Below are 69,836 nucleotides of genomic sequence, written 5' to 3' on the forward strand. Positions count from 1 at the left end.
GTCCACACTGAGGCCATGCACTGCAGTGCTGAAGTGGCAGCTACAGTCCTACCTTTGCCTGACAGAGCAGCCAAAGCTGCAGAAGAGATTGTAATTATGGAGGGCAGAGGGAAACAAAAAAGCAGCCTAAGTAAAGACCAAGCACAGAGCAGACACAAGATTTAAAATATGGGAGTGTTCAAAAATAGGAGGGGAAAATTAGACCAGGAGTGTCAGGGAAAGACAAGCTCCTGACCCAGCAGTGAGGAAAGCAGCAATTCAGCTCTGTGGCTTCTCCTGCTGACCATTACACAGACAGGACACAAAACATGTTTGGCAGCAGGTCCCGTGATGAGCGAGGAGGTACTTTTGGTCTGCAGCTGCTCCAGTGCCACACGTGGGACACTGTGGCTGCCTCTGTGCAGAGGCCACTCAGCCTCACCTGGCCAAGGACATTGACAGGTGACCCCACCTTTGCTGTCCAGCTGCAGCTGTTGGGGGCTGCAGAGATTTCTCCCGCAGTTTCCCAGACTAAGGCAAGAGGAACAGATTCAGGCAGCCCTTATCTGTCAAACAAATGGTGAAATCCACACCTGAAGATATTCCGTTCTGTACCCCCTGCCCCAAAATGCCTTCCAGTGCTCTAATGCTGCCCCTTCAGTTTTGAAGATTGGTGTCCTTGGCTTGAGCTGTTCAGGCTGAATTGGCAATACAGTCCCTTACATGTCTTTGATTCAATTTTTCTCTAAGTTCTGTGTCTTTAGAAATTGTTCTGCCTGTCAGGCCCTCCCAAATGAGGTCTAAAAAAGTAGCCAATCTCAATGAAACCTGAATGGGGCAGGACCATCATCAAAATGACTGCAGGCAATGCTGCTGTTTTATATCCTCAACCAGCCAAAGTTTAGGGTCTGCCTTAATCGGAGGAGATCGCACACACACAAAGTGAAAATCCATTAATTGCTGAATATCAGTTGTACTGATGATGCTTTAGTAATTACAACCCTCATTCTTGGCACTCCAAGCTGAAACTCATAATCCACATGTCAGAATTATAAGCCTAAACTGTACTGAACCAGAAAAAAAGCCGTAATTGTACTTTTCAAGAAAAAAACTTTATTAATTAATATACACCTGAGAAAAATTTTCATTAGAACAACATTCTTAATGATATTTCTGCAGTGCTAAGTGAATCTGATACACATTTATATCACCTGTGCAAAGAAGGTATTGGGGTATCTGAAAAATTGAAAAGCTTCACCTTTGAAGGAGCTTTTTCAGAATCAAATATAAAACATAAGCAATGCCAGAAATTAAAAAAAAAGATCATACTGGTCCAAAAAAATTGTTTTACTTTTATAAATATATCTGTAAACAGAAATAGCTGGTATTTTAAATAATCTGATTACAAAACTCAAAAGTTAAATATTTCTATTGTGAAGTGCAGCCACTTGTTCTTCTGTCACTGCCTAAAAAAAGTCAGAAAACCAGACATACTCCTGCACGCACAGGAAAAAAGTTCTCTGTGCACTAAAAATTACTCACTTGTTAAAAAATACCCATCCATTTAATAACTGTTTCCATGACAATATATAGTTCATTCACCTTTTTTGTTAAGATGTATTGAGCCAAAATATTTAAATCTGTTTTGTACAGACCAGGAATAGTGAACAAACAGATGTCCCACGGGAGTTTTCTGAAAAATGTTAATACTTTTTGTAAACTCATTTTAGCAAAGTTACTGCTATCTGACCCATCTGTCTTGAAGTCACTTCTTTATCACAAGAACACAGAACTCACAAAATGATGTAAAAAGTGATGACTAAACGTGTACCTACTGTACCATGAAGGTATTTCATACTGCATGTATAATGTAAAATATATTTTTCTGAGTCTAAATAAAATCAGTATGCCAAATGAAATTAACTCTGTTACTGAACACAGATGGGCATAAAATTATATAGATGTATACAACTACAAGAAGAAAAGAACAGCAAATTTTAAATGTGCATATGCTGTCAAAACAAGATACAATTCCAGCAGGTAAAGACCCACTTGAACCCAGGCAAGTCTGCAGAGTTCAATCATTCATCTTCTAACATGAACTATATGCATGCAGACAATAAACTTTAACTTCTCAAAGTTCATAAACCTTTTTAAGGCTCTCAAGATGTTCCAATGAGTACTGATCACTCTGGCTTTCTGAAAGTACGTCAAATAATTGCTGCACCTCTTCTTTTTCCTTTTTGCTAAGAAGGGCCAGCACCACCTGAAAAAAAACCCAACAAATTATTTTATAATCAGCACAAGTTGACTGATAATCATAATATTTGACAGAGATACAAAAGTCAGGATGTTTTTTCCTTTTAAGATATGAAAATTTCCTTTAGATTTCTGTGCAATTTAAATACACATTCAATCAGTCTAGGTTCTTACCTTAAATCTTTCTGCTTTGCTCAAGTAGAAAAGGTGCTGATATGCAAGGCCAGGATCTTTTCCAGCTATGTAATGTTCCAATGACTGGATAAAAATCAGAAGGATTTCTCCTTCAAGTTTGTTACTTAGCAGCACCGGCAATGTTTTTGGATCAGTAATAGTTAAAAGATCTGCACAAGCAGCTTTATCCTTATTGGCATTCACTGCATTTATGATCTGACCAAAGTCATAAGCATTGGATGGTTCCCAAACACGGAGTTTCTCCGAGGACCTCTGTGGCACTCGCTTTGGAACAGCCTCCTCAGCAGGAACATGGTGAGTCTCAGCATCTTCTGATGTAGCCAACTGTCTCTCTTCCTGTTCATCAGCTTCAGTCACCTTCACAAACAAAGTGGCAACAAATCACTTAATGTGAATTACATTGTGGATACAGACATAACGTGAAACTTCACAAACTGCATTTATCCATCATATCACTGGATTAAAGCTGGCAGTCTGCTCTTCATAGAAGAAAGGCATCCATGCTCCTCCATGTCCTGCTGCCCCCAAAACAGGAGCTCTCTAATTCACCTTTAAAGGCTCACAGTCAAAAGTGTGTTTGCTACACCTCCTTTTCACTGTTTGGCACTGCACTGTGGAATCAACCCTGGGGAGCACCAGAGGAAGGAGGACTCTACACATGCATTAAATGTGAAGTTCCAGAAGACAGGGACAACTGGAGTCAAGGCAGACACCCATGTTCCATTTCTCTGCTGTGCCTCCAGGCCAGCTCACCAGAGTCTGGAGTCTTGCTTTGGAAAGAGAAGTTCAGCATGGATAAACTGCCTCACTATCCACTTAAACTTCTCCTGAGACTGCAGCCTCTATAAAGTTTCATGAACCAGTCACTAAAAATTAACTATGGAACTATGGGGGCAACTACATTTGCTAAAATCAAGCCATCAAGAGTTGTGAAATTAGTATAATCTGACTAAAACTTACTGAACAGGGTCTCAATGCCACATATTTTGAAAAGTCTGAAGATATTGTACTGCATAGAACAGGGGATTAGTAATTTTTGGAAAATACTGCATTTGGCTTATAGACATTTTGTTCTATTTTTCAACAATCATTAGAATTGAGGGAGAAACCTTGACTGTCTTTTATATAATTACAACTTGATTAACATGGAATAATGATGGTAAATTATTTTTCTAATTTTATTTCTCTTTGCAGTCTGTTTTCATGGAACTACCTTGTACTACAGCAGGTAAAAGAGGAAAGCCTCTCTACAGGGGCAGTTGTAATTATGACAGCAAACATAAATGCTTCCTGCATCACCCCTAGAAAAATTACCAGTGCCAACAACGTAGTTAGCTGGTCTCTGAGCAATGTGGTCACTCCCCAGACCTCCTCTGAACATGTTCCAGGTCCCTCTGTTTGTCACAACTCAGAGCTTAACTAACACTATACCAGCTTATGCCAGTTACATAAAATCCCGTGAGCTTGTGGCAACCTGAAGTACTTCAAGAACATTTTTTTCCCCTGTATTACTAGCTGCAGCTTCCATTATACCACATTCTGAAATTACATTATCAAACTACAGTATCACTATACAGACTGGTAAGTATGTATTTTAAAAATACATTTTTAAATGAAAAGGGGAAAAAGAATTCTTAAACGATCAGCAAAGCAACAATCCAAAAATATCAGATGACTGAGAAAATCCTTTCATCACCTAATTCTACCCAGAACTGTGCAAGCCTAATGTTTTGATCCTGTACATAACATTACATTCTGTGTTTCTTTTGTAAGATCCTACAGATGTTTTACTCTTGCTCTTTAGGGTAGGATTTCATTTTTCAGACCTGTAACTTTAGGACCAGCACAGGAGCAGCCAGCACATCTGCCAAGACCTCTGCCAGCACAGCCCCAGAGGCTGCCCAAGGAGCACAGACTTCAAAACTTCTATTTCACAGCTGCACTCTGTAAAGCATGTATTTCAAAGTTTAGGCAGCTTCTGTTTAAAAGGAGTATATCCCAAGTTTAGTGCCATCTGAATGGACTATTTCCCTTCCTGCTGTAGTTCTGAATATGCTGTGAGCATAGATTTAAGATGGGAAAACAAAAGCTTTAATATTATCTCTTCACATGTGTGGCTTCTGTTGTGTTTGTTTTTAAGAAAATAATAGGTATACCACCTCTTGTATGGTTATTTTCTTCCCTCGTGTTTGCTGACTGACAGCTCCAGCACTGCTGTCAAGGTGAAGCAGTTGGGTTACCTCCTCTAATTCCTTTTGTGCTTCAAGAACATTTGGATCTATTAGAAGTACTTTGTTGAAATCATCAACACTGGCTTGATAATTCTGTAAGTAGAAGAAAATATTTTTCTCATAAGCACATCACTAGAAAAATACATCTGAAGTACCATACTGTCCTTTACAAATAAGAAAGGTAAAAATATTGGGATCTGGACACTAGGTAGACAAAAATAATCTAAATACTGATAATATTTAGATTTTTTTATCATTAGAGGGGAAAAAGGAAATGAGACAGAGTTAACACTGTGACTAAATACTTCCAATTAAATATATAATAAAAATAATTTATTCTCAGAAACCTGTTCCCTATATCAGAGAGCAAATTATTGAAGTTTGCTGCTTTTAAGCATAATTGCTTACAGTGTAACACTGCTTCACAATTAATATCATCTTGAGTCCAGCAAGTTTGCCTACTTGCTTTGTCACTAAGAGAGTTAAATTGAGCTTTGATTAAATATGTATCTAATATTCCTGGGCTTCAATCCAATAGAGCATCTCTTACAGTGAAATTTTGCTCATACTTGAGTTGACTGCGATTATGTTATGACCTCTGGGTAAACAAGATTAGGACAAACACAGTGACAGAGTGGCATTAGGATACAGTTCCTCAATAATCAGTCTTGTAATTTGTTTAATGCTTTTATTTCACATTTTTTCTGTATAATTACTATTTTTTAGTCTAAATGGTCTGGAGAGACAAAGTTAATAGCATCAATTGAGGAAGACTGGAATTATCACATAGGAAAATGAAGACATCTCAAGGGCTGGAGTATCAAAAATAAAGATGAAATGCAGCAGTAAACAGTAAAAGACCAGGCAGATAGTAAAAGACCAACATAATTTATTCTGTGAGTGGTCTAGTATTTCTTCTGTTCCCAAGCAGCATCATAAGGTTACTATTAAATCATGTGTATTATCATGGAAAAAAAGATCTTCATGTACCACCTGAGGTACTTCCTCAGCACCTCAACTATAACACAGGAGCCAGTGTCCAAGTCACTCAAACTCTTTCCCACATTTTGTTCCACACTGGTGCCAATAGTCAAGGGGCAGAGAGGCTGCAGGACATCAGTAGTGGACTGAAGCCCACTAGGCCATGAAGGAAGAGTGAGAGAATGAGAATTATGTATTCCTAATAAAGGAATGCACAAAGGGGCAGGTTCCTTTCATCAGAAATCCACTACTGATTAAGCTAAATAATTTGAATTACAGATGTGAGGATTCACAGTGATAGAGAAATGAGATTCTAGAACAGACATCTGGAAACAGTAACAAGGGTCAGCAACCAACTCTACTGAATTTAAAACCGCAGCCTGCCTGACTGCCCAATAAAAATCATACAACGTGACTGTACCCAGAACAAGAGTGCACTACCAGCTGCAGGAGATGCCATACAGGACCTAATGCATCTCACTAACACTTCTTCCTGATCTTCCCTTAACTACATCTCAGTAAATCTGTAAAAAAAACCCCTTAAATTACTACATTAAATTTCACTGCAGCTTCTGTAGTTAAATATGTGTCTAACTACATACAAATAACACTTCCCACCTTAGCTAAGTCTTTGCCAAACTACATGCCATTAGCTCATACAATTTTTCATTACAGTCATTTGTCAACTTCAGCTCATTTTTGTCATGTTCTCTGGTTTTATCTATCACTTTCATCCCTGAAATGAGCAATAACAAAGGCATTAAAACCAACTACAACAAAACATTTTGGGAGTCCCCAGCTCAGACTGTTCTGAAGGAGTTCATGAACACTATGTTTCAGGTTGTCTTCAATAATACAAAAATAAGGCTTTTTTCTAGGATATGCAAAAAAGCAAAAGTTCCTTCTCCAATTCTCGACCTTCTTCACAAGTGTGTAATACCCTTTTTTCTGTCTGGTAGAATGACTATGTACTCATTTTTACACTGACTTTTTATCAAGTTCAATAATATAAAGTTAGAGATGATTAATACCAGGTAGCTCAGCACACTTATAGGGAAAAAACATGACACAGAATTAGGACTTTTCACACTTTGAAAATTTCATAGCTACTGCAACAGAGGAACAAATACATCACATTCCCAGGACTTGTATCTGGAATTATAACACAGGATGAGAATAGGCTGGTATGCTGCTAAGCACAAACAGCTTCTCAGGTGATTTGTAAACTGAGACATCATCAGGTAATTTTTTGTTAAGGCATCAAACATAATGGAGGTCTGAGTAAGTGTCCATTCATTTGAAGGACAATGATGAAACTTAGTGGACCTCCAGTCCACTCCTGCAATGTGGAAGACAGCACTTCAGATGCTTGTTTAAAGATACTTCCAAATTTATTACAAAGCAGGTGATGAGAGCTGCCATCATGAGCCTACAGAGCGAGAAGCTGATAATTCAATAGCAAGTAAGAGCTGACAGGCAGAGCAAGAATTGCTGTGGAAGAATTATGGAGTGTAAAGGCTAATTTAACATCACTGAAGATGAGGAACCACTAGAGGGAGGGACAAACAACGATACGGTTCAAGTGATGGAACATGAGATTTGAAGTTACATTCAGGATGGATATGAACAATGTGTCTGCATTTATGATGATCAGGTAAAAGGATACTCTAAAAACTGTACAAAAGAGGAGCACTGTAGAGACACCACCACCGTGCAGATGAAAAGGAAAAGGCTGAGTACTGACACTGCCACAGAATGACAAAGTACAGTACTGACAAAGGGCTGTAATGCATTTGGGGAAGAAAGAGAGAGAAAACTACCATAATTAAAACCCTGGTTTAAAATGATACTTAAATATGAGCAGATGCCAAGACAGCTTGAGATTTTAGTTTGGACAGATGAAAACAGGCTTGGCAAGAATCCATTTGTCATCAGCAAAGTTATAGTAAACACCTTGACAGATAAAACAGACCGGGATACCCAGAAGGAGAATACTAGAACATTAGAACAGATTTGAAACTCGCTTAACCAATCTCCAGTCAATCATTTTTTATTGCAATATTCTTGTATTTTCTCAAATTATTACATCAACATGCAGGTTTTTATGTAGCAAAAATATTTATGTAATGTTTTATGTATGCCTAATGCTCTACAAAGTATTAAATCATCACACTGAGTACTTTGTATTCATCCATTCAGAGCAACTACCTCATTGCCTTTGAAGAGGATAAGCAAGTTTAGAAGTGCTTAAGAATACCTGCCATGTTCTTTTTCCTCACCTGTAATCCTTTGTACGCTAGTGCTCTTCTATAAAAAGCTTTAATATTAGAATCTTCTATCTGAAGAACATGATCACAATCCCGCTTAGCCTCTTCATATTTATACAGTTTCAAGTAACAGAGAGCTCTAACACAGAAAACAGAATATACTGCAATATAAGTAAATTCTACAGCACTCTAGTGCCAACATCTTCTGACTCGTAAATGTTAATTACAATACTTCAAACAGTTCAGTCTCAATGTGATTTTTTTTAAAGTACATAAAACCATTAACTATCAAGAACATCACTGGATGGATTTAGAGAAGGCCAATTCCTGCAATAAAGGTCAAAATTCAAGTATGACTAATGCTTGAAGTTAAGCAGATATGCAAGTATTTTTAAAATGTTAGTACAATATGATAGTTCAGTGGTTAATGTAAATGGATTTTATACAGCCATTCTGGGTAAAAATGTGCTCTGGATTAAATAAACAACACTGCTCTCTACCTAATTATTACTTGGAACTCTCCTATTCAAGTACTGGTCTAATCAAATCCTTCTTAGTTTGTAGAAGCTGATAAGATTACAGCATAAAGAATTACACTGCTGAATTAGGTCAACCTTTAAAATAATGCCAATGTATGACTGTGTTCTTGCTTTTATTTTCTCAGAATGCACACATTTTATCTGAATTATTACTCTTCATGTCTGAAATATTGCTACTGCATGTTATTTTTCATTCAAATCATACCACTATTCTTAAAAAATATCTCAAAAATGCTTCAAAATGCTATGCTGATTATAACTTATATTGCTTACTCTATTTATATAGAACATTTTAAGATACATATCAGTGACATTAATACTTGCTCCCCTGGAAAAATGTTTTTACAAGAAATCCGTTTTGTTGTTATAAACTCTTACCAAGTAGGAAAAAAATCCCTTTTCCACAACAGTGAGTGAAGGGATGCAAAATCTCTATTTGAAATGAGAAAATACAACTACTGTTATCCCACAAAACAGCATTAGCTTTTGGATCTTTACCTGTTAGTGTAGACAGTACATTCCTCAGTATTTAACTTCATGCACTCACTGTATTTATTTGCGGCTTTTTCATATTCACCCGTTTTTACAAAATCATTCCCTTCATTTTTCAACCTCTTGAACTTTTCCATAGCTTCCTCACCTACAACAGAAAAGGATCACAGTGTTACATAAGGTCAGTTTATTAAGGGTGGCTGAATGATCTATGCAGACTAAGGATTAATGCCTGGCCTCTGTCACTCTGCAGTTGGCCATTCCTATCCCAAGCCTCCCCTACTGCTCCAACAAAGGCATGACCAGACCTACATTTGGCTCAACAAATACTTCCCCATCCACTAGTGTTACTACTCTGCTGAAAATAATGGGAATGCAACAGACAGCTCTAAGCTTTCCCAGTTTCTGTGTGGTAGAGAGGGCCTACCTGTGTCCACTGAGACCCTGCTTTTACTTAAAATTGTGGAGTTTTAATCAGCAGGATTAAAGGCCTTCCAGATCTCCACCATCACACCAAGATGGCCATAATTTGATCCAGTATTCTCTTTGCAATCAACTACCACAATTACTATGCTAAACTGGCAATGACCAACAAATCTCATCAGTTGGCATTAGGGATACATCCTTTGAACTATTTCTAAAACATGCAGTGAGGAACGTGGATACCACACCTAACTACAAACTAGACCTAACTACACTCCTTATTTTCTTTATTAATACTGTGTTATTCCATAATTGCCTTTCCTTCTTAATTCCACATCATTAGCTGAAGATGCTTTTGTGTTAGGCTACAGTTTTTAGCTGAGTTTGCAGTGAAAAGCTGATCCCAATTGCAGCTTCATGATTCTGTTGTGAGCAAACAGTAATTAGCAACATAGCTCTAAGTAAATCATAATGAAATAATCTACTTTTTGCACTGTGCTAAAGAATATGAGCCCTCTGCCAAGCTTCAGGTTTTCAACACTAAATAACCAACAATTTCAACCAACAATTGAACTAACTGAGTTATTTTATAAAAACATGGCGGTTTCCTATGCCAGAAAACTACATGTGGACTTGGGGAAAAAATAAACTACATGAAACACACAACCAAATTACCACTCAAGCTGCAACACAATTGTTGCAAAAAAGTGTCAGCCAACAGTAAGGTTAAACTACTGACTGAACATTATTGCTGGCAGCCTTTCAGTACCAGCCTATAAATGTCAGGTCTCACTGATGAAGGAGAGGCCTGAGAAGGCAACCAGAACCTTAAGAGTCAGCCTTCAGTGAAAACAGTCACACAGTTATTGTTTAATATTTCTAAAAACAAAGCCTAACCAAAGCCTATGCTATTTGAAATAGACTGAGATGTGTTTTGCATCAAAATGCTGCCAAGCACTTGGAGGACACTCAGTATGGCAGTAATGCACTACAGAGAGAGAATCCCATGACTGGTATGTATTTGGCCAACAGCCCAGTTACAAACTGCAGTCAACCCTGTTGTTAATTGAGGAGAGATTATCTTCAGTAATACTTTATATTGAAATAAACTCAAAGAGAAACCAATTAATACTTGAATAAGGAATGATAGGGTTAAAGCTTTTGCAAAGGGAGTATTACTGTCAGTAACAACTGAATCAGAGAGCTTATTTACTGAAGGAGAAAAATGGAAACTGCAATGAAGGGAAAAAAAAAAGTCAGGAAGGAAGTTAGTTTCCTAGATTTCCTAGTGATTTCCTAGTGATTACGTACAGACAAATCCAGAACATCTTTGAAAGGTGTCTCCTACATGTCCTCTGCCAAAGCTGGGTGTTTGTGTGCGTGGTGGCTTTTCTGGGGGAAAACTGTATTGTAACTGTATTATGATGTCAGGGAAACCACTGACACTTTTGTCCTGGGGAGGCATCAGGCCCAGCATGGCCAGGCAGGCAAGGGAGGGGATTGTACTGCTCTTCTCTGCACTGGGGCAGCCTCACAGTGAGTGCTGAGGGCAGCTTGGGCACCACAATATAAGAAAGATACTAAGCCATTAGAGAGTATCTAAAGGAGGGCCATGAGCATGGTGAAGGGTCTGGAGGGGAGGCAGTATGAGGAGTGGCTGAAGTCATTTGGTCTGTTCAGCCCAGAGGAAACTGAGGGGAGACCTCACTGAGGTCTTCAACATCCCCACAAGGAGAAGCAGAGGGGCAGGCACTGATCTCTTCACTCTCATGACCAGTGACAGGACTCAAGGAAGTGGAGCTAGGGGAGGTTTAGGTTGGAGTTTCTTCACCCAGAGGGTGGTTGGGCACTGGAACAGGCTCCCCAGGAAAGTGGTCACAGCAACAAAGCTGACAGAGTTCAAGGAGGGTTTGGACAATGCTCTCAGGCTCATGGTGTGACCCTTGGGGTGTCCTGTGTAGGGCCAGCACTTGGGCTTTGGTGATCCTGATATTTCGCCAATGAGTATTTCTGCTGATTTTATATTACTTCAGAAATTACATACTGCAAACTGCATCACTTGGTTTAAAAAAAGTTACCGTAACTGCTTCACAAAGCACATTGAACTTCATCACATAAATGATAGTCATTTACGCTGGCTTTTCACAAAGGTCTCTTAATAACTATTTTCTAAAGTGGTGTCTTTGACATTGTTAAGATGTATTCAATTTTCTAATTAGGTTTATTTTCTGAATGTGTATTTGCATTAGCTATACATACGATTCATCTGCAATTGTTCTTCTCTGTTGAGGTCTGTAGTACTTGGCTTATTCTCTGAAGGAAGGCTTCCTCCATCCCACCTGTGTAGCTGAGCAGCAACTGGAACAACTGGAATTGGTGGCAACTTCTCCCTCCAACTGGGACCATCCTGATCTATTAAAGTCTTTGTTATTCTGAAAAAGAACAGCCCCACCAACATGACTTTTCATATATTTTACTCACACTTTAATAACTTACAGCCAATTCAGCACTGCAATGTTACAATTTAAAAAAAACCCACAACCTGAACAATTACCCTTAATGCTAATTTGAAAAATATTATCACAGCAGTCAACAGTATTACATGCATTTAAGATTCACACTTTTTCCACTTTAGAGTATTATGCTGGCATTTAGAAAACAAGCTGACTCCAACATGATCTGTAAATATTTAAGCCAATGACTGATTCTACAACTGAGCTCCAAATGCTGCCTACCAATCCAGTAAAGAAATTAAAAAAAAAATCCAAGTATTTACTTTCATTACACTTCTCAGCTCTTCATAGGTGTTATTTGTATGCAGTGTAGATTACAGTATTCTCAGGCAAAATGTGATTCTTAAATTTGCAAATGTCAAATGAAACCTCTTCCACAACAACTGTCTAAAAAAAGCAATGCAGATCACAAAGTAGTCTGCATTAAGTTGCATTTTACAGTTATATAGTGAGAAATGTATTGATCAATCCCCATTTAAAAATATTTTAATTACATATAAAAACTTAGTTTAGTCCTTCTTAAACCAACACATATATGTGTGTCAACTATTTCCACATATATGTGGCTCAATCCAAAAACTATTTGAGTGGGATTTTCCCATTGCCTTTTTCTCTTTTGGAAAAGACAAAAGTAGACACAGTAAGTGAAGCCATTTAAGATTTCATGGTTCCATTACAAATTTTGTAGTGTTAAAAAAAAAAAAAATCAATTATAAAAGTAACAGTGTGATAAACATCTCCTGATCTCAAAATGGTTTTAAGAATCAAGTTCAACTGGTAAAAAGTCTAATTTGTAATTTAACAAAGGAAAATTCTGAACTGATTAGCAAAGCAAGTCACATGGATACTACAGGAAATAAAACTCAAAATTTTTGTATCAGGTGCATTTCCATCTAACACAGGTGTGAGAAACATACTACATGAACACACATCCAAAAAAAATTAAGAACCTTGACAGTGACAAGAAGAACAACACAGAATGAACATAAATTACCCAATAGTTTTCTTATTTACTTTTGTTCTTTTTAAGAATAACAGCTATTTAAAAAAAAAAGTGTCAGTGTAATAGTTTGGCAATAGCATCAGAGCACCCAAAACTATATTCTTTTCCCATTGTGGTCTGATCAAAAAACTAATACAAGAAGCAGCACCAGTTCTAATCTCCTTTATGTGAAACAGAAATTACATTAAAGAATGATAAAGACTAAGAAGTCTGTTTGTAGAGCTATGTAATGAGCAAGTTTACATTTTACACTATGCTGCATAAAAAACATGTGTTTTTGACTTGAAAGTTAATTTCTTCATTCACAGAATATCACATTCCATAGTATAATGTAGTTGCTTTGTTACCTAAGTGATCAAAAAAACTATTTTAATGTGTGTTAACTGCACATGCCCTTGGCAGGGCCCTGTACCATTCCCAAGTATCTTAGAGGACATATCAATTATGTGGCTTGTCCAAGTACTGTTTTGCTCTAATTTTATTGAAACTCCAAGATTTTAATAATAGCCTGAACTCAATTGCTAAGAAAAAATGTGGCACACCATCATAAATTGAACAACCCAAAGATTTACTCATGTTGTTTTTTTAGGCAACCAAACAGTACACTTCATATTAACACATCAATTAATTAACTTTAGGTATTTCCCAGAGGAAGTAATGGAGTAGTTCTACAGGAAACCAGAGTCATATTGACTTAGTATTCAATTTGTATTCTCATTTATCATAATGGGCTTAAAAAGTTGGAAGAAAAAACTCCAATTCATCAAAATCTGCAGAAAGAATCCTGCAGCATCTGATGATCAACTGACTTCTTGTAATATCATAATGTAAGCAGAGTCCTTTGCAAAAATGCATACCTGTGTGCCACGATTAGTTTAAAAAGCACAGGTGTCTCATGAATAAGCTGGGACAAATACACTCATTTCCCAACACCAACTCCCTGACTTGACCCAACAATCATGCAGTTCTGGAGCTGATAACAAATTTCTTTCTGCAGTGTAGACTCATATGGGACTTTGTAAAAACAGCTTCCAAGCTATTGCATGCAATTTGCTCACTGATACTAAAGGAATTGGGACAACTGGAATGAAACTACAATTTAGTAGGAGGAAATGCATGAATATATTCCCACACATTAGAGCTTCTTTATTTCTAACAGAGAAAAACAAATAATGAAACACTCAAGAGGAAATTAAAATACACAAAGTAGGAGATACACTGATGTTCACAAACCTAGGAAAATGCCACTAATTAAAAGCATGCTTGAAATTCAATTTCCAGTTATTTGTCACACACCATTAAAAGTGTCAGTCCTTCCAGTTTATCTAAAAAAAAATCACCTCAGGAACCAATAAAAGACACAATTTAACATAATCTAATCAACACAATAAACACTCAAATAAGTGTTTATACTTGTTTCCATTATGTACCTAAACTCTTAATTATTTCCTTTTGATTGCAAAATGATCAGGTAAAGGCTTGATATTAAAAATCCTTGTCTTTTATGTGAATATTAAAAATATGCAATTGATTCTAAGGTTTTTGGAAAGTCTGCTTAACTATGTAAGCACATAGTGACAAGCTTCAGCATGGTTTAGCAAACCCACCCTCAGACACAAGTAGGATGATGGATATTTCCTGTCAGCATCTTACAGCATCACTATCCAATTTCCCACAGAAAATTAAAAACCAAGAAATCCTCCAATAAAAGAGGGTTGTTAAGATCTGATTTTCCTAATATAGAAAAATACAAAGAAAATGCTACCTTTGGGACAGTCTCTTTAAGTTAAAAGGCAGTCATTTTTTTAAAAATTCATCTCTTACTTTGGAAATGAAAATGAAAGCTTTAGTACAGTTTCACTTGAAGTTTCAAATGATAAAATATTTCTTAAAAAATAAAGTTTCAATTACACAGGAGGTCTATGGTTTAGAAACTAATAATTCGCAAGCAAAAATGAATTACCAGCAGAAGAGAAGAAGGAAGAAGCAGCTGAAATAAGGTGATGGGTTGCCAGGAAGGAAAAGAGTAATGAGCAGTGAAGCTAAAAACATAAGGAAGGCCTAGAGAGGAGAAAAGGAAGAGTGTTAAGGGGAAAAGGGAAATAAGCTTATTACTAAGCAAGTTCCAAGTCAAGGAGAAATATGAAAAGAGTATCTGCAGATAAAATAAGCCAATGAGATTTTTAAAAAGTGTAATAATTACATAGGTACCAGGATAAGCAGTTCTACCAATCCAATCTATTATCACCAGAGATACAGAAGAACAGTAACAATTTTTATGTTATCAAAAAAATAGGACTTGTATGAGATTATGAAGCGTCACCATTTCCTCTGGTCAAATAAACAGAATTTAAAGAAAGATATTATGGACATTGATGAATAGTGCAAGTGCTCATGGCCTTGCCTTAGGAAGAAAAAAAAAATGTACTAGATTCCATTGTAAAAGTCACATGCACATGGTTTCCTTCTCAGTGATTGGCTGTTCTGTTTTCAACTTTATAATATTAAAATATAATTAGAGAAATTCAAACATTTCTCTTGGCAACTGAAATTACTAATACTTGAAAATAATATTTAATTATATTTTTGACAACTCTTAAGCTTTGCAGCCAACCGCTGTATCAAGCTACTTCGGTATTTCCACACCTGCAGCATCCAGAAGGATTCACACTTTACATAAATCTCCAACTGCTACAGAAAGACTGTTACTATGTAAAGGAAGCAAGATGTCAGAGAAATGGCACGGACCTTAAGCGTTACTTCATATAGTATAAAATAGAGGTTAGGAAAGACAAGTAGAAACACTAGGAAAAAAAACCCAAAAAACTTTAAAATATTTAAAATACTACATTTTTGAAAAACATGAAAGAGACACACTGCTAGGAGAGGAAAACTGAAATTATGGGAAAAGAACAGCCAACCCTCTACCTATAAGGAATTAGTTGTACAACAACTCTGACAGTACAAAATAGAGCGAGCACGTAAAACAAACAAATCTGAATTCTGTTTTTCTATGTTGACTGTTATCAGAGAATTTCTGTGTGAGTTACCTGTTAGCACTATCATTTGCTGCTTGGATGCTGCTGTCTATCTGTAGCACTGTTTTATAATCAATGTACGCCTGCCGATACCGCTCCATTGACTCATTTGCCATTGCTCGGCGTAAAAGAGGCTTAAGGGAAAATGGTTGAAGCTCCAGAGCTCTGGGAAAATAAAAAGAAAAATGCAGGAATGAAAAAGAGTAACTGGAATAAGAATAACAGAACTATTTTATGATATACACAACTATATGTAACTCTGTGATTTCAGATAGCACTTAGAGTAAAATAACTAAGGAAAATGGCTTTGAGTGGTTCATATCAACACCCTAAATGACACCCAGTTTTGAAATTGTTACTGCTTTTACTACAGTTTACTCAAAGCTCTATCTTCCGTCTGGAAAACTGCTCTCATCATCAAGATATGATTAATGTAATGGCACCTGATTAAGAGCAAAAGCTGTTTTTCTTAAGTCATGCCTAAATTGACAAGGATTTCAAGTATATGGTGCTTTTCCTTACATGACTGAAAGTTCTTCCTTAAATGAAAGTGTGCACTTAAAAAACCCATAGATTAGGACAGGAATATAGACCTGTTTTTCTCTGGACTTTAGGTTTTCGCCTGTCTTTTGTCTGCTTACATTTTTGATTGTCTGCCTGGTCAGCACCAAGCTCAGCATTGTGCAATTAGAACTCCTTCCCAACACCACACACTTTTTCAGCAATAAGAAGCAGCCCACAAAGGCTTTATTTCTAAAAGACTACCTTCTTTTCAATCTTTCTTGCTAAAGATAAACTTTTGAAATAGTGAAATTAAGATGAGTCTAGACAATTTGATTTCATGAAGTCATAAAGCAATCCAGACTGAGATATCCCAGCTATCTGCTAGAGATACAGCCAGCTTGCAGATCAGATGAGGTTGCTCGAGGCTTGATACAGCTGAAAACCCTCCAAGAAAATCTCTGCCAGCATCTCTGGGCACCCTGTTGTAATGCCAAGCACGGTTTGTGGGAAGGTTTCTCCTAATATAATCCTACATAATTTTTTACTTTGAAATTGTAACCTATTTGTAGATTATCTATAATATATATATATATATATATATATAAAAAATATATAATTATACAATATATATTATATTACATATGATATGATATATTATAGTGTTGCCTACTGAACATTTATTTGACATCACCTAATTTACATATGTTTGCAGGTCTGCAATTCTGCTTCCCAGTCTAGTCTCTAAGTTATTTCTACCTCTGTATTACTTCTACCACTAAGCATCATGAGTCCTTGTGCATCCATGAAATATGCATGACATTAAGGACACTATCATTAGGTAGTAAGAATAAAAAGCTTCTAATTGGTAAGAATACAAAACCTAAAACCTCTGTATCACTGATTCCAGCTAAAGTTTTACATACTTCAAACCCCCTGAACAGAAAAATGCTCTTAAATACGCCTTCTTGGCCAGCTGTCTGTGATCCTCCGTCTGTTTCAACAAAATAATGCTAATGAGTATTTTTTCCAGAGAACTTATTCTATCAGGTAGAATATATATATATATAGTAAGTTAAATGTTTTGTACCTTTGTATTACAAAGGTACATGCATATTTTATTTTTAGTTTTGGAGGGCTTTTTTTTAACAGTGGAGTTCTGCTGTACAAAATACTCCACTGATTACTTTACATTATTTCTAATTCTTCTAAGATACTTTTCTGCAGCTTAAGGCTCAGCTTTATAAACTCAATCTATGGAAATACTAAATACCCCAAAACATCAAAAGTACAGTAATAATTTAGTGGGACACAGTGTTTGGAAGTTATAGAAGGTGTTTGATCTTCTCTAACTACCGTATCCTTAAAAGCCACAATAAGCAGAAAGGATTTTAGCTCAATTCCTTAACAGCTGTAATTACTACTTATAACTATGTCAAGTATATATTAAAAAACCCCAAACCAAAACAACAAACCAACGGAGAACACACACATGTACACCATACATGTGCTCAAAATAATTTCCAATGCTGTGATAAGCACCAGGCGTAACAAAGGTTTTACACAGAAGCTACTGCAGAATTCCACTGTAAACCTGCTTTTATATTAAAAATTTTAATCCTGCTATGCATTTCTGTGAACACAGTAAGCTTAAAAACTGCCCTTACACATTAAGTTAAAAGTTATTCCTTTCCTAGTTTCCACATGATTGTTTATCTAACAAAGGTATCTGTCATTTAGACAGGGAATCAGACTTTATTGATATTGTTCTGAGTCAAACAGCACTAGCAATATATCAGTTAAAACGTTTAATCATCACCAGGAATGTTGTTGTTCTACATGGGAGGTTTCAATTTACCTGTTACAATCCTGAATGCAGTCACTGCAGTTCCCTTCTTTAAGGTAACATGCTGCTCTGTTTGAGTACAAGATACTTAAATCGTCTGGACTTTGTTCTCCTAGAAGAAGTTACAATTAAAATCAAATAGTATTACTGAAATTACACTTAAGAATTAAAGATTTGCATACTCCAAGTTGCACTGCAGTGATGCAGTCTGCTGACACTGCAAAGCTCTAAACAGCTTTCTTTTATCATGTTGCCTAGAATATGTAAGTATTCAAACATAAATAAATGCCAACAGCTCTACCCCAAGAAAATTAAAACATTATTTCACTCATTTTCCTGTATTTTCTGTCACATGAATTGCTGTCTACTGAAATGATGAAAGATTTACTGCATGGAAACTCCTGTCAAAAATCCAGGGGCAGACTACATTCGTTCACTCGTAGCTCCTTTAAATCTTCTAAACAGTTCTAAATTTTAAGTATAAGGTATTATTACACTCACCTAGACCAGCGACACACTCAATTGCTTCCGAGTATTTGAGCACAGCTTCTCCAAACTGTCCACTCTTAAATAACTCGTTTCCTTCACTTTTTAGTTTTGCTGCAGTAGGAGGAAGCGAATTGGAACTGCCACCACCAGCCGACTGAGACCCTCCTCTATGCGACTTGCAGAGCTCCTCGGCTTCGGCGCTTTCACTCTTCTCACGACTGCGTAAATAGCCATTAACTTCGCCTTCATGGTCTGACAAATGCTTTTCTGACTTCTCCGACGGGCCTTTTTTTCCTCCGCTCTCGGCGGACTCCTTCTGTTTGTGCGTGTCTCTGTCGTGCGCCTTGCCGCCGCCTTTGCCGTGGGACTTTCTGTGCGCGTTGCCCATGGCGGGCTCCCCGGCTGCCGCCCGCGCTGCCGCTAGCGCGGCGGAGGCTGCAAGGGCGTTAATAAGCCGGGTTAGAGCCGCATCATCAGCGCGAACTATCGGCCCGCCGCGACACGGGGGTGCTGCACAGGGACACCGACCGAAGCCTGCAGCATCCCAGCGCTAGGGGGGCTTATCTGCCTCAGAAAGCACTGCTAACGACACGGAAAAATTCCTACTTACAAGGAACCTGCAGCTGTTTTTGAGAAGGGATCACTAGGAAGCCTCATTTCCCCTTGCTGGGCACATGGGAACCCCTGTCCTGAGGTCTCAGAATGGTACAGGGCTCACCTTGAAATTAACGCTTTTAATACCGCCTATTACAACACGGACGCTTTGATCTTCCACGACCAAATCAAATGCTTACATGTTAAAATTAGATCACAAACTATCAAACCAGTAATGTTATACAAAACTCTCCTCAAATATAATATAGAATATGCAGGATAAAAGCTTATAAATCCTTCTCAAGAAGATTTCATTTAAACATGCCAAAACCCCTTTTCCGCTTATGCATGTGCTTATTCAACTTTCACTGTTATTTATTACAAATTTATTCAGAAAAAAATCATAGAATAAGAAATAGGGTGTTAGATAATAAAATCTCTATCTTCCATATTCAGCTGATTTCCTACCAGATTACCACGGCAGTATTCAAAGACAGATTTCTGTAGAGCGTGACTCTCGATACTACTTCTCACAGAACAACTCTGCCTTTTGGTACTATTAAGATGCTATCTTCCCCTTCCCTTAACCTGATGTATTTATCCGTCCAACATATCGGAATGATACTTTCAATTGACTTTAACAAAACATCTGACACTGACTCAATATAGAAGACCTCCAAAATGAAAGCAATATTTGTTTTTTAAACATACAAAATGTTACTGAAATCAAACTGACCAGGATGGAAAAGTATAAAATTTGTAGAAACAATAGATCCTTTAGTGCCTTCTACCTAGCTGAGGTCCCTGTTTTGAAATACCAAGTTTAACAATAAGTTCATACTCCACAGTGGGAACAACGATAGGCTAAATCTACCCACACAGACCTTTTTGTAAAAATTAAATTATTTATATTTGACACATATATCCATCCATCTAATTGGTGGTGCCAAATATACCAAAAAGGTTTAAAGTCTATTTGCCAGGGAGAATGGTGGTAAAAGGCTTGCTGGGCAGATGAATGAAACACCAGTATATTAACTTCCTTAACACACATGCTAAAATACTTTCATTTTATGGACATTAAAACAGAAAAAAAATTTAAATGTCACAGACAAAGAGGTGATAGGATGAACTTTTACAAAACATAGCAAAACACTGTCAAAGAGCATCCCAGCTTCTAGAGACAAAAAAAAAAAAAGCAAGGCAGATACATAATATGTGATGTAAATGGTACTAATGTGAATAATGTGTAATTCCTGAATACGGGAGGAAATTTCCTAAAGATGAAGTACACAGAACCAGTTCTGGATTAAACAGGAAGCATTTATAGCATCTGGAGTCCCCCTGACAATAGGAATGCTGATAGTTACCTTGTTTAGCTGCTGCGTAATACTAATTGGTTAAATATTTCAGGTCTGAGTAAACAGCATGCAAAAAATGTACAGCTATACTTCTCAAATATAATTCTCACTGTCTTTTAGTTTCAGTCTTTAAAAACAATGTTTCTGTACTGGTCTCTACAGAGAAATGTATTCTCAAAAGCAGTATTCTGTGCTAAAAAAAAAAATACCAACACTTCTGAACTTTTCTTAAGGAAAAAAATTCAAGACACATTATAAATTCCAAGGAGAATTTGAAGAAAGGTACTGAAAATTCTGGACAGAATTTTGACCAGAACAACAACAAACACACACTAGAAAGAATTCTAATTTATGTTATTACTAAAATAACAAACTTAGAATGGAAGAACCATCATAAAACTAAAAAAAAAAACGAAACCACTGAATACTCTAACAGGAATATTTTAAGTTTGAGGAGTGTCAAATATTATATAATAATATAATATATATATATAAAATATTCTTTAATATTGTAATGCATCAAGCAAATACCACACAGCTCAACAAAATTTGTCTCAATTAAAAGGGGCTATTTAAAATGTATCTCTAATTTATCTTTAAACTTGGGGGTATAACATGTCAAAATACCAGGTGTTTTGTCGAGCACACACATGATTTTTAGGTTTTGCAGTGCTTGAATACTGGGTTTTATAGTCTGTAGGATGCAAGCAATTTTCCACTTCTATTGTACAGAAAGGGCTCTTTTTACTTTTGCTATTGGTTAAACAGAAGATAAAGAGAGACTACACTCTATTTAGACTTTGTTTTGTTCAAAATTCAGAAATCAACTCTTCAGCCCTAAAGAAAATAAAAAATATTTTGATTTTCTTTTTTCCAATCTCTAAATTTTAAGTTTAGTAGGAATGCATCAGGCTTACCAACTAGAATGTGAAATAAATGTGACTACATGACTGGACTATATGGACTACAGGACTGCCTGTGATTACAGGACTAGATGTTTAATCTACTTATTGCTGTTAGATTCACAGAACACTTTTATTCATTAACTGAACTGAATTCATATTTGTTTCCAGTTGTACAAGAAAATACAGAGTAATCTATGAAAATGCTTGCCACTTAAATCTCAGAAATACTTATGCATATCACAGGAACACATATGCCATTGGCATCAGATGACGATCTTCCCTGTGTTTAAAGGCCTAACCTTTCATCAACAGAATGGAAGTCTTCCTATGGAGCTAGAAGGCACACAGTCATCTGAATGCTCACAGTAGAAAACAACCCCAAATGAACAGACATTTAAGGCTAGGGACATGATGCACCCTCTCTTCCAGGGTTTTAGCTCAGGAGATTTGGTAGACACCAACTGATGTGGAGAAACGTATTTTCCCCAATCTTGTGTGCCAGTAATATATTATTATATCACACACGTACAGTCCAACATTCATGATTAAGCTGCAAAACCCACGGACTGATTTAGTTTCAAGATAAAACACAGAAAACATAAAAGTCACAGCTGTCATGCCACAATACCTTAAAGAACCAACATAACTAACACAAAGGAGAAGGGTGAAACTGGCCTACGGATGTTACTCTGTTGCAGGCTAGAGGCCAGCAATGCAGCTGAATCTAAAAGCAACCAGCTAACAGGAGCCTTCCTAGCCCCTGCTGTCTCACCTCCTCCTGCAAGCCATGGATTCTGATTATGCCAGTGGCTTCATCCCAAGAGCCTAGCAGTTAATCAATCACACACTAATCCAGGAATGGGAGACACACTTCAACTGCTTGTAAACTACACCCAGTACAAGAATTACATGTTGTTTATCTCTAATATAAACATCCAGAGCACTGAGATGGGCTCTTACAATTAAAAAAACCCAAAAAGTAAGAATGATAGTTTCCAAAACAAACAACAAAAATTACTGATGTTGACAAATTATACTTGATCATTTTTACACCCTTTGATGCAAGCATTGGAAGAAAAATGCAGAATAAAAATGTGCTGATGGGAAGGCAGGAAAGCTGTGTGACAGAAAGATCTCAGGAACACAAAATGTTCTCTCACCAGAACAAATTCTTAACTGTGTCCACATCAAAGGACAGGTGTAAAATTACACAGGGCACAGGGAAGTAGGTAATTTATAGCAATATTTTCCATTTGTCTCTGTTATGCTCATTCTAGAAAGAATTACAAAGATGTGTAATAAAACTGGATTCTAGATTTCACACCCAGATCTACTTTAAGTATTCAAAGTAAGTTTAGTCCTCGAACAGGCAAAATTCTTTGCAAGAAAACATTGATGAATTGTGTGAATAAACATTACAATCTCAAAAACAGTGATTTGTTTCTTAGGTTAAAATAAAACAGGAAATGATAAGACATTACTTTTATCTCCATCACGTCTTTCAAATTCTTCTGTATTTTCCCCTCTTCCTTCACCATTTTCTGAATCTTCTATCTCTTGAATAAGTATTTTTTTTCCTTTGCCTGGAGGCCCAGATACAGGGTTTAAACCTTTCAGTTTCTCTTCAATCTCTAGTAGACTTTTCTACAATAGAGAAAAAAGCCAGCAATAGCATAAGTCTTTTTTATTATGTATATAAATGACAATTTATGTACAGCAAGTTTTATTCTGTTAAATAATCCATGTAACATCCTGAAGAATTATCAAGATAAATATTGCCAATATAAAAAGATTGCAAATAAATGTGAATTTTCCAAGAGTCAGCATCAAACCACAATGAATAGTCAATTTCTGTCACTCTCACAAGATAAAGACACAAGATATCTTTACATCTTTATGTGAAAATATCACATAAATAAATAAATACTTTTCTTGAATGCATTGCTTATCAAAAAAACCAAACTAAATTCAAAGGAAAAAAAGTAGATTTATGATTGTGAGATCTGGCATGGTCTACTAAGAAGAGGTGTGTAAAACACTAGGTTCTCTAGAGAATCTCAAAAAAAGCCTAAAATCAAAATCAAAATTTATGCTATGGAGAATCTGATGTCAGATGGACATCTGATGGAGAAATGCAACTGAGAGGACTAGAACCAAGAGACAACAGTCTCTTAACAGTGTAGCAGAAAGACACTGTTGAATAATGATAAGGTTTTCTCCTTGTATAAGAACTGCAATTAGATGATCAAACAGCTTCTCATTCCATAACACTTTTCCATTACTCAAAAAACCCCCTTTAACTGTGCCTAGAATTATCAAGGTTGGAAGAGACCTTTAAGATCAAGTCCAACTGTTAACCCAGCACTATCGCTGTAACCCATAAACCACTAAATCACTTTACATTGTCAGAACAGAGTAAGACACACCCAGCACTATGTGGTACTTTGAATGTAACTCAATGCTGTACAAGAAAGTGCTATCTCAGTACTTCCTGCCTCAAGAAAAAGACAAGAACAGGATCAAGCAAAGATTCACATGGACAAACTGTCTTGAAGAATTCCAGTCACTGAGAACTAATTCACTTTTGTATTAGTGATTCTAGATATAAACGTGCACTCTGTATATGTTCCATGCATTCATATTTAGCTCAAGAAGGTTTTGAGGACCCTCCAAGCAATGAGAAACTTGAAAAAATGCCCTGCCAAGCACTTGTCATTTCTCAATGTGCCAGCCACGGCATAATAGCTGGCATGGATAAGGACAAAGTAAAGACATCTGCTTTCAGTTACAAACGTACTGCTCATCAAAGCAAGTAATGGAAGAGTGTAATCAAAATGAGTGATTATCTATGTCTAGTATTATAAGAAGTCTTAGCACAGCCCATTTGATACATCTTTTTACAAAGACTGTTGTAGAATTGTCATCACAGACTCACAAGTTATTTAGTTATTCAGTCTTGTAAACAGAAAAGAAAAAGACTAAAATCTCTTTAACAATTCAAATCTAGAAACATATGATTCCTTGGTTGATACGAAACTCAAGAACTATTCTGGACAGGAACTTAGCTCCAGGAATACCCTAAAAGGATAAATGCTGTATGTGGTGAATTTGACACAAGAAGCTTACACCACTTTCTCTGATTCAAGCAATAGTAAGAACGCCATGGAAAGAAGCAGCAATGAGCAAGCTGCTAGCAGCTTACGATATGCCACCAACAAAGCTGGACAGAAGTCAGAAGCTGGGACAATTGCACAGCATCCAGAAGTCATATGTAAAAACATTGTGAGGGTAGTAGCATGATGGCCTCATAATTAACATACAACAAGCAGTTTATTATCAAAACTGCCCATTACTTAAGATTCTCAGGACACATAGAGTCCAAATGCAAGGACTGTTCTAATCTGCAAAACATCCCTAAGATACCACTGAAGGGACACAAACCAGTCCTCTCCTAAACAGCCAAAGTAATAGAAGTGCAAGGACCACATCCTCTCCTTGATTTTCAAAGAAAGCACCTGGCTTTCTTTCATCCAAAATTGGTTATGAAGGGTCCAGATTTATTGGAAGGTATGAAAGCTTTTTCATTCTACCCTGGAGATGAGAAATGAGGATTTATAACCACACTGAAGCAAGGACAGAATCCAGCTATTCTCCTTTTGGGTTAACTTTACCATTATAACAAGAAGCGCTTGGCATCTCTGTTGAATTTTGCTTCTCATTATATACTCAAACTTAAATGCACCTATCTCAGTGGATCTTTTCAATAGAAATTCCCAAATATCTTTGATCAGCAAGACACTAATACTGCAAAAATGTTCAGCAGAAAATGTTTTGGGCACCTAAATTACATTAATAGAGGAGACTTTTCCTCACAATCAAGTCCTGAACAGAAGATCTGGCCCCATTCAAGTACCTAATTTCCACATGTGGTCTTGGGAAGCTGATCAATGGCACAGCAGATCAAGTGTGTCCTCAAAACTCACAGTTACATCAAACAACCTGAACTGTACTCACTTTATGCTACAACTGCATACAACCTCTCTCTAGCCATATTCAACTCACTGATCTTTACCTTAGCCATAGAGTTTTCTGGTTCAACAGACAGCACTTTATTCAGATCCTCTATAGCTGTCTGGTAATTCTGCAGATGACTGTGTACAGTGGCACGACGCATCAAAGCTACAAAAGAACAAAGTATATTATCTATGTATTTAAAGGATAAAGTGAATAAAAATACACTATTTTTTCTAGATATGTTAAGTGCAGTTAAACAGTTTTTTAAATTCTCAGTTACTTCTATATTAGTAACAACTGTTTTCTTGATGATTTTTAATGATGCAATTTCATGTGATGTCTTTTGAGGCAGCAATCATGAATTGTGAAGCACCTTGTAATAGTTTCCAAATTTTCTCCCTCCACCCATGCAAATACAGTTAGCTACATTCAAGTCCTTGACTTCAGAAAGGAATAAACCAACAATTTTGATTGTCTTCATGTCACTTTTAAATTAATTTATAATTCAGTGTGGGTATTATGGAAACACTGCACAAATACAAGAGGACTTATAGTTATCATATGAAAAGCATGCTGCCATGTATGAATTCCCATTACAAATCAACAGGATGAACTGCACAAAACTTCACTAACCCCCAAAGAACCATTAAAACTGCTTTGGGAAGCCATGCTGTCTCCTTATTTGTACTTAGACCTCATCTAAAGCTCCATTAATTCAACTAACAACATGTACCATTTTATTTGCTAGAGGTAAAATAATACATTGACATTTTATTTTCTACTTTACCTTTTATGTTGCCAGGTTCCATATCTAGAACCTTCTCACAATCCTGCAAAGCACTGTCCCAGTCCTGAAGTTTGATTTCTGCTTGAGCTTTGTTATTATACACAGCTGCAGTCGGTATTACTGATATACTCCTAAAAGAAAGGGAAGATTGATCATGTCGGAGCTAGAAAACCTGAATCTAGAAACACTTCACTACTGTAAGCTGAAAACAGTACTACAGAAATATTAATACTGGTATTCTAACCACAGTAGTGTTTAGGGACTCCCTCCTGTAAGACCACAGTCAACAAAGTCAACAAAGAAGATTTACTGTTTTCAGAAGCCTCTTGCTTGCCAGGACTTAAACCTGAGATGTTGCAGAGGCTCGTCTGTAACTTAGACTGCTACCTCCTCCTGCCATCCACGTAGACTCCAACAAAACTGCCAAATGAAACATTTGAAAGATGAAGAGTAACTACACAACTCTGGGGATTATGATGAAAAGTATGGTGGTGGGGGAGAACACATGGGATTCTTCTTGATCTTGCTTGTAAAATGGAAAGACTCAGGTAGCAGTGGATGAATTGTCCAGGTCAATGTCTGGCTGCAGGGTGGTATTGTAGGTAGGGCTTTAGCTTCTGTAACAACAGAATCATCTCTGAGGAATAAGGACAGCTGGGATGCACATAACAAAATGGTGTAAAGGAATCTTTGCCAACAACCTTGCTAATAATGTTGCAAGGAAAACTAAACTGTGTTCACTGGAAAAAGCAGCAATAGAAGTGCCAGGAGGACAGCACATTGCAATAGACTCACACTTTCCTTGTGGAAAAAAAAGAAAACTTGGTTGGAGAACAATTTCAAATGCTTGTCTATAAATGCACAATGCATGGGAAAAAAAAAAATAATAAAAGCTCTATGCAGCTATGATCCCAGTGGGATAACAGATATGGTGGGATAATCTGTGCATGCTCTTTAGAAAGGGTAGGAGGGTGAGGGAAAAAGAGGAGATCCATTCTAGTCTAAACAGTGATTCAATGCGTGAAGGTTTGTCTTCACACAAGAGGAACAGGCAAGAGACTGACAAGCCAGTCAAGAAAGCCAATGGGTAAGAATAAGAGATCAGATTCTACATTTTCCATTTTTGTCATAGATGACCCCTTCAGGTTATTAACAATTCACTCCAAAATATTTTACTTTAATATTTGTTAACTCTAAGAAAATAGATTTCAGATAGAATTCGAAAAGTGACCAGTTAGAACAGCATGGTGTCACTATCATACGTTTCAGAAGGCATACAATGCCCCATAGACATCAAAAATGGAAAAACTCTCCATTAAAAAGGATTCTGTCTATCCTTAGTAATTAGTACCTCATTTATGTTCCAAAAGCAGACTTTTTACTTATTTTTATATTAGTATTTGTATTTTACGGTATATGAAATACAGCTATAAACTTTGTTTATGTCTGTGTAAAAAACCCAAAGAAAACGAGAAAGGTTTTAAGGCTGCAGGTCATGAAAAACAACAAAAAAAACCCATCACACATTAAATGCCTCAGTTAAGCAGACTGTGCTCTATAAATATCATTACAAGTGTGCACACACACACACACACACATATATATACATCTGTCTATATCAGTAACCTCCAGACAAAATTTCATAAGCTGCTCTACAAAACCCTGCCTCCTTCAGTGACAATATGAATGATACTTCCTAAACATAAATATGTTAAATATTTATTTTACTGCTGTTTCACACTATTTCTATTCATTATTTTCTCCATACTTATCTGCACTGACTACAAATGCATTAACCTTCTCATACTTTTATTCAAAGTTATCCCATATAATATCATAGCTCATTAATTATCTTCACATTTCATCCCACACTAGTGTCATATCATTACACTCCCTTATCACTGGTAATTAATACCCCAAGATTCCCATGTACCCTGAATTTCTAAATGACTACTTTGACACTTCTGATTTGTGGGGTTTTTTAAGTCCTTACTGTTTCAAAGCACAGAGTTAGACTATATTTGTAATTATTTAATTTCTCAACACTCTGACGATCCTTTTATTTTTGGAAACATGTCCTTGAATCTCAATGGTTTAAAAAAATCTGAGGAAGTTTGCGACACCTGTAAGATTGCATTCCATCACTATCTAGCCCCTTCTCGTCTGATAAATAAAAATTAATATCAGGATGGATCAGTGCCTTAAATATTCTTCTGTCAAATCTTTCTGCCCTTTTGAAAATAATCTAAATTGTCAATAGTTGCTTCAATAAAAAGTTGTTTCAATTATTAAATTCAATTAATTCAATTAAAAACAGCTTTCACAAGTAAGAGTCATTAAAATAAAAGAACACAATAGTATTTACTCACCGAGTGTAATATGTCACTGCTTCCACATAATCGCCAGTGGCAAAGGCTTCATTGCCCTTTTCTTTTTCACGAGTAGCAATAAAAATTTTCTCTCTCTTTGTCATTCCTAGCAAAAAATATTTCTACACAACTAGCAACTTGCACAGATGTAACCACAACAGTCAGATAAAATACTTTGAATCTCATAGTCTGCATTTTTTTTAAAGCACATGGCTTACTAAAAGACAAATTTGTATTTTATCTTCTGTAATAAAATACTAAACTCTTCTCATAGGCATACAATTCAGCATGCAAGAAAAAAGCAGTTGGCTAACCTCTACCATTTATTTATAATACCAGATTATGCTTTACTTCTTTACCTAGTGATCCCAACTAAAAATGAACATTCTAACTGTTTATTAAGCAAGACCAAATTTTTTTCAAACATGGCTTCAAACTCACTTGATGATCTAAGAACTTTTAGCATCTCTAGGGGCTGAAAAATAAAGGCACTTTAACTCTATGATACACTTTCTTAATTAGTGTTCATACTCCACAACACAGTACTACAACTAAAGAAAAATTATGTTTCTAAGACATTACCAGTTGTGTCAATTTTCTTTTCAATTGCAGCTAGACTTGGCCTGCTGAAGAATCTTGCTTTTGAGTTACTTTCTTCACAGTCTTCATCAATTTTAGAACATTCCTTTTCCACATCAAACCTTTAATTAATAGAATGACAAATTCAATAATGCTGCATAGCAAGACTCCTCAGCTGATAGAAAGGCATATTGTATTTTCATTATAAACCAAAGGAAAAGAGATAAAGCTGTGTTCAGTTATTGGTGACCAAGAAAAATCTCTGCCTATCTCCTCACTATCTTCCCCAAAAAAAGACAGGTATAATTTAAGAAACAGTATCATCAGGCTTCATCCCAGCCCTACCAAACATCCCTATTAACCTTGGCCAAAATAACTAAGAAACAGCTTCAAAGCAATTTATATAGTAAACTTGAGAAAAGTAGTCTCAAACACTTCAAAAGCTACTCTGAAGCAGCTTTTGAAAACAGTGTTTAGAAATGTATATCAAGAAATACTGCTGCTGTAGTACTGTAAATAAATACAGCAATAATCAATTCCTATGCTATAAAGAAATATTAATCTTGCTGCTTTTCTGTGTAAGGTACAATGAAAAATAGCCTTTTCACAATAATCTTGACAATATGAATAATTTATTTCTGAAATCAAGATACTATTTTGAAAAATTATTCAACTCAAAACCTTTTCACGTAAGGCTAATTGTTCTCCATTTTGAATCTGATCTTTTGCTAGCTTACTTTTACCTATTTATTATAAATTAACCACATTTCAAATAAATGTTTTTTAAAATAAGAAGTGAAACATTTTTTCTAAACATTTTGTTTAGAAATTGCCTAAACAATTATTTGAAAGTTTTTAAATTATCCTCAAAACATTTTAAAACCATGATAGGCTTTAAATTGGAAAATGTCTTTCAACAACTCTGTTGCAGTATACTCATAATCCAAAATAAATGAAGTGTTTCATGGGAAAATTCACAACCTGTACTATTATCAGCATACTAAAATACTTAAAGATTGTGTAAATAGATGTGTAAACAAAATCTCTACCATTAATTTGGAAAGATACAGTAGCAAGAGTAAAGAATAAATTAATAAAATAATAAATTGTTGCAGAAATTATTTTTATATTCTGATAATATTATTTTTATATAAGATTATTTTTATAATCTGTTTTCTTTGTCCACATTTGAGCAGGAAGGCATCAAGTTCTGAAAGATAAATGCGTGAAAATAACTAATATGCAAAACTTATGCAGAACAGGGTTTTTGATGGGGCTTTGGGGTATAGTTTCATTACCCAAACCCCAAAATATCCCCATCTACTGCACAGGAAATTTGTGCCTCTTCACTCTGATTCTACAGCATTATATTCCAGATTTCAGGAACTACAGAAAAGCTTCTACTATGTACAACACAAGTATGTGCTTTTTGCTTTCTGTGTTCAACAATTTGGGCATCAACCTGTCACGTAACTTGGGAGGTTGATGTGCCACCATTATAGGATGTGGAGTGTCTTTGTATCAGAGGTCCAGCCATTCTAAAATAGTTACTGTCTAAACCTCTATTAAGTGTAATTGCATTTGAGTAAACAGATGCATCTGCCTGAAGCTCATTCTTTGAGGTTAGTGGGGTTCAGTGCAAGAGTAAGTATTCATCGGTTTTGTTTTCAATGTAGAACTGGGACTTTAACTATAGAGAAGTCCATGTTTATAAGTACACGTTAAATAACCCTAGAGCAGCTTTTAAAAATCTCATCAATTAAGCAATTTTTATTTATTTTTCTGCTGATTTACTGTTTCACACAGCTTGTACAAAAGTATAGACTAACTCGTTCTCAGCTGTTAGTAACACAATGTGCCATTTGCATTTTAGCAGAATATTTATTAAGAAAAACGAAAGTTTCATCAGTGTTACAGTTCCCTAAAATGCTGACTTTAATGCTATGTCATCATATACATCATGATGTATACATCAACAGTGTATTTAAACAAATAAGTGAGATTTACTAGAAACTGAAATATAAGGGATTTAACATACTTGTCCCATTCACTATAATCCCGTGGTATGTTTTTCTTGCTTCGTTTGTTTTGCAATTTTTTGTTCTAAAAGAGAAACAAACAGTTATCTTGTAAGACAATTTGTTGCAGTGGAATTCACAGTGGTTCTTTTGGTTTGTTTCTGCAGTACATGCTTTCCTAGCAACCACACTACTCATGACTATTCTCAGCTCAGTCTTGAAAATGTAATTCATCTTAAAGAAAATCTTGATGCATTTCATACATCATTGCAATTTGAGGAGCTCCAATGTCTCACACTTTTTGTCCACTGTCTTGTCACATCACAGAGGCACTGAGTGAAACTTTCTAATTAGTATCTTATGATGCCATCTTCCCAAACATCCTTTCAACACAGCAAGGGAGAACTCAGTCTTTGGAAAACCCACCCTTGTGATGAGGTGTTTGACAATGAGATTAAATCAGTAACCTGGTTTTATGCTTCCCTTTCCCAAGAGAACCCAATGCACAGATTTTGGTAGTACCTGGAACACTCCCAACAAATCTGCAAATAAATTACTTCAAAGTAATGTCTGGACTTATTTTCACCATTTGTCCCTTCAATAAAGACAATTCCAAGATTATTTATATTCATTTTAGATTTTAGACAAGCTTCACCATTGAAGCTTGCCTTACCTAAAATGTATCTTGAGGACCTTCCTGCAACAATCAGTTCTGACAATCAGATTTGGCTGCCTTGTATCTCAACTCATCTCCTACACTAATGGACTCTACTTCCCTAGCTGTCACCTTTGGCATCTCTTCTACCTCTGTGATGAGACTATACTTCTTCTATGCCCCTCCCTGCTTATTGACTTCAAAATACTTAATAGCAAGGTGTGGTTCCAAACAGGTATTTCACAGTGGAATAGCCAGTTCAAAGTATTCCCATCTATCCTATCCTGGTCATTCAGTCCTCCTCTTACCTTGCAATCCAGCATTCACTGAGTTAGACCAGTGTAATTCTTTGTAGAGTTGCATATTTACAATTTTCTGTGTTTAAACAGTCTGATAGAGCTCACAGTACAATCCCCAAATATCTGTACCAGTTCAATTCAGCATGTGATAAACTGGACCAAAAAAATGACCAGAAGCTCCCTAAACTTGCTTTACCAGTGGTGACACTGTAACAAGGACATACTTCAGCAGCTGGATGTAAACACCTCAATTTACATAATGCAAATGTAACCCTTCCTGTAAACACTTCTGACTATATGTAATGTTAGGTTACACAAAATTTTGTAGTATATAACTCTAGAATTACTGTTAATGTTATGTCTTTCAGGAAGTGAGAGAAAATGATAAATATGTTTAGCGATCAGCACATGTTTAGAGAAGGTAACTCCTAAATATGCCTTCCTGAAACATGAATTATCATTATATATCCATCCTGGTATAAATTACAAATGTACTAATTTAATGAATATCAAGTATTTCTTTTCAACAAAAGTCCTTAATTTAAATGAACAAAACTACTGCAACTCTCAGAAGAAATTCTCATAAGGCACTTACTCTAATGCAACTCCAGCTTAGGAGTATGTATAAGCATGTACATTTAATGAATGAGGAAGAAACATTGACTCAAAAATCCACAATTAAAAAAATTCTAAGTCTCGTGTCTTTGAAATGATTGTAATCAAGTTGTGTTTCCAACAGAGTCAGGAATTTCTTGATCAGTAATATTTCAGAGGATCTCATCCAAGAAGCTTTGATGAAAAATGTACACTTACATGCCATGGAATTAAAAAAAAGACCTCTGTGCTTGTCATGTTTCCTGCCATAATTCATAATGTACGAATCCCACTGGGTTTGAAGCCCACTGAACATTTTCTGGATCAAAGACGAACACACAAATTGGCTTCAGTACAGGTAACACAATTTGGCCTTGGTTCTCCTGTGGGCCCTGTGTGCTGGCCTAAACATTACTATTCTATGGTTAGTTTTGAATTCAGAATATCCAAAACAACACAAAGGCTATTAGATACTATCACAGTGGATATTTATAACACAAAACTTGTATGCATTTTACATGCCCTGGGCTGTAGCACGAGGAGGTATTTGAGGACGCAAATCTTTCTGGAGTAATATTAGAAAACCATGTTTGGCAAAGGAGACTCAGCTGAAATCCCATCAATACAGTCTTTTGAATATCAGTATCTTTAAACACATGCTTTAGTTCTCTCCTAGATAAAATGAGGCAGCAAAAATAATAATTATGCAATGTGGTCAGTTAAGACAGTTCTGGGCAGCGTGACAGGAAAACAGGGGCACAAGACAAAAACTTCCACATTGTGTTATAGAGGCAGATATCGCATAAACTTCACTCTTTTCCAGTCCATTTTTGGAAAATCCCCACTATGGATTCACACCAATAAAAAGAAAACACACTGTATATAGAGTTATAAACTATCAGTGGTGAATAGAAATTACACCTATATATAGTATCAGCAAGAAAATCTGATTACAGACAAAACAAGAAAGATGCTTCCATTTACCAAACTTGTATCCATTAGTGCAATCCACTGGTTTAGGATCAATAATAATTTCCAGAATTGGATTCATTGAAAATGCTGATTTTTTTATGCATCAGATCAGATGAACAGTCTCCAACCAAGTATTAACATAAAATTATGGAAGGTTTTGTGGGTTTCTTTCTAGCAAAGAGGGTGATTTATCACAGTGATTCTAAACTTGATCCTACTCACAAAATTATATGATGCCAGTCTGAAAAATAATTATAGTCCCAACTGATTAGCCAAATGTTTAAAAACTGTAAGATGACACATAACTTTATCAGAAAGAAAGAAAGAAAAATAAGTTGATTATGTGTATTGTTCAATTTTTTTGAGATTTCATGTCACAGGTATAAATCTAGTGTATGCTATACAAACAGCTTCCTTTTATTCAGTAGGGATCTGGCAGTGATATAACTGTACTGCTGCTTAAAATGTTTCAGGCTTCCCTTCTCTCTTCCAGGACAGGTTACAGTTCCTTCAGAGGCCATCAGCTTAGACAAAAGGAATGGAAATCGCATACCACAGGTAAAGCATAAAGCTATATCTAGGTTTCCTGGGTAATAATGCTAACACCAAAATCTGGTAGGGAGAACTAAAGCTGAAGAACAAAAGAACAAAATTTGATCTGAAGACTGCTGTATGGTTTAAAGAAGGAGAAAAAAAAAAGTATTTTTATTTTATTAATTAATGAACATTTTGTCTTTGAATGGAGAACACATCATATTTAGTAACATGGTGCATCCTAGATTTCAAGATACTTTATGCTTCTATTCTATTCTATATTCAAGACATTTTATGCTTCTATTCTAAACTCGATTTATTGAGTTCACATGGTATTAAACCATTTTCTGTCCTAGGAGTTATACAGGACATGAATCAAGGAAAAAGCTATAGTGGCACAATCCATCTTAGCAAAATAGGACAGTCAAGAGGAACATACATTGCAAAATATGTTTACCAAATACCAAACCAAAGCATACCTTAGTCTCAGTACTAAAGACCTATAAAACACTTGCTGGAATCCACAGCCTCTTTGTATACTACGTAACAGAGACTGGCTAGCTATCCCAAATGTCCTGGTCCAACAGGATAAATAGATATGTACCAGCTGACAGTAAGAAGTAGTTTCTGACAATACAAGAACACAAATCAGGCATTTACTAATATATAATTATTCAAGAAAAATAGGAATTAGTAAGAAAGATCACATGACCTGTAAGGATCCCTTCATAACATTTCTGACTCACAAACCTCCAGAAAAGAACAATGCTTAATGAAGTTCCTATAGCAGTGTCGCAGAATTTCAAAGAAAATTTTGAAAACCAGACTGAACTGAATCCATGACAACACCTGACAATTCAGAAAAATCCCATACACACCTACTTGTCTGCCAATCCCTTCCGTAGTACCATATTTAGTATTAGCAAGAAAAGCTGGCCAGAAAAAAAAACTGATTTCAGGCAGATAAATAAACAAAAGAAAGAAAAACCCACCAAAATGTAAGGAAACTACTACCTGGGAAAAAACCACAAATATTTGTTCTGTAGTCATGAAGATTTGTTAAGTCTGCTTAAGGGCTAAATTAGAATGCTCTATGACTGCAGTGGGAAGGTATACACAAGGTATAAAATAAGCCAAATCAAAGGCTACATATACACCATCACTATCCAATACAGGAGTGGCTGTAGAGTAAAACAATTGCTGCAGAGGCTCCAACATCCACACTGTACAAGTTCCAGGGTGTTTATTTTGGACTGGCTTCTGACTGGCCCCACAGAACAAAAGCCTGCTGGCAGCTGGAAAAAATCTCCTGGCATAATTTCATCCAGAAGGAGCCTAGTTCACATGCTTAAACAGTACTTTGAAATAGGAATCGAAGAACAACAAAAGGGTGTTTAAGGAGATCTGCTCTGGCAGTGAATTCTTGATCAGAGTTAAAATATTATTACAATACACATGCCAGTACTAAGAAAGCATTTTTGTTTAAGCATTGGTCTCTTGCAAGGGAGCTTAAAGGTTTTCATTTTCTGGTTAACAAAATAAATCTAGTAAGAAAGGCACAATGATTAGAAGTTCATACATATAAAATCTCCCAGTTTTAGAAAGACCTACAAATAACACTTGTAATTAACACAAAAAACTTGAGATACCTGATTAGTGGAAAGGCAGCTGCTGGAACAACGAATGGGAGGCAAGTTATCTTGTCTTTCATTCAGTGTGTCTGTTCTCAGGAGCTGTGATTTTTTATCATCTTCATTCATTTCCGTCAGCCAGCTCTGAAAATAAATAAATAATATATTTTTACCTTAAGGCAGTAGAGCAATTATCCTTAAAAAGCACCACTCTTAATGGGGAAAAGCAATTAAGACAAAGAGAAATAGAGTTCTTTTGAATAAAAAGTGATCTACAAAAAAAAATTTGTAGATTTAAAATAAGCAGTTAAGGTTCAGTGACATTAAGCAAGAAAATAAATTTAAGAACTTAATCTTTTGATCATTTCCTCTTTTAATCAAATAACTACATTCTACTTAGGCACAAGAAGAAGATTGATACATCACAGTGATTGTATTATGGTCCATTATAAATTGATCCTGTACCATCAGTTCACTATTAATTGCTTCCCATTCTTCAGCTGTGAAATCAGAAGCTGTGGCTGCAGGCTTATCTTTTCTCAGAGCTCTGCTCCTTGGATCCAAATGCTCAATACGCTTTTCACAAACCAATGTAAGTTCAGGGTAACACCCCTCCTCACCAGACCTTTAAAATGCAAAGAAATAAATGTTATCAAAAAAGAACTAAACTGCACCACATCCTCCATGTTTCCCTCCATGTGTAGTCAGTACAGTGACTGCAGAAGACTATTTTCTTGTTAAATCCCATTTTTACTATCATCTAATATCGTTTTTATTTAAAAATTTCAGCTAACCTTCAACCATTTTCCAATGCCCACATACACAGTTCAAAATTATCACCACAGTGCTCATAAGAAACTCATGTCATTTACTGCAAAAGTTAAATAGGTCTGACATCTGAAATTGCTAGTCAGGCAACATGGATCATAAGAGAACCAAAATAGAGTGGCAGCATTTAAAAAAAACAGCTACCATGGAGTTACTCAAACCTTTTAGATGGTTAAAGAAGGACTTGGATTTCTAGTGTTATCATTGGCACGCTTTTAGCATGCTTACTTTAACTTTGTATGTTAGTTTTAAATTAGAAACTCACAGACAGGTTCAGACAAATAGAAAAGAGCTCCCTCAAACTTTACAGAACAGGAATATAATTATTAATGAAGGTAAAAAAATAAATTTACCTTAATACCCTGAGAATCTTTTCCAGGTGCTTAACATCAGTGCATTTTTCAATGAATTTGTAGTCCAGATGACTAATAGGTATTTGATACGTTTTAGTGGTTCCTTCACCCAGCAAATACGGTACTGACTCATCACCCATAACTAAATGTTAAAATAAAATAATAAAAAAAAAAAAAGTGATTCTGTAAGCTTCTAGTTACATTTTGAAGTAATGCAAATTTAAGGAATAAACTTGCTCAAACTTCACTCTCTCATGCAAGCAGACCTACAAAAGAAAAAATATCAGATTTGAAGGCCTGATCACATAAACTGTCCTTGACAAGAGGGTTACTGACAGAAGTATGAGCTGTGCTTTTTAAGAGTGTTATTTGCTTTATTATCTTTGTCTCCTATTGCCTTTTTGTTTATATTAAACCTTTTATCAGGCAAGTGAACCTTGTTTTTCACAAGAGTATGTAACTCTACCGCTTCTGCAAGTCACAACAATTCAGAAAGACCACTTGAAGAAAAATTGCCAATTTTTGCCTGCCACATTCTCTGGTTTATTTAACACATACCTGTTTACACCAAATGGGATAAGCATGAAGGAAAAGATAGTGCCTTTTTTCAGAGGGAAGACATTAACCAATGCAATGCATCTAAAGGAATGAGAATCTTTGGCTTCTGTGTAGACAAAATAAATTCAATTTTTGTTCCTCACTAACTGCATTTTCTGGGTCTCTGATTATATTACAGGACTAATCTGAATCTTTTCCAGTAAGTCGGTAACTGATGAAATGAGGGATTCAAATGGGACATTTCTGTCTCCCTGTACCTTTGATCTGGTCATCTACATCTTTTTCTGTTTTGATCACAAGTTCTATGTAGATTAAACTCTTTTTCCCCCCCTTTTATATAGTACATGAAGAGGGCAGTTAATTTTAAAGAAATATAATAAGGGCAACTAGCTAGTATGTGAAAACAACTATGTCTAGTTATAAACCAAATTAAAATAATTATGTTCTAATGCCTTGCATAACTACATATGTTAATTTGCAGTTGCACAAAAATGTTTACAATACGGTATATCACTTTAATAATAACTGATCATAATTAGGTGTTGCATAGAGATTCTGCCCCAAGACTTTACGGTTTCAGTACTGGAAAAGGAAGAACACATGTGGGAAGAGGGACGAATGCAGGAAGTAATTAAAGAACAGAAGAATTAAAAGCTCGTCACCACCGGCGGTTTTTCCCGTTTATTCCCATGGACGTGAGGGAGCTGGACCAGGCGACCAGGACTCCGCGGCTGTCCGGGGGCACAGCCCCGGCACAGCCCGGCGCGCCCCTCTCCAGTACACCTTCCCCACACGTGCCCCGCCCCGGATCAGGGATTTACCTCCAAGCCGGGACCCAGGCTCCCCTCACGCCCCGCCGGGCCCGGGGCAGCGCGGCCGGCCCGCGTGTAGCAACTGTTGCTATGTACAACATGGCGCCCTGGACACGGCGCTGCCCGCCCCCGGGATGGCCTGCCGAGGCTCCGGCAGACCCCGCCGGCTCCAGCAGCGACACGGGCCTCGCCTATCGTTCTTCGGCACCCACCTGCCCGGCGTCGCGCTGTCTCCGGGACGCGGCCCAGCCCTCACCGCAGCCGGGGTCCGCCCGAGCCCCGCTCAGGCCGCGCAGACGCGGCTGGCGTCAGGGCGGGGATCAGGGCTGAGGGGGGCGCCTGCCGAGGGCGGGCAGAAATACAGCACCCGGGGGTGCGACTCTAGCGAGCATCACCCTTGTGGTTTCAGCGCAGTATTTCACTCAGCTGAGATCAAGCGGTCCGCCTCCCTTCGCCGGTGTCCCCAGGCGCCCACACCAGCGGTGCCCGTGAGCCCTGCGCTCCCCCGGCACTGCTCTCCGAAGCAGATCCGTGACCCTTCCCGAGGGCAGCGGAGGCTCTTCGCCGCCTTTGTCCGGCAGCCAGAGGCACCTGGCGTGCCCGCAAAGGAGCCAGACCCGCCTCCGTTTGCCGGCGACCTTCGGCAGCGCTGCTCCTCCCTCCTCGTCCTTCTGAGCAGCCGTGTCAGTAGCCGACCTCTTCGTTCTGCTATGCAGGCACAAAGTGCACGCTCTGCAGGCCAGGCTGGTGAACCGACAGCAAGCGCGTAGTAAAAAAAAGTTATCGTTTATACCCGAGTGTATCTGGTTTCCAGGAAAAAATCTAGGCTTAATAGTATAGATCAGGTACCTAAGAAAATCTTAACCAAACAGCTCCAAAACAGCATCTTAGCCACTTCATTTATAAGCCAGTACAGTCATGCAGATCTTAAAAAAGATATTATTACAAAGATGAATTAAGCAAGTTATCTCAACAGCACCATTAGCAGCATCAAAACGGAGATCAGGCACACACACTCCAGAAGTATGTTGTAGTACCTTTTAGTGGTATTATGTAACACACATTCCAAACGGGCAGATGCAAAAAGTTTTGGCTCATCATTACAAACCCACCACTTATTACAGACCCCTGAAAAGTCATCTGAAAAGTAAAATAAGATCCCACTTTAGCTTTAGGGTGCTACCCAAATAATCTTTGTAACAGATCTAATTATTTCCTTGAAAACAAAGAAGTCAAACAGCACTTAAGAAATTTCTGTTTCCACATTGTTTCTTAATCTTTAACTTGCCTCCCTCTCCCTCTTCTTTCAGGAGAAATTATTTTTTTCACACTTCAAGACATCCATACTTTTGACATGTCCACAACTGGGTGCCAGAACTGGGTGCTCTGAAGTCCTTTAAGATTTTCTTGTTTGTAATCCAGATCTGTTTCAAACCTAGCCTTCTTGTGGGAACTGACAATGGTCAAATAAGAGATTTTTAGGCTTCAGGCATTAGCTTGAGCCTGTGTGAAATTAAGTCACGTAACTTTCTCACTCTGGTTTAAGAAATCATAAGGAGGAATCCAAACAATCCTTAGAGAAGGAAAACAACTTTTGCAGGTGTTGTCGCCTTGTTTACTTGCAAGAAACAGTCAAGGGGTGTTGTTCCTAACTGTCCAATGATGGTGATGTGTTGGTTTAACAACCAATTAGAGTTTTATTTTTTGGACCTTCTTTGAACTGTCTATAAAAGAAGATCTGAAAGAATAAAACTTGCCCTCTTTTGCAACCAAGGCTAGAGAGTCTGTGTCGTACTTTCGCCGTTAATAATATAGTGCGATACCTTCTATTTATTTTCAGTGGAATTTATTCAAACCACAGTTATTTTATGGAGTTCACAGGAGTCCAAAAAACATTTAGCAAAGTTAAAATGGAAATAAAGTTTAGATAACAGTAATGAAAACAAAGATAACTCAAAAAGAATACAATTATCACTGAATTTAAAAACTACTGCGTACTTTGACTGCAATTTAAACAACAGCTTTAGAAATATATTGCTGTAAGACCATATAGACAAAATTTAGTATTACTGTAAACTTTAATATTTCAATCTCTTAAAACACAAATAAGAGTGTGCATTAACACACAAAGAGTTTTACAGAACAAAGTTATCAGAAAGATTACATCATTAAGTCACATGATGTCAGCAGACATCATCGAGCATCAAAAACTACCACTGGAATAATAAAGTTAAAGAAAAAAATATGCTGTGGTTGAAAAAAAGATGGGCAGAGGAAAAGAGACTGTGTAAATCTAGTCACAACTATCTACATTAAGTATTTAAAAAGCCATCTTTAATAAGATGTTAAATAATATCAACAATTCACAGTACGTTACCCAGCAGTCTATCATAATTTAATGTATCATACTGCATATAGAATATGCATAGTGCATAGAATATGAAAAAAAAAAGAGAAAGTGCCAGAAAAGAAATCAAGGTGCCAAATCACACTACAGATTGTGCTATACTAGTTTGTTCTACTGTTCTGATTTTTGACCTTGAAGAATTGTTATGTAATTATTTGAGTCTTCTATTCGGTTTCCCCTTGTCTCCACCCACAGCTTCCCAAATGCATTCAAGTGCACTTCTAAAAGGATACATCTTTTTGTCCTTTTCTTGTACATTATTCTGTAGCCACATTCTCTGCACCTGATAGGATCTCTTGCCTTTATTTCATTTTCTGTATGACATTCTGATGTTAAGGAGGAAGAAAAAGGAAGTGGGAAAAGAAAAACAGCATTGTTAATGCACAGATAACTTTGAAAAGTTGTAATAGTCAAATTCCTATTTGTGGCAAATAAACATAGCAAGTGTAATGAATCTGTATCAAGAGCAATGACAACAAGATACCGTGAAAAAAAGAAAAAGAGAAAATAAAAAGCACGCCTCACTTACTTTAAGATAAAAGAGAATCTTGCCAAAAATCACCCAAATATTATTGCACAGAGCACATTCCACACTTGATACTAAACTGTCTACTAATGAAAATTTCAGCTCATCCCTAGAAAAGCCAGAGTCTGTTTTCTTAAAGGACAAAATATTACAGTGATTCTTGAAAATCACAAATTTTTAAGTTGTTGATTTATCTATAAGTAAGAGAGAATTTGACTCGTGTACTTCAGTGAAAGCTGAATGCCCTTGCAGCACTCTCTATAAAACACATAAAGACTGAGGAGCTCCACACAGCAACACAAGCTCTAGGGAATTACCTCCACAACACTGCATTGTACCCCATATATGTGCTACCATCAATGCATAAAGCTTTAAACATCATCAGCATATACACTGCAACTATTTTTATCTATGTACCCTTCACTATAATGACTAAACATTATTCATTATTAAAACACTGAATCTCCAGTAATAAGTAATACAATTTTTTCTTTACAGTTTTCTTTACCTCCACAAATGTAAATCATTGGCTGCTGCTTTGGAGGCTGAACATCCTTTTGTGTATCCATGTTCTAAAACAAAAAATACACAACATTCACATTAGCTTGGGTTTGGTGGGTTTGTTTTTGTTTGTTTGTTTGTTTTTGTTTGTTTTTTTAAAGGCATACACAATCATTTTAATATCTCAAGCTACGGGTAACAGAAGAGGAAATCACTTCCTTAAAAGTAAATTCAAACAAATCCCATTCATATTTGATACACAGGACATGGGTTAATTCAGGTTGAAAGAGACTTCAGAAAGTCATTTAGTTCAACTTCTTAAAAGCAAAGTAATATCAGGTTTCACAGAGCTTTACCATTCTGGTAGAGAAATCCTCCAATGACGAGGACAGCACAACATTTTCTATTAAACAGTATTTTAAATATTAAAGACCAATGAGTAATATTTTCTCTCCTCCTTCCTGCCAATGTTAAGAATACCCTTGCTGGAAATATAAAATACGATAATTTCTTATATATCACTCATGTAACAATGGTGCTAACAAAGATGGTAAGCCTTGTCATCTTTCCTTCCCCTCTGACACACTACCTCACCTAATACACTTTTTGTTGTTCTAAGGTATTAGAAATACTGGGAACTGACTGTGGGTACAAGAGTAGCAGGAATTAAAAAGCAAAAAAAGACCCCAAACAATGTGGAGCCATAGAGATGAGATTTGACTCCTCAAATCCTACCAAATCAAGAGTGATAACTCAATGCTATTCTTCAAACACCTCTTAATGCCCTATAATGGATTTGACTGTTCACTTATTTGAAGACAAGTATTTCTTCATGACATCAGACTAAATAGTTACATATAATCCACAAACACCCTACCAAGCTTTAAGTAATCCTATCCTAACATGTAAATGTACTTGCAACCATGAGTTTTAGGATGGTTACTGAACATAGATAAACACTTTTTTTTCCACCCAGTGCAAGTCTAGACAAGAACATGAATATTTCCTATTAGGTTTTTTGAGGCTGCTGTTTTCTGTTTTGCTGTTCTGACACAGAAGACAAGAATCTCCTAACCCTTATGCCAGTAAAAAGCCTTCTTGATGCTTATGAGAATGACTCTCAGATGCTTTTGTTTAATATTACAGCATAGATTATTTCCCTCATCTTCAGAGTTTGTTTCAGCATAAATTCAGCTGGGAAAACTATGATACTGAAAACAGGACAGGGACATATCATACTTTAAGAGTCTGATGAACACTTGGCAAACCATCTTGTTAAAACTCTCACTATGTCACCCCATTTAAGAGAACTGGAAATAATCCATTAAACTCTACAGTTTACATGTATGCTACACCATAATCGTAGTGGCATCTTAACTTACACGTGCTACAGGTTTTTTGTGTCAGCACATTGCAGTAAGATGTGAGCAGTCACCGATTAGCACTGGAAAACAGCAGACTCTTCTAAAACACAGAGCTGAACTAAGGAGGATCACAGCTGTAGCTAAATAACTTGGATTAGTGCTGCTTCTGCAGCAAAATTATACTGCTGCTAAGGGCAGTAAGGGTGTTTTGCAGGGAGGTGCCATAGTTTAGCGGGCCTTCCCACACCCTGCAGCCCTAAGTGCCACCAAGCTGAGAGAGTCAACAGGCCCAGTGATGCATCGATATGTGCTGGGGTGCAGCCAGACTCCATTGCAGAGATGTGAAGGTACTGTGTGCCAAGAGCACCTCACTGAATCACAGAATGGGAAAGGCTGGAAGGAACCACAGCGGGTCATCTCATCCAACCTCCCTGCTTAAGGTGGATCATAGCACATGGCACAGGAGTGCACCCAGATGGCTCTTGTGTATCTCCAGTGAGACTCCGCAACCTCTTTGAACAATGTTCCAGTGCGCAGTAACTGGAAAGTAAAGAAGTTCCTCCTATTCAGGTGGAATTTCCTGTACCTCAGTTTCTGCCTGCTGCCTATTGTCCTAGTGCTTGGCACCACCAAGAGGAGCCTGGCTTTATCTCCTTGGCACCCCCTGCTTCAGATTTTTACATATTAATGAGGTCCCCTCTCCAAGAATCTCTCATGCACCCGTAAGAGAGGTCAACCCATTCCTTCACGTCCCGCAGAGCTCACGAAGAAGGGCAGACAGCCCTTCTCACAGCCCATGGGCCCCAGGCTCCCCACCCGGCCCCAGTTCCGACCTCTCCCACCGTCCCGCGGGTCTGGCACGCAGAAGCGAATCCCACGAGGCTGGTCCCGGCCTTCCCCTGCCCGCTACGGCCACACCACCACCGCCCAGCAGCGAAAGGAACACCCAAAGGCCCGGAGCAGCCCCGCGCCGCTCGCCGATTCCCGCAGCTCCGCCGGCCTCGCCGCCTCCCCGGCGCACGCTGATGACGAGCTCCCGGCGCCGGCGCGGGCGGGCCGGCCCTGCTTCCCCCCGCCGCCAGCTCCGGCCTCCGCGCCATCAATAGTAATGAGGCTGAGAAAGTAATAAATATTCAGGTCTGGGTGTAAACCACTTGGAGAAAAAAAAAAAAAAAAATAGGAAAAGGCACATAGATTGTTTTAAGACGCGAGCTTCCATATGAATAGCAGTGTCAGTTGTCAATGAAGAAAGTAGGCAGCTGCGTGGCTGGGTAAAATCAGCCCCAAGTACCCGGTGTTTTCATTCTTTTATTTAGCTGTACTCAACAAACTCGGGATAGAGAATGCCCCGCGTCAGGTCTGGTCATACAGCGGCGGAGTTTTAAACCACCGAGGTGTTTTACCTCAAGGTCCTCTTTGTTTTCAGAAGCATTTTACTATAATTCGTGGATAAATCCGGCATCTGGGTATTTTGATGCCGTGGTCGGTATCATATGTACCCACACGAAGCTAAACTTACATACTACAAACATGCATTTCGCACATTTTAAGTGTATGGTTCCATTATAAAAGAAGTTCATATGTCTGCGCATCCCAATGTACTGAACTAAAATAGTGCAGGCAAGATTTGAAACTACACCGGTTGCTCTTTGTCATGCTCTTTGGCGGTAGGAATTTTGAACCTTCGACTGAGCTTGTAGAACTAGGTATCTTTGCTTTATTTCCCCCCTCCTCCTCTCCAATGTTTAACGAATACTATGTTTTGTGAATATATCAATTTATATTACTAGATCATTCAAAGGTTCCCTAGTTTAAGGAAAGGTCTCCTTCTGTGTCTGAATACTGAATAAAAATTGTTTCCTAAGCATCCAAATTAATACGGATGAGGTTTAATCAGTTGTAATTCATTGATCTCCTACCAGCAAATCACCTTCATATATGACTTGTAACTTACATAAAATGATCTCTGGTAATAATAGTTTTCGTTTTCCTAATTTTGTGTTTAAATTAAACGTAATGAAATCACAGTAACGACTTTAGACTTGCTTCTTCACACTGCTCTTTAAGAGGAAAAGCTAAACATAACTTAGGGAGTGGCAGAATAAACCACGGGCAAGAAAAATTGTAAAAAGCAGAGGTATTGTTATAGTTACTACTTGCATCCTTTCCTCCGCTACGGAGCTGCGGGTATGGGTGGGTACCGAGAGGTTGAAATATACGAGAAAGCCTGAGCACTATCTTTCTTGGTAAACGCATGGTAAGAAATTACCGACTCTTAAAAAAGCAAATAAACACACACACACACGCGCCCCCCCCCTTTTTATTATTTCTCTAGGCTCATTAGTATTTAAAAACGCGTTTGTCAAACCGATAAATTTAAAATTACTTACTAAAAATATCTCCATGAAAAATTCAGTTAGTCCTGTGAAAATAATGTCTCCATTATTAATAAAGGAGTAACGCAATTATTTGATTATTGGCATCCTTTAAACATTCCCTTGGAAAAATAGGATGCTTTACCAGATCTTAAAGTTTCGGTTACTTCAGCCGTTTCCGATAAAATCCAACCCTACGAGAGAAGCACTTTGGTAAGTCCCACTCCCACGTGCAGGTAAATTCTAGCCCTCAAGATGCTCCTTTGGATTTAGAGTAGCAGAGAGTGTGGGAGACTCCCACTGTCCCGTAAATCGAAACAGTTCTTGGGGAACTGGTAGGCAAATGGGAGGAAAGGCTTGTGTGTCGGTATGGAGAAGGCACAGGGGTACAGGTACTTTTGACAGCGGAAGGAAATGCAGCCGTAACCCAGCGCAGTGCGAGTGTTGCAGAATGTCTTACCTCCTTTCACTTGTTAGAAGCAGCGTTCTCAGGTTTTGGTTGGAGTTTTTTGTTTTGGTTTGATATTTTGTTTGCTTGCTTGATTTTCGTTGGGGTGGGTTTTTGGGTGGGGAACTTTTTTTGTTTAAAAACACTTTCTAGTATGATACTTCGGTGTATTGGATAAAATGTCGCAATTACGATTTGTTAAACTTCTTGGATATTTTTGATCCAGACCGCATCCATCCAGGTTTGAGTGACGGAGACAGAACTTGCGGTTACTATGTCTCACTAGTAAGCTTCCAATTTTACTGAGAAGGTATTTTATAAATAAATGCAAATATTTGAAAAACAATTAAGTTCCTGCGAAAAACACGGTTTCTGTTTTCCTGCGGAACAGACTACAGAAAGCACTTTCAGAAAAGTTCTATTACCTTTAAAAAAAAGTTTCTAATGTTTTTTCTTTTTAAAAAGGAAGAGGAAGGTACTTCAAGAGCTTTTCCCTTTTTAGCCATAGCTGTTACCTTGTAGTCAAGTAAACCGATATTCTTTCCATAAAAGTCTCCGTTTCCGCCGGCTCTGGGTCGGGAACTTTTAAGCCTTTGTTTCCTCGGGCCCCTCTCAGGCTGCCCACTCCAGGAGGGTTGCGAGAGGCTGGAGGAGCGGAGCTGCCAAAGGGGAACGCTGAGAAGTTACCAAACCCCACGAACAGGGGTTACGTTACTTAAGCTAGGAGTTTGCTTATTAAACTAAAAGCAAAAGGTTCTTATTAGACCCAGGCGCCAGGCTCTGAATAACTACAAGCTTTTTAACAAATTAAACAGAATAGCCCTTAGGCCATTCACGACAGGACAAGATGTGGAAAAATGTGCTGTACACTGTAGCCGGGGAGAATGGTCCTTCTTGGGTTCTCTGGGCAAAAAAGGGCCTGGGGAGACTCGAGGACAACCTGCACGATGCTGGAGTCGGGGATCCGCCACCCGACTGCTTTGAAGGCAATATACTTGACAAACGCTCTGTGACTGTTTTAGTCCTAGGCTAACGGGTAAAAAGGTGCTAATTAACTCAAATTAACTAGCACCCTTATAACATAAGCTTAAAGGCTGTATTGCAGATAAGGACTATTAACTGTGAATGCCGCAGGCACCCCTGAGCCACTCCTTAGCGCCGGCGCCCTTGCGCCTCCGCCCCCTATTCCCCTCCGCCGTAGGGAGCGGAGCGGGCTCTGGCAGAGGCGGGAAAACCTTACCCTCGCTGGGCGCCTCAGGAGAGGCAGGGCAGGGGCAGAAACGACTCAGTGGAACTTTAACAGGGCACTGGGTGCGGCGGGGGCCGCGGGGCTGAAGTATAAAGCGTGAGGAGCGGAGCAAACCTCGCCGGCGTTCCCTCACGTTCCCGGGGAGCGGGCTGGGCACTCCCGGTCTCCTCAGGCTCCCGGCCGGAGCTGAGCGCGGAGGGGGCGGGGAGGCAGCGGTTGGTGAGGGCGGGTAGTTCAAACCCGAGGGAGGGAAAGCGGCGGCGGCCGCACGCGAGGGGCCGGTGTGGGTGGGGAGAGGCCGAGCGGCTCCCCGCCAAGGGCAACGGGCCCGGGGCCGGGCGGCGGGAGCTGCTGAAGTTCCTCCAGCCCGCCTTCGCTCCTGCCCCTCGCCTCCAGCCCTGCTAGGGGTGCCCCGCCGCCGCATCAGCTGCACCGGTGGTAGGGCGGCCTCCAGGCTCTGCTCCTGTGCCTACTGATTTGCCAGAGGAGAGGGCGAAGCGGTTGCTTTGCTCGTGTCCGGCATCCCAGGTGACTGAGAGACGCTTGGGTGCTGGTTCTCAGCTACATCTCAATTATCACCATCGCTGGGCAATTAGGCGTTGCTGATAACACATATATATACGTGGACTGAAAACTGTCTCAGCTGGGTAATGTTTCTCTTGCACCTCTCTTCTCTCCACATCCTTTCTCACTAAAGGTTTCTACTAGGGGTAAGCAATACTTTGAATACAGCGTCTTTGCATTGGAAAGTCTTGATTTGCTTCACAAATTAGGGTAAGTGGCCCACATCATGCAGATAGGACATGTCTATGTCGTCCTCAGTATTATTACCTTTGAAGGCATCAATGACTATGGGGTCAAAGAGCAGTCTGTCTTACTACAGAAACCATATCTGTTTAAATAACAGAGAAAATACTTCTGTATCACCAAGACTTTGTCTTTATCTGCTTTGTTAGCAGTGGTGAACAGTGATTTTAAAAAAGGCAGAAAATATCTTGTTTAATGCATAAGTGTTCTGTATTTATTACTGAGGAATATAAATTATTGGGAGCAGGTGTGACTCCATCCTAGACTTTATGTCTAAGATGGAGGCACCATTTACATTGCCTTCTAGTAACCAACATTCTTGCCTCTTCAGGGTGCTTGGTAAGACTAAACTTGCTAGAAATTATTCCTTGTCCAAATCTGTGAATCCTGTCCTAAATTTAGTTTGGGTCTCTGAATATGAGTTATTTTATTCAGTAAACTCCTGGAAAGTTTGCAGTTGATTTGTAAATTGATTTGAGAAGCACAAAATTAATAATAAATATGAGACATGCACAGAGCACATAAATCTATTTTTAGTAGATAGGGATTTTGTTACTTTCTCTGAAACAGATTAGTGGTGTGACTAGACTTTTCTTCCCTGCACATCTGTTTGATGACATCTAAGACAAGGTTAAGAGAATTTTCAAGAGCTAGTTTAAGATCCCCAAATGAAAAAGGTGTGGTGTTATGGCTCAAATTTAGTAGAGGAAATTCTCATGATAAAAAAGAAGTGCTTATAAGAAGTAGTTGTTATAAAAGGCCTTGTTAGGCATCGCTTATGAATAGAATCTTGTTCTATTATGAGAAATGTTCAGCATCTCTGAAAGGCTTTTCCTTCTGTATTTGTAAAATGAGACCTTGTGTTGAATTAAAACTTAATTTGTATAAGTAATACATTTTGGAAAAAAAAATTATATATGAGTTTGAGGTGTATACTGGGGTTTTCTGTAAATCATAGAATGGTTTGGGTTGTCAGGGATGTTTCAGATCATCCAGTTCTGAACCCCTTCCATGGGCAGGGACACCTTCTAGTAGATCAGGTTGTCTGAGCCACATCCAACGTGACCTTGAACAGTTATTGATGGAGCTTCCCTGACTTCTCTGGGCAACCTGTTCCAGTGTCTTGTTGCCCCCATAGTGAAAAATTTCTTCCTAATTTCTAACCTAACTTTCCTTCTTTCAGTTTAAAGTCCTTACTGCCTTGTTTTATCACCAAATGTGCTTTTTGAAAGTCTCTCTCTGGTTTTCTTCAGTACCCATTTGGTACTGAAAGGCTACAATTATTTTTCCCTGAAGGCTTTTCTTCTCCAGGCTGAGCAACCCCCACAGTCTCAGACTGTCTTCAAAGCAGAGGTGCTCCACCCTCTGATTATTTTCATGTTCCTCTTCTGGACTAGGTCCAACATGTCCATGCCCTTATTTTGGAGGCCTCAGGGCTGAAGGCTCCATGTGAGATCTCAAAATTGTGGGGTAGGGGGTAAAGTAAAAATAAGTGTAAAAATGTATGAATTAATAGAAAGGTATAGAATGAAGTATAGAAAAGAGGTGAAATGAAGCTTAATGGACGACCATTATTCACTCAGTGTCAATTGGCAATTTTATTTATAGTATCCTGCGGTATTTTCTAACCTCCTAATCAATGCAGTGAGCTCACAAACTCCCCCTGCCGGACGCTGGCCTCTGTACAGCATTATATTCAGCTTCTACTAGTTACCAACATTTCTTTAACTCTGCTATTCTGAACTCCCTTATAGCTGCAAAATCTTGTTTTGGCGTGATTTTTATGTCACTTGAAACACAAGTTTTCTTAACTTCTTTTATACGGTAATATTTCAGTTTTTTTCTATTCTCAGTTGTCCCATAGAATGCCTGGGAATGAAACTGCAAGCATGAGGTTTTCCTTCTGTTGTTTCTTCGGCATGTGCCTGAAAATTAATTTTCTAAGCCTGGAAGCCTTTGGGATTTTAAATTTGTGGTTAGTTGGACTGTATTTAAGGGAAATACTAATATTTTTAAAGGTAATTCTGGGTATGTGATTGGTTGTTTTTGGTTTTTTGGGGTTTTTTTCATTTGTTTGAGGGTTTTTTTGGTGATATTGAGATTTTAAACAGCTGTCTCTATAATTCAGTGTAAATCTGTCTATCAACATTTTTGGAAATAATATCTATTGGCAACATTTGCTAGCTAACAGCAGTTTTCCAAAATTCAGAATAAAAATGAAGCCTCTATTCTTCTTGTAGACTGGTGAAGATAATGATCCCCTTGTTAGACCAGATTTCTTATAGGTCTTTGTCTTCTTAGAAAAAGAAGAGCTACGCTCATATGATCCTTCACTTATAGCATGAATAATTGACTGAAGTGTAGCAGTGTGCTTCACAGAGATTTCATACCTTTAAAAGTATAGGAAAAAAATCATTTTTTGGTTCATGACAAAGCCTTTTAAGCCTATTGCCTAAAACCATGGAATCACAGAATGTGTAAGACTGGAAGAGACAACTGGACATCATCTAGTCCAACTTTCCTGCTTGAGTAGGGCCTTCAAAGAACATTGCTCAGGATTGTGTCCAAATAGCTTTTGAATATCTCCAGAGAAGGAGACCCCATGAGCTCTTTGGGCAGCCTCTTCCAGTGTTATGTCATCCTCACAGTAAAGAACTTTTTCTCATGTTCAGGTGGAACTTTCTATGCACTAGTTAATGCCCATTACCTCTTGTGCTACCACATGGAATCACCAGGAAGAACCTGGCTGCATCCTTTTTGATACCCTCCCTCCAGATGCCGATAGACATTGATAAGGTCTCTTCTCCAGGCTACACAGGCCCAGCTTCCTCAGCCTTTCCTCATAACAGGTGTTCCAATCCCCTAATCACCTCCACAGTTCTACTGGACTCTCTCCAGTATTTCTTTGTCCTTCTTGAACTGGAAAGCTCTGAACTGGACACAGTACTTCAGGTGAGGCCTCAACAGGGCTGAGCAGAGGGTCAGGATCACCTCCCTTGACCAGCTGGCAATGCTTTTCTTAATGCACCACAGGGTACTCTTGGCTTTCTTGGGCACACTGCTGGCTCATGGACATTTTGTTGTCTACCAGGACCTTCTCCACATAACTGCTTCCCAGCAGATCAGCCTCAATCCTGGACAGGTTCCTGGTGTTCCTCACCAGGTGCGGGAGCCGCAATTGCCTTTGAGTTTCATATGGGTTTTTCTCTGTCCATCTCTCCAGCCTGCCCAGGTCCTTCTGAAGGGCTGCACAGCCCTCTGGGGTATTGGCTGCTCTTCCCAGCCTTGTGCCACCAGTGAACTTGCTGAAGAGGCATCTGACCCTTCATACGAGTCACTGATGGATAAGTTGAACTATAGTGGGCCCAGGATCCACTGTTGGGGATATCAGTACTTTCAGGTCTACTAAAACACGGAGAAGTGATACAGATGAAACGTTAAATGCTATTTGGACTTGGAACTGCAGTAGCAAAGAAGTAGTCTTATTCATTAAGCACTAGCTTAAAGTTATGCCCTTGTGTTTCCTATGTGTGCTTTCATTGTGTAAAACAGGGAACGAGGTGAAAGCAGAGACGGAAAACAAACAGGAAAGTAAGGTACTTTTAGAGGTATATGAAGAAGGGAAAGAAGCATGCCAGACTTCAGTTTGTTGTTGTCTTGGAATTATTTTCACATACCTGTCTTTGATGGAAGAGTTTTTCTCAGTTATGTATGTGGATTTTGTTTCAATCTGTTTGATTTCATACTGATATTAGCAAGATTGTGTGCCTTTATGCCAAGGCGTCAGTCTGCTGTTTAACATCCTTTTCCTTTTGAGCTTCTCTTGTTGCTGTCTTCTTACAGAAGAAAATAAAACAAAGAATTTTCTAAAATGTTTCAATCATCTTAAAAAGTGCCTTCCATATAGGTAAAAAAATTCTAATTAATGACCCAAGATTATCAAAGAGAAGAGTAGTTCTGCCTCACCTCTCTCAGTCAGTTTGTGTTCCCATTGCTTGAATTTAGTAGCTTAGGGCTAGACTAAGGACAGTTGAAATATTAGCAATAGCTTAGTAGTTGGTGCTGAAGCCACCTTTAAATATTCCTACTTCAATTTTGAAAGTTCAGTTGCTAATTCTAGGCTTTATGTTGCAGAATATCAGCTCTGGAGGCCAGCAACATACCACAGTATAAGGCACAGATTCAAACTCTTGAGCCTTGCAGTGCTGATGTGAGCTGTTGGGTGTCTGTGAGAACAGCCCTCTCACAGCATTAGCCATAACATCTTTTGTACTGTTATTGCATGTAGAAAGCAGTGACCTAATGCCACTATGGTTAGGTAGAGAAACTGTGCAATGTGTGAGTGGCAAAAGTAAGCCTGTTTCCACATCTTTTATTTGTGTGCATCAGCCCCTTCTAACCTTTCTAGGAAAATCTACAGTAGCTCTTAAATTCTGTGTACTTGGTGTGTGTATAGTCAGTCATTTTCCTGAAAATGTAAGCCTTCAGAACACTGTTTACCCTTAGAGATGACCAAAAGTAGAGAGCTTCTTTACAAAATAACATTTAAATATTAAGGCAGATAAAGCACTTTTCACTTTGTGACTATAGGTCAAATTCATTCCCTCTGGGGACTCTAGTGATCTAAATAATAGGGAGACTTGTAGACTTGTAACTTCACGATGAATCTTCTTATTTTACTCAAGGAGAAAATGCCTTTTGTCTAGATTTGCCTATTACCAAAGCTTCTGCTCATTTTTGAGTACTGAGCTGTTAGTTGCTGGATGAGCCAGTAACAGTACTAATGAAAATCTTGGCTCTACTGGAATGTTGGGGAGTTTTGTTGCCAGTTTCAGCACCACTGAGCCTCTAATTGCTGTGTTGCTTACTTGAAGTGCATTTCCACAGATGAGGACTCCGAGGTCAATTAGCTAACTTGGATATATGTTTGATTTTTCTCACAGCATAATATGCATTTTTAATCACTCATTCTAACTATCTACTTTTGTGTTTGTGTATAAGCACTGTTTCTACCGAGACAAATGACAATACTTTTGTTATGACTGATTGATGATCTTGACAGATTTACACAAGGCTTTCTGTCTAATCTGAGGGGTTTTGGTGACCATTTTTGTTTGTTTCAGAAACAACATTGGTATTTTCATTTTCAAAGTTGAAACGTCAAGCAGAAGATGTCAGACAGTCATCCAGTGAGATTCAATATTCTTAAAAGAAATAGATTAACATCTCCCAGGAGCAACTTTAAATACTCAACTTTTAAAGACATGTGTTACATTCCAGCATTTCTGGACAGCAGATGCAACGAGTCAGTAAAAGATCCCGATGCAGAACTTGAAGAAGCACCGAGTTTAACAAGTGTATCCTTGCTACAGGAGCATTCTGAGCACATGCATCCAAGTGCCTTCTTTCCCAGGTCACCATCTATTGAAAAAGAGTTGAATTCTATCTCCTTATCAGAAGAAAGAGAAGCAAAAAGAAGTGTGGATTTTTTTGAAACTCCTAAATCAAGTAGAAAAGGCTCCTCACTACGTAGGAGGCTGCTTTTACCCAAGACTGTTGAAGCTGGCACAACTGTAGGATGCTGTGAAAGACAACCTAGTTCTTCGGGAGGCATCAGGAAAAAAATATTCTCTTGTGTTTTGAGCTCTGAAGAAAAGCTTTCACAAACTGTTGCAGGTTCTTCAAAAGATAAAGGTTACAAACCTCTGACAACTAGCACTTCAGAAGCTGAGGACTCTAACCCTGACTCTCCGAAACAGAGGCTTTCCTTTTCACAACAAAGGACTTCTACGCTAGATGAGTCCCAGTGTAAGGACCCCTTATTGTTAGAATCAGAAAGTTTATCTCCAATTCAGTGGAAGGATGTCACTGCTAGTAACACTAATGAATTTAATGAAAATGTTCTTATGAGTGTTAGAGATGGGGTGCTTAGGACTCCTACTTACAGTGTGTTACCTGAGGCCAGTGAGGGTAAATTCCTGACTTCTATCGCCAGTCCTGTAGAGAACTCAAACTCTGGACTATGTGATATCAACTCTTCCCCTGTTAAGGTAGCAAATGACCCTGATCTTTCAACACCTGAAGATAGTGGATATAATTCACTTCCTTTGGACAAATCAGGAGACTCACTGTCTGATCATGAGGGATCTTTCCAAGAGCTCTTCCAAAAGCACAAAGAAGATTCCAAAACTTTAGACAGTAAAAGAAAGACAAGAAAACTTGAGCGAGTCAGAAGGTTATCTACTCTTCGGGAACTAGGCTCCCAGTCAGAGACAGAAGATAATCATGGCAGTCCTACTTCAATGCATATATTAACAAAAAGAAACTTTGTCAGTGAAGATCATGAGTTAGTTCCAAAAGAACAGCCTAGTGGAGACCTGGTTGTAGGTCATGGAGATCTCTCAAGAACTCCAGCTCTGAAAATAGTTCATGAAATTTGCTTGCAAAGACAAAGATCACACCAAAAGCAAATCTCAGAGGATGTTGATGGAACAGAAATATTTGCATTAGATCATGTTCTTCCTGGACTTATTGGCAAGAAAATGGGCCTTGAAAAATTAGATATTTTAACAGAATTAAAAGATAGAAATTTAAAACATGTTCTTGCTATAGTTTTAGATGCTTTGACAGTGGAAAATCTATGCAGGTAAGTACTATTGTTTCACACACTAAAAAAGGGAAAAAGATGTGCTTCTGCAAATGAATTAGAATAACTTCTGGAATACTGGCTGTTGTCAATAAAATTTGTCCATTCCTGAAAAAAATGAAAAGTTTTCTCACCATTAATTAAGTAGGTCTTTTTGTGTAGACCTAATAATAAATAGGGGCATTAAAAAGCTAAACAAACATGGAAAATCAGTAAACTTTAAATTAAATCACAATACTTGTAAATTTTAAAAGATATTAATGAAATCCTTTAAGCCTAGAAAGTATTTTATTCTTGTTACAAGTTCCCAGTAGTGCATAGGACTCAAAATACATTTTCTATAACTTTTCTTGTGTATTTTATTTCTTCAGTTATTTCTAACCACAAAGATGCTCAAAGAATTTTGATTCATGAGTAATCTAGATTAATTTCTAATCAATAGGAACTGTTATATTTCACATAACGCTCTGATTTCTTTGTTGTTAGCAACAGGAATGGGAAAATAGATGAAAGTATAAGGGCACAGATGTTTTCAGTACTCTTAACACAAATGGGACTAGAAACAATCTTAGTGAGTGGCTTACATGGTGGAAAAAATTAATTTAATTTTTAAGTCAAATATATGCTGTGCTATTTATGTTGCTGTTGTTCTCTAGACTCTTCTGTTATACAGTGATATGTAAGGTAGGAGATCTGTGTTTCATAACAAAATAATGAACTAATCTATAGCAGAAATCTGTAAAATGAGCAAGAGCATATGAAACCATGTTAAAATCTTCATCAGGTAGTCTTGCTATCATGACTTCTGCACTACTTGAAAAAAATTGAAAGTGGATAAATTTTTTATTTGTTCTAGTATTTGGAAAGTAAGCAAAAGCTGGCAAGAAATAATTATACAAGACAGAAGTGCAGATAAGAGGAGAAAGTTGTACACAAAACAGCTGAAAGAAGCAGCTCGGGTAAGATAGTTCTCAAAGGTGATTTTTTTTTTTCTTCAAGTGTGAAAGAAGATAGAAGGAAAGAGGAAACATCTTGTAAAGCTACAGAATGGTAACTGACACAGACAGTTCCAAAATGAGTAGGTGATGGATTCTAACAGGAGAACGTAATGGCTCTTACGGCTTTTCACTTGTCTGCAGTTTAAGTACTTGTCTTTCAACCATGTAAGACTCTTATTTACCCCTCCTGCCCTTTCTTGAGAATCTTGTAGTATCTCTTCCTTGACTAATTCTAGCTTTAGATTTTAAACTCTGCTCATATCATTGTGCCATGCTGTTCCTCACTGTCCATTTCACTGTAATTTGCAGTGCTGTAGGACCCGCTCTAGATTACTTCCTGATTATTTTCAGTACTGCTTGTGTCATGGTGTAGTTGTGAACATCAGAAGGATATGTAGAAAGTTTTTTAAGGGGCATCCAGAGAAGTAAGCATATTAACAGCAGTGTATTTTTCAGATCTTCCACATGATACATGCACACTTGCAATTGAGATGGCCTAATTCACAAACATGAGCACCAGTAGAGTGCGCTAAAAGTCAGTTTACTTTTTACCCTGCTCATGGGACTTGATTTTTGATGATGTCTCTCTTGATCCCTTGCTAAATGTAAACATTTAATGGTAAATACTTGCTATAATTTTATTTTCTTATGTGTTGTTGCAGAGAGAAAAAACCCAAATGAGTAAAATTCAGCTGCAAATCCCAAATTAAATAAAATCCTCATTTTCTCCTTTTTTTTTTTTTTTTTGTTAAATAATTATAAACTATTAGGAATACTTATTGAAGGCTGAAGATGCTGCTACAAGACTTAATATTCTCAATAGATCTGCTCTAAGGCCTGTTCAAGCTCAAGCCAGAACTCCTATTTTGCAGACACCACACACTGAACTTACACCTAGGAGATGCAGTTCTGTTCCTCACTCAGCTAGTAGGCAGGAAGAATACATGAAAGTAGGTACCTAAGAAATGCTTAATTTTCAGTTTTTATAACATTTTTATTTACAAGACTAAATGGGTCTTTCTTCTCATCTCTTGCTACAGGTTGCTAAAACTCTGTTCACTGATGAAGCGCTAAAACCCTGTCCAAGATGTCAATATCCTGCTAAATATCAATTGGTAAAGAAACGAGGACTATGTAGCAGAGAAGCATGTGCATTTGAGTTCTGTATTTTATGTCTGCATGCATTCCATGGGTCAAAAGAATGTAATAGTTTATCTGCAAAACGGAAGAATAAAAAAGATGCTCCACCAGGAAGTGCCCAAAGCAAAAGAAATTTAAAAAGACTCTGAATTTGTAAGGCATGCAACTCCTTACATTTAATTCCTTTTCCCCCTCCCCTAAATTCCTAATCTTGTTCCTGTTCTTCCTGAAGGTATGCATTTTGAAAGTATCATCCCATTTGTTCCTGCTGACTTACCAAGATAATCTCTCATGTATATAGCTTAATTAACATAGTATATTTATGTTTTTTAAAAAATGAACATTAAAAAATATTTTGTCTTGTTTTACCTGTTGTGTAGGAGGTAGGAACTTACTAACATCTTGATTTTAAATAAAGTGTCTTAAATGTAGTCTTCAATATTTAGCTTACGTTATCTTATAAAAGTTTAAAAATGTTATTCTTGTCTTAAAGACAAATTAAAGAAAATTCTTTCTAAAAAAGTCTTTGAAATCATATTTATTTATTTTAAATTACCATAACTGTTTTAAAAATGTCTCAAAGTGGGGCACTATGTACATTTGCAAAAATACTATTTTTAATATGAATGGTGATATGTCAAAACCAATATATTACCTGTCTTAATTTTTTATTGGAATAATTAATCTGTTGTTCTCTTAGCCTCTGTAATAGAAGTCAATAGAATAGTAATTTATAAACTAAACTGATGCTGTGTGGATATTTTGTTGTACTGAGTTTTACAAAGTTTTGTTTTGAAAACTAGGTGATACCGTATATATTCATGTATCTAAAAACGCTTTGGCATCATCTTTGCTGTTGTGATCTTACCCTTATGCTTAATCTGACTTGATTTAGCTCCCAGATACCAGGTCACCTTCACACTTCTACCTGAGCTAAAGGAGGATTATCTACATCCAGAAATCACTCTATCTCTAGACTTAATAAAGTAAATTAATATATTTTGCTCTTGAACTAAATATGCTAATCCCTTCTAGAAAACTAATTTGATCTGTCTCTTGGACCTCAAACAATTTTGGTGTGGTTTTGGTTTGTATCCTAGCAATTATGAACAGCTTGAAAGGCAGGTGACAGAAATGGATGCAGTACTTCTATCAAGGTATAACATCAATTGACTTCTACATTGTCCTACTTGTCCTTTCAAGAAGTTAATTTGTCACAAGCATCTTGCAGAACACTTGTCAGTGAGTGTTTATTCTAGACTCTCCCTCTGATGTTGTCTTTTGTGTTATATTTTTGATGATGTTATTTTACTGTGTTTATTTGTAGATAAGTCTTAACACTGTGCTATTTTAAAAAGTCTGATTTTAAAAAAAACCAAACAAACCAAAATAAGAGCTTTCAAGTAAACCATAAGCTTTACCCCTTTTAATATTTATTCACACATCCCTTTATTTTTAGTGTCTAAAAATTGTAAATAATATCTAAGATATTTTTCTTATTCTTTTTCTTTATTTCTTTTTATGCTATCTGTGGATGTTTAAGCCAAATGGACCAGGATAATTCACTTCAGGGTGTTCTAGAAACATCACTTCTCATTTCTCATCTCTACTGTAATCTGTAATTTGGTTAGCACTTTTACCATTCTTGATTTTTTTGCATAGTAGTTTCACATATCATTTTGGAAGGAGGAGAGACAACATGGTTAATAAAATGGTGTGGAAATTTTAGCATTAACTATTATCGAAATATTAACATTAAAGAAGAAATGAACCCAATATATCTGCCAGAAGATCGTGTTTATTGCATGAATAGAAGTCCCAATACTCCAATTCCATACTTTTATGTGTTTGCTGAGTCTTTGCCTTGTTCTTGGGTTAGACTGGTAGCAACCTGAAGACTGCTCAGTCTATTCTAAGGGAGCAATTGAGGCAAAGAATTTGGGGGCAAGGCAGGGAATATAGATGTATGTGCATATAGATTTGGTTTAGGAAGAAAGGCATTCATTACAGAGGAGGAGACTGCAAGCAGGACAATGGTTAAGTTACTTGATTTGTTTAATATTTGTATTTCTCTAATTGTTTTGAGCTTTAGGTGTTCAAGGTCTGCTTAAAAGTTAATTAGTTTCAAAGAACCATTGGATTAGTTCTTTATTCCTTTGGTATACAATAAGTAACTATACTTTTTTAGAAATGCTTAATACTTTCTGTTAAAGGTTAAAATGAATGGCTTTCTAGATGAGAAGTTATATTACACAAGAATCTGAATATATGTCATTTATCTTTATAAAAATTTGGATTAGTTTTGTTTCTTGCTGTTGAGTTACCAAATAAAATAGGGGATGATAGTAAACACAATGCAGAGTAAGTACTGCATGTCATAACACTTCAGACTGCTATTGTCATCACTGCATGTTACCTTTGCTAAATACCAATACCTCTAAAATGTCTCAATTAAAAAAAAAAACAACTTTAAATTAATTATTGAAATTTATGGGAAAGTTATGATAGGCAGTGAGAGTATCTAGCTCGTCCTCTGCTGTGGAGTGTTGCAGCACAATCCAGAAATACATGGGGTTCAATAGTTCTGAAAGTATTACTGAAATAGGTACCTTTGAATGCAAAACCATATAGGAACTCAGATTCAATTTAAGAATCAGTTATTAAGTATCTTTCCCATTTGAGAATATTTATTAAAGAGTTGTGTTAGCTTTTTGAAAGAGTATGGAGGATAGAGTAAATTGGTTCTGGTACAGGCATTGTTTATTTTTAAAGGTGGTATCTTTGATGCCTACAGTAGCCATTCAACAAGGAGAAGCTTGAAAGAAAAAAAAATTACTTAAGTCCTATTTCACAATTTTAAACATTTTTATCTTTCGACATATTTAGAAATTTCCCTTCTAAATCCATCTCACAAAATGTCTTCTTGAATCACATCTCTTGCTCAATTGGGTCTGTCACAAATGTAATCTGGTGACTACAGAAGTAATCTATGCTCTGCAGTCTGAGTGAAATTTCTGTAATCATCACTGCTATACCAGAGATGGGAGAAGCGCAAAGCCAGAATTCTCATCTCTAGGTAAATGTATTCTCTATGGCATTGATGATTTTTTTTTAAAAAAAAAGTATTTTAGAATAAAATTAGCTTTATTCCTTGACACAAGGGAGAAATAAAGTAGTGATATGTTATTCTTTACCTACATATTAATAGAATACAAGGTCTATGATAGCTATCTAATAGTGTCTAATAATTTGGGTGAAAGGAATCAAAGCACTTTCATTATATGATTGCTTTATTGACAGAAATTCAGTAGTTGGGGTAGGAGAGTGGCAGTAAAGAGTGCCTGGTAGTATGTTTTTTTTTCTCTATACTGTGTCTATCACATATGACAAAGCTATATAAGTCTGAACTCCGATGAAATAGCAAAGGAGAACCTAGGTTCTTCATAAAAAGACAAGCACCCAACACAAAACCAAACAGCCCACCCCAGAACAGAAACACCACCACTAAACCCCCAAACTGATGCCCCACCCCACCTCTCTTCCAACAAAACTAAAACAAGAAAAGAGCTTGCAAGTATCAGGGAATCTAAGGATTTGTGTTTTTTTGTACTGGGATGAATTAATTCTTGGAGACCTGAGGCCAGGTGCTAACACAGATAAGGATGCAAAAGTACTCCTGGAGTAGAAATGACAATGATCAAGAGTATTCTAAAATGTCCTGCCCACAATTATTCACCAGCTCAAGATTTCTTCTTACAATTCAAAACAGATTGTTGGAAAGGGAGGAGTGAATTGTCTTTCCCTCTGGAACATGGGGAATAATGTTCAAGATAATATTTGGGTTAGTATTGGGCTGCTGAAAATTTTATTTTTGCAATCCCCATTTCCCTTCATACAGACAGACATGATCTATAGTGGGAGGAGTGACATTGCCTACAAATGCCCAGGGAATGAATTTAGTTTTCTGACCATGATTATTTGAGCCAGAGCTGTGGGTTTAAATTCTAAAATAGAATTATTGAAAGTAACCTCTTGCTGCTGACAGATGTTGCTGCAAGAATTTTAGTTCATAAATCTTTTTTTCTTGGAGCAGGAACCATAAACCTCAAGTGGTTTGTGAGAAGGAAATTGAAATTACTTAAGTCTCTGATCATTCTTTCCTTGGTGACAAGTATGGAAGAGCTTAGGCAAAAAATGGTTATAAATCTTTGGAATTGTTTATAGGCTAGGGAATGTTAGTATGTTTTATCACTAACTAGCCAAATATGATAAAAAAAATTGGTCATATCAAAAAAAATAGCTCAACACCTATTATAGGTCAGATAATTTTTTTCTATTCCATATATTGGTTACTCTTTGAAACACCTTAGGCAATTGAGGCCATGCTGATTAATACAAGAAGTAATTTATTTCTGTTTTCATAGGCACAAGAAAAACAGCAGTGTCAGATTAGAAAGGGACTCCTGGAGTCTAGTGCCAAGCTCTTGTGTCAACTCATCAAGTTCTGTCTTAAAGTTGGGTAGAATACTGTCCCATTACCATGTTGGTGACCTACTCCAGATTACTAGTCACTTCACCTGCTGCCTTTTTTTTAGCACTGTTATTAAAATAGCTATTCTGTATATTTGATCCTCCCCTTAGCCTTCTCTTCACCAATATTATGATTGTGAAAGAACAATCTTTCAGAGGACAGAAATCCTCTGAATTTAGTCTCCTCTCTTAAGACAATCCAACAACAGATGTGTCTAACAGCTCCTCACAGTTTCTGCTGGAATGTATTCTTTGATTCAATTCAACCAGTATTTCAAGTGAAGCCCCCTCAAGAACAAGGATTATATTGTGGCTTTCTTTTCTCTACAAGGAATTGTTTGACCTATGCATACTAAGATAAGCATTTCTCATATCAGTCTTCTGCACAGTCACAGTTCAGTCATTTGGTCATTGTGGGAGTCATTCAGTACTCCCACATTCTTCTCACGAATTTTGAAAAGATCCAAATATTTTTTCCATTAATTTTTACTGAACCTTAAGTTTGTAGTCTCATACTTTGTTCTTCTAAGCTTCAGACCTTTTTCTTTCTCTGCTTCAGTCTTGTGATGATTTAGTATTTGATGTGATTATATTATATATTTTTACAGGTGCAAATTTTTTGTCTGTACTGAATCTTATGGGAGTTTTTGATACAAAATATGTAGCAGGTTCTGTTATCACTTGTCAGATGCCACAGCAGAACCTGACTGCTTTTTGGGAATGATGTGTTTATTTTTAGTTAAACAAAAACAAAGCTTGTTTTTACTTTCTGAGCTCTGATTAGTTGAAATATCCATTATAAAAAGACTTAACACATTTTTTCTCTTTTACAAGCTTCTGAAGGCTGTTAGAACTTACCCAAACTTGTCAGAAGCCTAAATGCTAGTAAGGCCTTATTTAGCTGGGTGCTAATGGATGAGTAGTAATGAAACCAACTCTTCGGCTGAAAATATTGATGGCATGACATTTTTAATGAACTTATAAGTACTGTCAAATACTCAAGGTTTCATATAAAAGTAGACTTCTGACTTGAAGACTGGAGTTGAAAGCCCCTCTAATTTTCCCCCTCTGTGCTTGTTTTGAAACACTCATTCTGAAAGCAACAGTGCTTGTATCTTAATTCTGTAGGCACATTTAATCTCTCTGTAGGCAAAGGGGATGTGGAAATCACGCATGTATTTCAGCTGCTGCTTTTCACTCTGGACTCATTGTGAAAAATCTATTTCAGTAAACTACTTAAACTTAGATACTGTGTCCTAACTAGAATCGGCTGAAGTGCTAGAAGGATAGTAGCAGGGAAAAAAGGGACAGTTAGTTGGGAAGCAGTAGTACCTTTGATAAACATAGCAATACTTGGTAAAAGTTGTTGGAGTTGCAAGATTATTGCTGAGTTACTCAGCAGTTGTACAGTGGTCTTCCACTTCAGCAAAAAAGTTAATTATCATCCTGAAGTGCTTCTGGTGCCTAAATGCAGGACTCCTATCTCATGTTCACTGAGCAGACACTAAAATTCCTCATGTCCTGAGCTGGTATAATGTTGTAATGCAGTTAGGAAATGGTATGACCCAAAAAAAATGTACCCCCGAAAATGTACTTTTAAGTTCTTTCCCTTATCTTGTTCTCCCCAGTTCCCCTTATTGGTTGTGTAAATCCCCCACACCCCTATTCCCTGTCTAGAAAAAGGACTGCTTATCGATACCTCTTCCTCTTTCCCTCCTGCAAATTCACCCCGAAAGATACCAAGAAACAAAGCTGCGACTGCCATCTCAGCAAAGGGAAAGAGCCTCGTTTTTAGGGTCTCCTTTGGAAGCTAATCTACCTCCCCTGCCTCCCTGGCTGCTGCAGGGTGGACAGTGGTAGCAGAGGGGCAGGGGACCTAGTAATAATAGCAGTGTAATACATTATTAGAGCCATGAGGCACACATCTTCTATAAATGCTTTGTTCTGCCAGGACTCAGTACCACAGTACCCAGCCTATATTTAGACCACTGAACTACGAAACGAAATTTTCCTCTGGTTAGGATACATCACATTTTCCTGGTTCCCATTTTCATAGATTAGATGCTTGGAGATGGTGGCCATAGCAACATTTTTTGCTTTTAAAAATTTGTTCTGCTTGTGTTGCAAACATTCTCTCCTCTTTTTGAAAAATTTGTACAAAAGTAGCACTCCCATGAATATTGAAATGTTAGTCTTCATCTTCCTGTATCCTTTTGCCCTTGTGTACTCTGTTGTGATGTACAAAACCAATTATGGGGATGCACTTACCTTTCAGCATTTCTGCTGGAAGTGCTTCTGTTATGAAAATGTTCAAGACTCTGTATCCCAAATACGTATATGAGAAAGTACAGTGGGATTTTTCTGCTCCAAACAGCAATGCTCACTGGGACATTGTTTTAAGTTCCTGTTCTGGACTTTTTTTCTGCCTTAAATAATTCTCATAAAGTGGTCCAGGGAGAATGTCATATAAAACAGAATAGATACCAATAAAACAAACTAATTCTTTAAATGCTTGTTGAACCGCTTGCCTCTGTGAAAACAGCCCTTAATTTCAAATGCTGATAATAAAATATCACAAGGGGGCACCAAAGGTTTTTCTTACAGAACAGAATTCTAGTTTTCCTTCCCTCTTTAACCCATACACATTAACTCAACGTTACAAATGCAAAATATTTTAAGTGGCTTAAAGCAGTGGTGCCCATAATTCCTGTCCCCGGAAGCTGTATACCAAAATCTACAGGAGGAGTGGGCGTCCTGGGAAGCAATTCCACTGGTATTATTTCTCTGGGGCCTCCTTTACAAGGTGAAGCTGTGCTGGGCCACAGCCAGGTCCTACAGCGACCAAGCAAGATTGTGGAATTATAGACTGGCCTGAACTGTGCCTCCTGGCTCCATTCCTCTTGCAGCCACAGACTTGGATTATCCAGCAGTCTCCATGCCAGTCTAGAGTACAAAACAACTCTTTCACGCAAGTGTTGCACTTAAAGCATTTGAGAATTTGTAGTTTCAGGAGCTCCAAGCTCTGGGCTTTATTCCCCAAGTACAGAAAATATGTTTGATAATAAAATCCAATATGGTTTTACGAAGTATGAATACTGTACGAGTTCCTCCCCTATCATGATTTTTAAATAACCACAGGAAAAACATTGTATGCATTTTATTCATACTTAATTGATGTTCTGAAGGCTTTATGAAACAAGAAAGGGAAAATATTAACTTTTTTTTTTACTCAGATTGGATAAGTCTAAGTATTCCCATGTAACATATTTGAAACAATGTCAGAATGATGGCATTTAGTTGTTTTGGTTTTTTTTTTTGTCTGTTTAATGAAGACTGGGTGGGAATTTGGTAACTTCAAGTGTTCTTTATTTTTTAACTAGGTACTTCTGGAATCTATGAGAACAACAGATAGTTAGGAAAGTAAAATACCTACGAAATAAGATGGCTATAACTTTTGGGTGCTTTTTTGAAGCATCACTGAAATCTTAAGGAGCACCTTTTAGTTATGAATTCTCATACAATTCTCAGCACCTATTGAGTAGATACTGCTGTTTTCTTGGAGGAACATGAAATATTTTTCTTTTTTTCCTCCTGATTTTTTTTTTTCTATTTCATCAGTCTCCCAGTCTATTTCATTATAGACCTCTACACCAGCCACAGCAGTGTAACAAAAATGTGGGAACTGGTCATCAGTGAGATGTTTTGTCTCAAACAGCACTGCTGCTATCCAGATTTGATGCATCAGTAATATTTCACTTGGATAACTCAGCTGTGGAATCCTGGGTTTGGGGGCTGCTGTTGACACCTGCTTGATAGCAAGAAAGGGAAGACATGCATGCATTTAGTGTTTCTCATTGGTATTTGACACCTACTGCCAGGAGATGATCTGCTGAAGGACATTTGAGATTATTGGCATAGCTATTGCTATCTGATGGAGCTTCTTATTTATGCCTCTTACACTGGACCTTTGGTGGACTAGAACAGCTGTTAAACCATGATCAAGAAACTGACCTGACATAAACCAAACTGTGAGGAACCCCAGAAAAAAAAAAAAAAAAAAAAGTCATGAAATCTGCTTGTGCAGCTAGAAGTAGGAAGTGGTAGTACATTCAAAAGGCTTAAATTAGTGCAGCCAAAATGTATTACAAATCATGACTTCAGTTAATCTACATGGAAAATAGATAATTGACAATAACAATGCAATCTTTTGTATATAGTGCCAAAACTTTGGATACATCCTGTGACAGTGAAATCTCTTTGAGAAATAACTGTCACAGTTTCTTCTGATCTGTATCTACGTTTCAGCTGAAAGATATGCTGCATTAACTGTTGTAGGGCTGGTAGCAAAAAATTCTCTACCTTGCTGTAGACTTAATGCACCATGCCAATGTTTCTATCTTGTATGTGGTTTGATAGCTGTGGCTCTAGTAATTCTTCCCTGACTTCCATTCTGTCTTTGCAGAATTACTTTAATTCTAATATTTTATTTCTAATAATAATTTCTAAATTTCTCTATTTATATTATTATTTCCAATAATTTTATTTCATAATCTTGCTAAATAGGTTTTCAATTAAATGTTAATGCTCCTTTCCAAAATTAGGAAAGGTAGTGTGACATTCTCTTAAAGCTCTAGGAGTTATTCTTAACACACAAATAGAAATTGATGAAGGACTCAGATGACTGCAGGTGTGCATGCAGGAGGCATACACACTACTTGGCATGTAGGAGGTAGTAAGAGTACAAATGTATATCACAAATTGCTAAGCGGTCCTTCCAAATTCCAAATTAGTCTTCCAGGTATGTCTCTGTATTCCCCTAATGTTATTCAAGTCTCATATTAAGCAAATGGAAGTCAAACCTTACTTAAAGCCTTTAAATTTGATAAGACACCTCTACATTGTCCTGACAGAACAGGATTGTTACAGGAATCCTTGGGCCATTGGCAACATGGACAAGTCAAGAAGTATTCTCCAGTGACTATCCGAATAAAGACTTCTGTACAGGTAAAGCTCTTTGGACTTCCCTCTGAAAGTCTCCTCCAATAAAAGGTTTCTGATGTTGATAGCCCAAAGCTGTCTTTCTTCCTTTACTGTTTCTGGAATCATAGAATTGTTTAGGTTGAAAAGCTCGATAAGATCACTGAGTCCAGCCATTAAGCTGGCACTGCAAAGTCCATCACTAAACTATGTCCCTAAGAGCCACATCCACAAGTCCCTTAAATACCTTCAGGGATAGTGAGTGAACTTTTGTGTAGCCTGTTCCAGTGCTTGATAAGCCTTTTGGTGAAGAATTTTTTTCCTAAGTGCCAATCTAAAACTCCTCTGGCACAACTTAAGGCCATTTCCTCTTGTCCTATTGACTGATACCTGGGAGAAGAGACCCGCCCCCCACTCACTACATACAGGTAGTGAGGATAGAGTCAGGTAGAGAGTGATAAGGTTTCCCCTGAGCCTCCTTTGCTCCAGGCTAAACAACTCCAGTACCCTCAGCTGCTGCTCATGGGACTTGTGCTCTAAACAATTCTCCATCTCCACTGCCCTTCTCTGGACACTCTCCAGCACGTCAATGTCCTTGTAAGTGAGGGGCTCAGAACTGGACACAGCATTTGAGGTGTGTCCTCACCAGTGCCAAGTACAGAGGGACAATACTGTGCTAGACCTACTGTCCCCACTATTCCTGATATAGGCCAGGATGCTATTGACCTCTCTTATTTTATTTTTAAGCACTTGCTTTTTTTGCTTTTAACCTATACTATCTTCAGGAATATTATTTCTCTCCTTTTCAAATTCTTTTGACTGCTCATATTCCCAATAACAGTTTCCTCAGGTGTTTGCACTAATTTTTTCTGACAGCAACAGAATTGCATTAAACTGTGCCTGTAAACTGGGACTATCAGATTCAACACAGAGGCCATACCATCACCACAGGCAGCCTCTGTGTTTTTGCCAGCAGAATAATTTAAGGCATTTAAGGGCCAGCTGTCTGACACTGGACTTTTGCTTCCTCTTGCGATCTGACTCCAAATTTGGCACTTCTGCAGTCAATATTTAAATAGGTTTCCTAACACCTGTTTTCAGTGTATGTGATTGCAGCTACCAGATGCAAAACTAAAATCTCTGTGGTAATCATCTGAAAAAGAAACTCTAGTAATGTTCAGCTGAAGTCAGATTTCTGTAAAAATATTTAGGTATTAAAGGTACCACAGCAAGAAATGCCCACTTATGTGTGAGATGGGGTGTTGGAAAATGGAAAATCAATAGCTGTCCCTGAGTATCTCTCTAGAGCTGTATCAGCATTTTTGTTATGAGTATTTGCTACCTTTTGAATGCATAATTAATTATGTGAAAATTCATTACTTCAATATGACCACTGCCAGGAATCAAGCACAAGTGTGCACTTGGATTTAGTAAAGCAACCCAGTTTATGTTTTGTCTGTACCTGAGTTCCAAGGAAGCTTGTTCATCCAGCAAGCTGTCATAGCTTATACATGTGGTTCTTCGAGGGCAAAGTTGTCTCAGCAGTTTTGATCTGCTTTTGCCTGGGTAATACGTTGAAATCCTTACCCTGAAAAATGGCTGAAAGCATAAATCCCAGAGATTTGTGAAGGACAGATTAAAGTCTTGGCTGAAAGTTCACCTCTCCAAATGGTTCTTCATAAATAAGTGGAGGATGGAAATGCCAGCAGGTATGAAGTGTACCAGCTGACATTTTCCTTCCATTTGTTTTCCAGTGCAGCCTCTTCCTGTGATGTGATGGCCTTCTGATAGATTACTATTTTCTAAAATTTCTAACAATGTTAAATCTACTTTTAGTGGTTTTTCTTTCTTTTGTTCAGTATTTTATAGGTATCTCCTTTTTTAGAACTTATTCCCTATCCTGTCTAGCCATTCCTCTTTACTACAGAGTAAGATGTTTTTTGAGATAAATATTAACTATGTTTATGAAACATCCTGTAGGCCTGGAGGTCTGTTAAGCTAAATAATAATAAAAATTAAAATAAAATAACAGCATGGAAAGAAAAAGGTGAAAATGGAGAAAAAAATAGCTTGATCTTTATATCTCAGCTTCACTAGCTGGTGAACTTTTCACTGGCAATATAAAATCAGGAGCAAAATGAACACACATGAGGTATTTGACCTAAATTTGTGTTGTTAACTAAGATAATGAAAAAGTGATGATGACTGCTAATAGATTCTCCATGAGTGAGTACAATGTGTATTTTCTGATGAGCTTAATCCTAAATGTAATTTTTGAAGCACACTGAAACAGCACAAAGACCTAAGAGTTTTATATACCTGATGACAGAAGGATAGGAAAGGGACCTTTCCAATTTTATTTTTCTTAATTGACTCATTTCCAGACTTCAGTTGTTTCTGAGCTGTCTTGCAACTTCCACTTCTAATTAAAAAAAAAGGTTCATTCATCATGTTTCTGTTGTTTTTTCTTCAAAAATTGCAAGCAATTAGGGAAGTTTAGGAGAAAGTTACACACTGCAGACTGTGTTTATACCTACATCAGAAAGAAAGAGGGGCAGGGGGAAAATGAGTGGAATGAACATTAGCTTAAACATTTAAAATCATATTAAGTCATTTGGTTATGAGACAATCCAGGTTCATAATACAACGGAGTGCAATTCTACCTGCTGGAAAGGTTTAACTTTGCATTTTATGGGCTTTTATGCATATTTCTCTTACATATACATTAAGTATACGTATTTGAAGTATTTCATAGTGACAACAGAGTATGTCCTGATACACAGCACTAGGAAATTCAATGTTGACTTAGTTTGTCATGTCTTATTGAATAGAATCTGTATTCTATATAGATTAATATAAGAGAATATAAGAACAGTTAATACTTCATCAGAAGACTGATATTTAAATTGTCCATAGCTAACTTGTCTGAATCTTCATATTATATTCTTTACTTCTGTTGAATATGCTCTCCAGATACACACACACACACACACACATGTATATATATATATATATATATATGAAACATTTGCCTGAAATGCATATCTTGAATAACATATTATTCAGCTTCTCTTTCTGGTCTTTGGAAATACTATTGTCCCCTTAAGGGACACCCCCCACCCTCTCACCCCTTGACCCAAACCACCCTTAAAATCTAATCACACAGCTAACAATACTCCATTAAGACAAATAGAAGAAGTATTATTCTGCCATTTAGTAACTAGACCAATGATTCTATTTGAGCAGGCA

At 37.4% G+C, this 69,836-nt stretch overlaps 3 protein-coding genes across 8 annotated transcripts; 1 reads left to right on the top strand and 2 right to left on the bottom strand.

The window, feature by feature from the left end:
- Positions 1-1,120: 1,120 nt before the first annotated feature.
- On the bottom strand, positions 1,121-39,228 carry SPAG1 (sperm associated antigen 1). 2 transcript variants are annotated; one of them, XM_014254084.2, is made up of 19 exons: positions 38,832-39,228; positions 37,250-37,391; positions 36,534-36,693; positions 36,087-36,212; positions 31,404-31,468; positions 29,369-29,487; positions 28,787-28,892; positions 26,418-26,548; positions 25,689-25,795; positions 23,098-23,260; positions 18,769-19,191; positions 18,280-18,379; positions 15,933-16,085; positions 11,626-11,798; positions 8,950-9,091; positions 7,925-8,051; positions 4,593-4,757; positions 2,413-2,790; positions 1,121-2,245 (listed from the first exon to the last, which is right to left on the bottom strand). In XM_014254084.2, the coding sequence occupies exons 2-19, from the start codon at positions 37,387-37,389 to the stop codon at positions 2,114-2,116; spliced, it is 2,910 nt and encodes a 969-aa protein (XP_014109559.2). In that variant the 5' UTR covers positions 37,390-37,391; positions 38,832-39,228; the 3' UTR covers positions 1,121-2,113. The 2 variants fall into 2 exon arrangements, with proteins under 2 accessions (XP_014109559.2, XP_087921386.1); XM_088065260.1 differs by lacking the exon at positions 38,832-39,228 and adding an exon at positions 38,629-38,684.
- A 1,215-nt stretch (positions 39,229-40,443) lies between these two features.
- POLR2K (RNA polymerase II, I and III subunit K) lies at positions 40,444-44,434 on the bottom strand. The gene is made up of 4 exons (XM_005516988.2): positions 44,251-44,434; positions 42,061-42,124; positions 41,260-41,352; positions 40,444-40,835 (listed from the first exon to the last, which is right to left on the bottom strand). Exons 2-4 carry the CDS (start codon positions 42,119-42,121, stop codon positions 40,813-40,815), a joined length of 177 nt encoding a protein of 58 aa, XP_005517045.1. The 5' UTR covers positions 42,122-42,124; positions 44,251-44,434; the 3' UTR covers positions 40,444-40,812.
- A 3,350-nt stretch (positions 44,435-47,784) lies between these two features.
- Positions 47,785-57,343, top strand: FBXO43 (F-box protein 43). 5 transcript variants are annotated; one of them, XM_088060454.1, is made up of 7 exons: positions 47,785-48,017; positions 48,187-48,263; positions 53,420-53,485; positions 53,577-54,942; positions 55,799-55,901; positions 56,711-56,890; positions 56,981-57,343. In XM_088060454.1, exons 4-7 carry the CDS (start codon positions 53,684-53,686, stop codon positions 57,227-57,229), a joined length of 1,791 nt encoding a protein of 596 aa, XP_087916580.1. In that variant the 5' UTR covers positions 47,785-48,017; positions 48,187-48,263; positions 53,420-53,485; positions 53,577-53,683; the 3' UTR covers positions 57,230-57,343. The 5 variants fall into 5 exon arrangements, with proteins under 5 accessions (XP_087916580.1, XP_087916572.1, XP_087916583.1 ...); XM_088060446.1 differs by having other exon boundaries at positions 53,420-54,942; XM_088060457.1 differs by lacking the exon at positions 48,187-48,263.
- Positions 57,344-69,836: the final 12,493 nt, after the last annotated feature.

This window comes from Pseudopodoces humilis, chromosome 1 (genome assembly GCF_049639895.1).
Source record: "Pseudopodoces humilis isolate 2021_Gansu_Grassland_sample_001 chromosome 1, ASM4963989v1, whole genome shotgun sequence".
NCBI classification, from domain to species: Eukaryota; Metazoa; Chordata; class Aves; order Passeriformes; family Paridae; genus Pseudopodoces; species Pseudopodoces humilis.

Coding starts and splice junctions, on each gene's coding strand:
- SPAG1 (XM_014254084.2), bottom strand. CDS start 37,389: ATGGGTGATGAGTCAGTACCGTATTTGCTGGGTGAAGGAACCACTAAA. Junction 23,261..25,688: donor CAGAAAACTCTATGGCTAAG/GTAAAGATCAGT, acceptor TCTCTATTGTAG/AAAAGTCTACTAGAGATTGA. Junction 8,052..8,949: donor TGTACTGTCTACACTAACAG/GTAAAGATCCAA, acceptor TTTCTGTGTTAG/AGCTCTCTGTTACTTGAAAC.
- FBXO43 (XM_088060446.1), top strand. CDS start 53,468: ATGTCAGACAGTCATCCAGTGAGATTCAATATTCTTAAAAGAAATAGA. Junction 54,943..55,798: donor ACAGTGGAAAATCTATGCAG/GTAAGTACTATT, acceptor TATTTGTTCTAG/TATTTGGAAAGTAAGCAAAA. Junction 55,902..56,710: donor AGCTGAAAGAAGCAGCTCGG/GTAAGATAGTTC, acceptor ATAAACTATTAG/GAATACTTATTGAAGGCTGA.
- POLR2K (XM_005516988.2), bottom strand. CDS start 42,121: ATGGATACACAAAAGGATGTTCAGCCTCCAAAGCAGCAGCCAATGATT. Junction 41,353..42,060: donor AATGATTTACATTTGTGGAG/GTAAAGAAAACT, acceptor CCTTAACATCAG/AATGTCATACAGAAAATGAA. Junction 40,836..41,259: donor CAAGAAAAGGACAAAAAGAT/GTATCCTTTTAG, acceptor TTATTATTCCAG/TGGTAGTTTTTGATGCTCGA.